We start from the raw sequence: 71,615 nt of genomic DNA, 5'->3' as shown, positions 1-71,615 counted from the left end.
GAGCTCCAGTGTCCTCCTCCATGAAATGGAATCCTAACCCTGCGTGCAGAAGTTACAGCAAGAATTCACTGAGAGAACGGATCTAAGCCAAATACAGTGCCTGGCACATAGTAGGCATTTAGTAAATGGTTGTTAATATTATCTAAAAGGCAGCAAAGCCCAGGGACAGTTGAATGGGACACATAACAGGGCACTGAGTTAGAGTCATGCCTCCCTGGTTGCCACCTTATAGCAAACCACAGTCTATCGTTGATGTTGGTACCATTGTGTCTTCTCCGGTGGACTTTGCACTGGATGAGGATGACGGTATGTATGTCATGTCCCCACTCTATTCCCCGTGCCTAGTGACGCTCAGTGAAGGTTTGTTAAATGAGTGAAGAAATAATTGAATTAATGAGAGGGCTGAGAGATGGCTTGCCCCTTTGGGCTGTCTGGGACTCCAAGCAGGTGGCACTTGTCCCAGGAGAGAGCATGGGGGAGTGGGAAGGACGTTGGAGCTGGAGTGTCGGGGCTAATTCTGAGGCTCATTAGCAGATCCACCCCCGCCCCCCACCCCGCGTGTTTGCTGCCCGCATCGCTACCTCTGCGAGCCTCAGCTTCCTCATGTGTCAAATGGGAGTCACAGTTGTTCTCACCTCCTAATAGGATGGCTGTGAGGATTAAGCGAGGCCACCGATGTAAAAACACTTTGCAAACGGCAAACATGGTACAACTATCAGTGTTCAGAAATGCTTTTCAAGTGGCCTGTTACTCAATCAGGCCCATTTTGACACAACTCAGATTTAGAAAATATGTTTGGTTTGTGGACAAAATTCATGGACTAATTTAATATCAGGAGCAATATTCTGGCAAAGTTTTACTTTTTTATTATCTGGAACATGTATTCTTTTTTGTCAAAGGAGTAGAAAGCCTTGTTTTTCCTTTTGACTCTTTTCATTCACCGTTGTGATGGGCACGTCTGGATTTGCAAGTGGGAAGTGTGTCTTTTACAGATGAATCCTTTAGCGGTAGGGACATGGTAGTTTTGTCTTTACAATGTGTTGTTGATAAATTTTGGCTCCAGACATTTGATTTGTGTCCATCGGCATGGGGGTAAGTACTCTCACCAACTAAGGAAGACAAAGGCTCTTGAGAGGTGTCCCTCATCTGTATTCAGGCCCTATCCAGACAACTGTTCCCACTTCAGAGAAACCCCAAAGTAGCCAAGAAGACTAAGTCAGTTTCCTCAAGCAAGTACCATCCAGGCCCCTTCCCATCACACCCTACCCCCTGTTCCAAACAGCCTCCTCTGCCTGAGAAATGTCTTTCCACAGCATTTTACAAATAAAATCCAGGGACAGGTTCACCAGTTTACCATAAATGAAGGCACCATGGGACACGGACATGAGTTAGGGAAACACAGCACACTATAACCGCCTCTTGGAAAAGCACAATGCCCTTGTAGGCGACTAACTTTAACATGACTTCGGTCAAAATAAACACCGTCGCGTCAGAGTCAACTGCTTTCTCTATTCTTTCTTCTATCTCTTTAATAGCAGTGATACCCTTCTTTCCTGCCTTTTAGTTACTTGTCTACTTGCATATCTCCCTGTTTGTTTTATTATCTCTGCGAGGGCAGACTAGTTTCTTCACTCTGCATTTCTGCTGGGCCTGGCGTCTTGCTGGAAATGGCCCAGGCACTCCATGAATGTCTTTGGAACAAGCAGATAGAATCATAAATGTTGAATCATCTAGAGTGGGCCAAATAAGCAGACCTTAAAGAAGAGGGCATAGACAGGAGAAATGGGTCATGTTTTTCATGGGCCAGAATCAAACAGTTGGGGGGGAAGATCCCACTTCCTTCGGCTGCTTCAGGCAGAGTCTGACATCAGTGGATTCTACTGAGTCATTGTTCCCAACAGGTTTGGTCCTTTTGAACCATTTATTCAGGGTCGTATAAGCATGGTCTGTCTGTACTTTCCTGCCCAGGACAGTCACACGTTCTTTCACAGAAATCCTCTTTAATTTTCCCCACAGACACAGGTTGTTTACCAGGGAAAGTAATTTAGAAACTGCTCATCTTGATTGGGAGTTAAAGCAAGCACACCGCCAACCTTACATTACCAAGGATGACTGTCTCGCAGTGACATTGATAGTCTTTGCTGGGATGCCAATTTTGGACATGCTACGTCACCAACCCCCTTTTCTCGTGCCATGGGTAGATAGTAATCCTTGAGGCTTTGACCATAGGCTCATGTTCTCCATTACTTGTCGGGTTTCCTTTCACTTGATGGACAAACACAAACAAGTGGAAAAAAGGACTTTGACTCAGGCTGGCCCGGAAGTCAGAGTAAAGTGTATGGGTTCCAGGTGCTAACTGTCTCCTGTAACTTTTACTAATGGAGATTCTCTACCTTTCTTAGCTCGGCTACGTGCATCTGGGGGCCTGAGCGTGGGAGAACGAGAGGGCTTTTCAGACCATAATGCTGGCTCCCCAAACATGGCAGCTGTCAAAGGAGGAGGAAGCAGGACTGTGTTGGGTTGTTTCGTGGTTAGCGAGACAAACATCAGTGAACTCAAGCAAAGGCCCGTATTGTGTAGAGCTGACCCTGGTGATCAGTGGAAACGGTGGGGGACTCCTTCGCAGTTTGGCCGTGACACCAGAAGCTTCAGGACACACCTGTTTTATTGAGACCCAGGTGTCATTCATTGCTGAGTAAGGGAAATAAGCTGAGCACATATGACAAGAGGCATGGCGCCATCTTGCGTGTACTTAGCAAGAGCCATTCGGGGAACCTGACTGGGGGAAGCAGAATTGGTGACGGTGATCTTTAGTAAAAGTGACACCTGTTAAATTGCTAGTTATTGACAGGGATTCATGAAGCATGCCAAGGATGGCATTAGACTTTCTTTTTATTATTACCAGTCTTTTTTGGCTCCAGGAGGTGGGGATGGCACGCGGTGCAGGGACATGGACAGTGCTGGAGGCCAGAAAAGAAGGCTCAGCAATACGAAGGGTCAGAGAAGAAGAGAGGGAAACGAGGTGGGACAAAGAGAGGTCTCAGAGAGTCACAGAGATAAATGGGCAGGCAATTCCTTAGGCAAACAAGTGAAGCATGAATCATTTAATGCTGAAATTGTGGTTGGGGTTCCTGAAAGGAGTTAGGAGGCAAGGTGGAAAATCATTAGCAGAAATTAATCATCTGCTGCTTTCAACACTAAAAATGATACTGACCACCGTCAACCAAAAAGACCATAGAAGAAGCCAGAGGGACTGCTCTGGGGCCTGAGGGTTCCCGAAGAGGGCTGCTGTCCTGCTGGGCAGAGGAGAGTGGCAACGGGGGCAGGGCTTGGTCTGTGATGCTCTGGAAGAAATAGTACTATCACAGATCTTGGAGTAGTTGAGAGAGGAGAGGTTCTTGCAGATAAACAGGAAGGGAAGGTCAGCACTGACTGGGGCCCAGCACCCCTTCGTGAAGAACGTAACTGATGAGCTCAGCTCCTGGCAGAGAGATCTGTTTGGTTTGGACCCAGGAGTCCCCTGCAAAACGCCAGGAGTAGAGAAAAGGCATGCTGTGCTTTGTCTGGGGGACAGACTGACTGTGCCAGAGGGCACCATAAGCCCAGGAGCTGGACAAGAGTTGACCACTGCGTCTCCACTGTTTGGAGCCTGAGGCTGACTTGCTTCCTCCAGTGCCTAAAACCCCAGGTTTCTGGACCACAGCTTTCTCGGTGGGCGTCTAGGCAGCACCCTGCCGCATCACAAGAACTGTCTGATAGACTCTTTGTACCTTCCAGGCATTGGGGAGGGTGGATGGGAGCTTCTTGGGCTCCTGGCCTCCTGGGCATGGTGATGATGGGATCATGACTGGCACTAGGATGGTGTGAGTGAGGTCCCCAGGGTGTAAATGTAAAGAGGCCCTCACTCTCAGGGCCACTGGGAAAACGCATGGTCGACACCCCTTTGTATTTTGCACCTCGATTCTCCCACCCTAGTGTTGGCTGTGGTTGGACTCAATTATTTTTGCTCTACATTTGGTAGTCACCAAGGCAGTCTGGAGCCCACATTTCTGTCTGGTGTCTGGAGAGGCTGTGGCCAAATCTGGAATGTGTCAGGATGGGCGGGGCGTGTTTTATTCTCTGCCGCTGCCAGACTCCCAGGGGTTGCCAAAGACCCACTATTATGGGTGCTTGCAACCTGTACAGCCGTTCCATCTCTGGGGAGGGAGAGGCGGGAAGTAGAAGGAGAGCTTTCACCAGTGTGAAAGTCCCCTAAAGGGAACCCCAAAAGGGCATTGATAAGCGAGAAATAACTTCTCTATTCATGTCAGATTAGAAAAATAAATACATGTTCATTTTAGATAGAGTTCAAAAAGAAAGAGCACTTGTAATTCCAACCCCCAAGGTGACCCACTACTCCCATGGTCAGTCCTTTCTAGAATTTCGTCTTTCATCACGAGGCCCTAGTGATAATAATGATGAAGATGAGAACGATGACCATCACAACAAACAGGTGTTATTTCCCCACCTCGAACCCCGGGCTATTTGCTTTACATGCATTTTCCAACATGATCTAATCTATTGCTCGTAACAACCTCACTGGGCCAGTACCAGTATCCCTATTTTGCAGGTGAAGTGACCTTAGAGATGTGAAGTGACCTGCCAAAGTGACACAGCTAGAAAGGGGCCGAGCCGGGCTTCAAACCCAAGTGTACCCGACCCTATAGTCTGAGGGCAAGAGTGTTGATTAGGAAGGGTCTCCTTCTTCCTGACCTTGCTTCCCACCTCTGATTCCTTTCCTCTCCGTTTACAAAGAACAGGGTGAAGATCAACAACAGACCCTGCTTTGGAAGGTTTCTCACCTCTTGGGTGGGATGCCACGAGCCTCCTCCAAGCAAGAAGTGAGTGTCAGTCCCCCCCAACCACCCAGCTCAGGTTCTGTGCTGTGTTCATTGAGCTTGCTCGCGCCTTGTAATTTACAAGTTTGCAAGAAAAACTTCTCGTTTCCTTTTTGTGTTTGCATTTTGATTTTCTAGATCGTTTTGATTCTTTCCGGCGCTGCGGGAAGTTCCGAGCAGTGGAGGACAGCAGTGGTCCATTAGAAAGATCTGAGGCCCCTCAGATCCAACACCTGCTCACATCAGACCCCCCCTGGGTTTCTGAAGTCAGACACAGTGGGTTACACTCCACTGTCAGAAGAAGAAACTGTGTTTGTGTCCATATGTGCTTTAGAATGACGTAAAACAGAGAATGTATGCAGATTCGAGACGGTTACCAAGCCTTTGACAGTTCTCTTTAAGGGAGGTCTATTTCTCCTCCTCTTGAGTTTGAGGGTGGCCTGTGACTGCTGGACCAGTAGACGATGATGCTGTGTCCGTTCTGGGGTTTAGCTTTTATGGGAACTGACAGTTTCTACCTTGGTCTCTTAGAATACTCTCTCTTGGAGTCCCGAGCTGTATTAAGGGTGTTTCAATGAGCCCAAAGCCACCGTGCTGTGACGAAGTCCAGGCTGGTAACGTGGAGGGAGTCCGTGAGTGGGGAGGCGAGGAGGACAAGGTTCTCTCTCACAATGCCTGCCCCAGCCATTGAAGTCACTCCAGATGAGACTGAGACAGTGTGAGGCAGCAATGAGCGGTCCTTCTCTGTCCTTGCTGAATTCTGGTCAGTAGAATCTTGAGATAAAATCCAAAATTGTTGTGGTAAGCTACTAAGGTTTTGTTTGTTACGCAGCAACAGATAACCGTGATGGAACTGTTCGTAAAATTTTACAGAACCACTGAAGATGTTTTGATTCAGACAAGCCCAGGAAAGTAAAGGGGTCCTGTCCTCATATCCTACGGTTGTCGTAATAAAGGACCACAAACTGGGTGGTTTAAAAAAGAATTTACTGTCGTGTAGTTCTGGAGGCTAGAAGTCTACACCCAGGTGTCAGGAGGGTCATGGTCCCTCCAAGACTCTGGGTAGAATCCTTCCTCGCCTCTCCTGGTTCTTGGCGGTGGCCGTCGATCCTTGGTGTCTCCTGGCTTGCAGCCGCATCCTTCCCTATCTTTTTCTGTTGTCACGTGGCCTTCACTCTGTGTGCGTGTCTCTCTTCTTCATGTAAAGATACAAATTGTATTGGATTCAGGACCCACCCTACACCTGTGTGACCTCATCTCAGTTTAACTAATTATATCTATGACAACTCCATTTCCAAATCAGGCCACATTCTCAGGCACTAGGGGTCAGGACTTCTACATGTTTTGGGAGGGGGAACACAATTCAACCCCTAACAGGAGCTTTGGACAAGTAACTGGTCAGCTGGCAGCCCAAGGGGCTGTTCTCTTGGAGACCACGTTTTCCTCCGGTGGAGGTAAATACTTCGTCGTGTTCTAGTCCAGTCTCAGTGTTTACTTGAGTTTGTAATTCAAGCATTCAACATTCTGGTGAGACATTTATTTACGACTTTAACGGGAAATGTTTCCTGCACAGCCTTTAGACATATTTATATTGGTAAGGTCAGGGGAAAAAAACAGCCCACGGTTGTTACCTGTTACAGTACTTGATCTTATAAAAAAGTGAGTAGCTGGTTGAGAATATGGGCACTCCCTCCAATTTTCTTTCTCTTCCTCTCTTTCCCAATCTCTCTATCACACACACACACTCACTCCGTCATAAAGCTCAGAGAAACAAGAAACAAAGGGCAATCACAAAGCTTTCCCTCTGATGGGGACTGGTGGACACAGCATGGCAGGCTGGGCACGAGGATATGCAGGTACGAGTGGGTCTGGGAGCGAGGGCCAGGTGGCTGCCATCCATGCAGTCCCTCACACATTCACTCGGCACCCCCGCATCAGGCTGTGATGACAGCATGGCCACTGGTAATGGAGTCCTACCCTGTGCACCAGGAAGCATCAGAAGATAACTCCAGGTGTTATCAGTAAGGGATCTGCAGTAGCCAGGACCATTAAGGGAGGTGGGAGGTGAAATAGAGAATGGTCTAGAGTAGAGACTCAGTCAGGACAGTGAACGTGAATCTTGGAGGAGATGGTGGTGGGTGGAGGGTGGGGACGGCGAAAAAGATGGACTTACTGTCACAATTGACAGTCTGCTCTAGATGTTGGGATGAACCCATGCTGACTTCACATTTTAGTGGTCTTGTCTAGTGGCTAAGCACCTCCTAACCATTGGTGCCCAACCACCTGGGTTTGAACCCCACCGTGGCCTCTTAGCTGCTCTATTCGTTTGCTGGGCCATCAGAACAAAACACCACACACTGGGTGGCTTAAATGATAGAAATTAATTTTCTCACAGTTTGGCCTCCCTTTGTGTCCAAATTTCGTCTTACAAAAGACATCAGTCAGATGGCGTTAGGGTCCATCCTCACAGCCTCATTTCAACTTAATGACCTCTTTAAAGGCGCTATCTTCCAAAACAGCCACATTCTGAGGTACTGGGAGTTAGGGCTTTGACATACTATAAATTGTCGGGGGAGGGGGTTGCAGCACAATTCAGCCGTAACACCTGCTGTCTGGTGTTGGCAGATTACTTTCTCTAAGACTTAGCTTCTGTACAACTGGGAAGCTGTTAGGAACTAACGTGTATCAAATGCTTTCTATGTTTGAAATACTTTATTATCTCACTTCGTCCTCACAATAGCCATAAAGTGGGTATTATTATTATAATACCCAAGTTGGCTAAGTGTCTGCCTTTGGCTCAGGTCATGATCCCAGGGTCCTGGGATCGAGCCCTGAGTTGGGCTCCCTGCTCAGCAGGAAGCCTGCTTTTCCTTCTCCCCCTGCCTCTGCCTGCTGCTCCCCCTGCTTGTGCTCTTTTTCTCTGTCAAATAAGTAAATAAAATATTAAAAAAAAAATACAGGATACCCAGTTAAATCAGATTTAAAAAAAAGAATATATCTTTTTGTATTATAAATATATCCCACGCAATATCTGAGACATACTTACTTTAAAAATTATTATTTATTTGAAATTCAGATTTGGTCAAGTGTCCTGCAATTTATCTAGCAACCTTATCTCCTGGAGCCAGAATGGTAAGAAAGGACTATTGTAAGGTCAGGACTGTTGCCTTGGGAGAAGGCCTGATTGTCTTCTCTCCTCCCACATTAAGAAGCTGTCTTCTTACTGCGACACCAAACAGGCCTCCTGGGAAGGCAGCCTAGACAGCGTCGTTCCTGATTTCAGAAGGAATTTGCTTTCTCCTTTTCTTTAGTTTCTTCTTCTCTGTCACCGGCTGGTGTGGCTTGAATAGGCTTTTCTTTGCATTGTAATAAAACCAAAGATCCAGATAGGAACTTGGGGAAAAATGGCCAAGTGCCTGCTTTGTTGGTTCAATGCTGCTGAGACCTACCTAGTATAGGGGGAAAAAATGACTCCTCCCTATGACCCGGCTGTGTTCATCAAAGTCCTCCATTCAGTTTTGAACTCACATCTTCAGCTAAGAGCGAAGTGCTATCTGCCTTACTTTGCTTTTCTTCATCTGGAGGCTTAGTTCTCTCTTGGGGACTCTGAGTGGAGGGTTGAGAAAAATTATTCAAACCTTAGCAATAAGCAAAAGGGTTATTTTGTGACGTTTTAATGTCATCTAAGGCCATGCTACTTAAAACATGGTTTGCTGACTAGCAACGTCAGTTGGAACTGGCGAAAATGCAAATTCTCAGGCCAAACCGAAGACTACTGAATCAGAAATTCTAAGGGCAGGACTCAGAAATCTGTAGTTTTATATAGTCTGAGAAGCACTTATCCAGAGAAGCTTGCCTAAGGGTCCTCTCACTCTCTATGGGAATGCTACATGGCTTGTACCATTGATTTGGGCTCAGACCTTGTACAATACTAGTAAGATGGTGATGATTTTATTTTCTGTCCAGGTGGAAAGGACAACCCTAAAACATGGCTTTACAGCCTTCTTGGATATAAACCAGTTTTGTATCTGAATTTGTCATCTTATCTCAGCTCTTCTTGCTTCCTCCTTTGACTATAGAGGTCCTGTTTAGGGGCGCCTGGGTGGCTCAGTTAAGCATCTGCCTTCGGCTCAGGTCATGATCCCAGGGTCCTGGGATCGAGCCCCACATTGGGCTCCATGCTCGGTGGATAGCCTGCTTCTCCCTCTGCCTGCCACTCCCCCCAACTTGTGCTCTCTCTCTCAAATAAAGAAGTAAAATCTTAAAAGAAGAAGAAGAAGAAGAAGAAGAAGAAGAAGAAGAAGAAGAAGAAGAAGAAGAAGGGGAAGGAGAAGGAGGAGAAGGAGAAGGAGAAGGAGAAGGAGAAGAAGAAGAAGAAGAAGGGGAAGGAGAAGGAGGAGAAGGAGAAGGAGAAGGAGAAGGAGAAGGAGAAGAAGAAGAAGAAGAAGAAGAAGAAGAAGAAGAAGAAGAAGAAGAAGAAGAAAAGAAGAAGAAGAAGAAAGCGTTTAAAAAAAAAGTCCCGTTTTCTCATATTCTCTTCTGATCCGGCATTGTCATCCTTCTGGTTCCCTCATTAATGAACTAAATAAAACTTTGACATGTGCTTACTTATCTATATGGAAATCAGGTTTTTACTATTTGGGGAATTATACTTTGACAGAAGGATAACTGAGAGAAGACAGGACTCGAGTCTTCTTCAGACTCCTGGCTGAACACTGTCATAACACTCTGTCTCCGTCAGGGGCTATTGATTACGAAACAACAGAAGCCAACTCAAATTAGCATAAATAAGAAGGAATTCATTAGAAGCCCAGATGGGTCTCCTGGGACTTGGTTAGAGGAAAGATATCCAGGACTCCCAGGGAGGGGAACACTGTCAATCCCTCACATTCTCTCACTCCAAATGCTCTCTGGTTTCTGACTTTCTCCAGATACAAGCACTACTCTCCGGCTTCATTATAGGTTGGTTTCCCTGTTTACTTATCAGCACGAACATAGCTAAAAATGGATCTGGATGATTGTCCAGCTTCAGAATCTGATTTATCCCTGATAGACCAATCAATCAACTGGATTTGGGTACCATGCCTACCTAGCTGGGGGAGAGGAAGGATCACAGCTTCAGGGGCCCACTCACCAGAAGCTGAGGTTGGAGGAGATATTCTAAGAAGCACCAATGGGCAAGGGTGGCAGATTTATCTCTGATACTCTGCCCCTTAACAAGACTGATTTGGAGATTCAGGACAAAGAGATGATGAAAGAGGTGTTCTTTCCAGGATTTCCTGCCTTAGACCTGAGAGTGGGTCTTAGGACCAATTTGGTTCAACCCATCCCTGAGGCCTAGCAAATAGGAAAGCCTCTCAGCTTCTGGAAAGGACAGAGTGAAGGCTGAAGAAAGAGAGGATGATTTTTAATTAAAACTTTTTGAAACGGAACCTAATAAAAACATCATTTTTAGGGGTTATACACTTAGTTAAGTGATCAGTGAGAAAATTATGTCACATTGGCATTCATTTTCAGCCAAAATACTTAGAGTAACACTAGCTACTGTAACAAATAAATCTCTGCATTTCATTACCTTAGTACAATACAAGTTTATTTTCTACCCACAGCAGTATAAACGTAAAGCAGGTATCCCTGATCAGTGGGCAAGAATCCTTTTTGCTTTGTTCTTTAAAAATGTTTGTCAGTAATGCTTTGTGCATATTTTGTTAAATTTACAGATATTGGATTATTTTGATACTAGCTTAAGAGTTATATTTTTAAAAAGAATACATTTTCTAATCATTTATTGCCAGTATTTGGAAATACAATTTATTTGTTTAGACTTATCTTGGCATATTTATCTAGCAATCTGGCTAAATCCACCCAGTCGCTTTAATAACTTATAGGTACATTCTTTTATATTTTCGACATATACGATCATATTGTCAGAATACCTTTATTTCTAGTTCTTATGCCTTTATCTCCTGGAGGACAGTCAGGTAAAAATTATGGTAGAACATTCTTATTAACGAACTAAGTATTCTTAAGAAGTTAGAAAAGATCGGTGAAATAAACTCAAAGAAGGAGTAGAAGGAAGGCAGCAACAAAACCTAAAGCAGAAAACGAACAATAAAGAATAAAGAAGATCCACAAAGCCAAAGTTTTTTTTTTTTAAAGGCTAGTAAAATTGACACGCTCTGCCAAATTAATGAAAGAGAGAGAGGAGGCACAAGTTAATGATAGTAATTGACTTTCTAATGTAAATGTAAAAATCGTGTAATGTAAAAATGTAAAAAACATGACTGTGTATATTAAAAAATATGGTCTTTTGAACAACTTAATGGCAACAAATTGAAAAAATTTAGATAAAATCAACAAATTCTAAAAAAATATAAAACACCAAAACTGATTCAAGAGGAAATAGAAAATATGACTAGTTCTATAATCAATAAAAATATTCAATTACAAGAAATAGACCTACAAAAAATAATCCAGCTCCAGGCAGCTTTGCTAAGTGATCTCAAACATTCAAGGAACAAAGTCAGTTTTATAAAAATTATTCCAGAACATATGAGTGTAGCCTAATCTTAATACCAAACTTGGCAAGCATTGTACAAGAAATGCGAATTAATCCAATGTCATTTACGAGCATAGGTACATTCTTTTTTTTAATAATAATTTTTTATTATGTTATGTTAGTCACCATACAGTATATCCTTAGTTTTTGATGTAATGTTCCATGAACATAGGTACATTCTACACAAAAATATTAGCAAACTGAATTTAGCAACATTTGAAATTTAATAAGACATCATGTGTGGGTTGGAATTATCCTCAAAATGTGAAGTTAGGTTAAACATTAGAAAGCTAATTCCTATGATTCACTACATTAATAAGTTAAAAGGGAAAAACATACAATTATCTCAATAGTTACAGAAAAAACGTGCTGCTAAAACTCAACGTGTGTTCAGGATAGAAACTCCTAGCAACTAGGAAGAATTCTCAAAAGAAAGTAACTTCATTAACTTCCGAAAATCTACACAAGCACTCCAGATAGCCAACATCATAAGTAATAGAGAAGTACTGAAAATATTCCCTTTAATATCAGGAATAAGACTAGGGGCTTACAATCTGCACTTCTCTTTCATGTGGTGGTTGTGTCCTGACTGGTTCAGTAAGGAGAAGGGGTAAGATCAGAATGGAAGGATCGTAAAAGTCATAACAGAACTTAAACTTGTCTCCACGGAAAATCCAAAGGAATCTACAGACAATTACTAGACTCAACAAAAATGTTTAGTCAAGTGGCTGGATGAAGAGCCAACAAAGTCAAGAAGAAGAACACAAAACAATTGAACTTATATCTCCCAGAAACACATTCAAAAAATGAAATTTAAAAAACCTATCTAAGAGCATCCAAAAATTAGAGGTACCTGGTAATAACGCTCCCCCCTCAGTATACAAAACTTTCATGGGAAATAGAATAAAAATGTATTGAAGATAGTTAGAAGCCCTAAAAATGGATGTGGATGTGGATATGAATATGCAGACACACATACACCGGCTTGGGCCTGGTGTCATCCCGGCAGTGGCAGGGGGACAGAATACCCAAGCATGGCCGCTACATACGTTGCAAGTTTGCAAATAATGCTGAAGATTGGCTGGAAGGACCGGCAGGCTCTTGATGTTCCTCCAGGGAGAGACTTGGACAGCAGAGAGACTTGGTGACCTTTGAGGGGAAGCCTCAAGAAGTTAAACACCTCATTTATACCGTGTTATTTCAGGCTCCGAACTGTGCAAATCCCAAGATCTTACGGAATATTAGGCAGCATCCAGGCTTTACATCTGGCTGGAGGAAAGTGGCTCTCTTCTTTCTTATAGAGAAAGAATTGCTTAGTCTTGGACAAATACAAAATGATTTTGCAAGGGACACTTCATGGTAATAATAGACCCCTTAGCTGTACAGCTTGCCATAACAAGGCTGAATTACTCATAGCAAGATTCAAAAGTGGAAGGCTTAGTCTTTATCTTTAATTACTGTCAGATGAGGCTGCATCAGGCTTCAGTTGCTTTCCTTCAAGCCATCCATTGCGAAGAAATCATACTGCAAATGAAAAAGGGGCTAGCACAAGTACTAATTTAGTGAAACGTGGCCATTGTCACGGGCAAATTCCAGTCTGGTTAAGGTGGGCGTGAAAGTCCTCTTGTGTCCTTGCATTCCTTTCCTGTGTCGAATTTATCAGCGTGTTATTATTGCCCATTGAAAATCAATGAGAAAGAAGCCAGGAGCCCAAAGCCCATTCAGACTAATCATCTCAGTGTGTTTAATCACAGGACTGTCAGCCTTAGTGTCGTCACAGCCAGCACAGGTGGTAAATGGCATTTCAAAACGTTACTGTCGAGTCCTGCCTTTCCCCAGCGCCTGTGGCTTGCTTCCATCCACCGGTGAGATGATTTAACCCCCATCAGCAGGTTCAGCCCCAAAAAGGCTTCTAAGAAAAGGATTGCAGGGGCGCCTGGGTAGCGCAGTCGTTAAGCGTCTGCCTTCGGCTCAGGGTGTGATCCCGGCGTTCCGGGATCGAGTCCCACATCGGGCTCCTCCGCTGGGAGCCTGCTTCTTCCTCTCCCACTCCCCTGCTGTGCTCCCTCTCTCGCTGGCTGTCTCTCTGTCACATAAATAAATAAAATCTTAAAAAAAAAAAAAAGGATCGCAAATATGCCTGCCACTACTTACTTCCTTTCCCAGATAGACATCATTCATGGATCACTACCTTCTTTTCTGCTAAGCCCAGATAGCCTCAGCCTTAGAATCCTTTTCAGCTCAGGCTTCCTGACAGCTATGCCCAATGGCTTAGGACTGGCTTGCAGGCAGGAATGTATTTGGCTTCCCTACTCTTGGACCAATTGGATGTAGACGACCCTAAAGAGAGCCAGCCCAGGACTGGCTCCATATGGAGTCATCCGTGCTGCTTACTGCTTAGTCTGTCCTTGACTCTGTGCTCCTTTTGTTCTAACTGGGCTTTCCTGCATCCATCCATCCATCCATCCATCCATCCATCTAACAAATTTTGACCGAATGCCTCCTATGGATCCGATGCTCTTCTAAGCCCCAAAGACACAGTACTTCTATTTGTATTATAATGGAACTTTTATCCCAGTGGTGGAGACAGATTATAAATAAATAAATGAAACAGTAATAAATGCCAAGAAGAAGATTAAAGCAGGACAAGAGTATATACATATGTCAAAATGATTAAATCCACAGTGTGAATATGCGCGGTTTACTCTATTTCAATTATAGCTCAATAAACTTGAGGTGGGAGGTAAATTTAGAAGAAAAACAATGGTGGGTGACATGAAAAGGAGCAATATTTCAAACAGAATGGCCATGGCACTCCCCTCTCAAGCTGCAATACGTGAGCAGAGTCTGTGTGAAGTAAAGGAATGGCACAGGAAGATACCTGGGAAGGAACATTCCAGGTTGTTCAGGACGATAGGAAATCATTTGGTTAATATTCCTCTCAATTTTAAGATCAGTTTTAGAGAGGTTATAGAACTTGTCGAAGTTGTACTGGTTAAAGTAAAGGATAACCCCCAAATGTCAGGGTTTTAACACGAGAGAAATGTATTTTTCGCACACCAGAAACCCAGAGCAGGTGCTCCTGACTGGCCAGGCCTTTCCTCCAAGCAGGGATCTAGAGGCCAAGGCCCTCTCAGACTTCTACCTCTCACTACCAAGGTCAATTCAAAGGCAAGGCAGAATGGGGGACTGGGTGTGGGGAATTTTAATGCACGAGTTGGGCTCCACTTCCCCTCACGGTCCATTGACAAGAATGCAGTCCTGTGCCACAACTACCTGCAAAGGTGTGGAAAGAAGAGAATCAGTGTGGAATCAGCCAGCAGTTTCCTCCACGGTTGCTTAGTGGCCAGATCAGGATTTGAACCCACGTCTCTTGGCCTCCACAGTCAACACTCCTCATCATTGCCCTCTTCTGTCTCCCCATGTGAGCTGTTCTTTGGCCATCGTCGGAAGGCCTGCCTCCTGCCCCCGCAGCTTAGCGGGGCCTCTGTCTGCCACACTGCCTGCCTGTTTCTGAGTGTTCTCTGCTCCCGGCCTTCTTTTCCCTGTGTTTGCGTCACGCATCAGTGTGCTGCCTCCCCCACTGTCTGGGCTCAGTCCTCCACATGCGAGGGTTTGCCTGCGACACGGGGTCTGCGCCCAAAGTCCCTCTGTCCAGCATCTGTTGCACCCCACTGGGCAGGTTTCTCCTAACAGAGCTTGGCTTTGTGGCAATTAAGGGGCTACTTTCAGTGTTAACTGCAGACACTACAGTTGGAGAATCAATGGTTTCAGCATACATAACCAGTTGACCGTTATAGTTAGAGGAAAGATACTTTAGGTACTTTTTGGAGAATAAAAAGAGACAACCCTAACAATGAAAATAATTGAAAGTCACCGGAACCACTACGTGTGGAGACTCAAGCCTGGAGTACGTGAGTGAACGGAGTCTCAGAATACAATCATTGCACCTATCGAGGACCACGAGGAGCCTGGGGTGTGGAATGGACGGATTAGAGCGCCCATGTCGTGCCCGGAAAGCAGCTCCAAGTATAGCTATCACTGATGGAAGACTAAGGATCCCATCTTCACATGTAAAAGAGAAGACACATTAACACATAATAACACATTTACAGAGGATTTAGAAGTTCAATGCATTTTCTGCTAAATTCACATTTTGTATCTATTTATCTTATTTTCATAATCTTAGCAGAGCACATAGCACTTTCTTTTTTTTTTTTTAAGATTTTTATTTATTTATTTATTTATTTGACAGAGAGAGAGAGAGAGACAGCCAGCGAGAGACGGAGCACAAGCAGGGGGATTGGGAGAGGAAGAAGGCTCATAGCGGAGGAGCCTGACGCGGGGCTCGATCCCATAACTCCAGGATCACGCCCTGAGCCGAAGGCAGACGCCTAACCGCTGTGCCACCCAGGCGCCCCCATAGCAATTTCTTAATACACATTTGTTAAATGAAGAATGACTTATGGATGCGTGAATGGGTGAAAGAATAAGACAGAAAACAAGGTTTCCCCATTCTTAGCATGTGTGAGTAGATGAATCTATAAGCAACAAACACAAAGATAATATATCATCGCAATTCAATAAACCTTTTAATAGGGTTAATTTGCTTTTGTTATGTACATGTGGGACTAGGTGATTAATAAGGTATAAATGTTAAGCAATTCCAGAGGGGGTCAGGGGCCCCAGCCCACCCCCGAGGTCCCCCCTGCCTTATTGGGTTTGGGGACCCTGTCCCTTCACACTCAGACTAGTTTCTGGGAAGACCCTCCCTTCACACAAGATCTTTTAGAGAATGCCCCAGAAAGGACTAGACCTGAGAAAAGAAAGAAAAAGAGAAGAAAAGGAAAGTAAGGGGGAAAAAAGAAAAGAGAAACAAAAACACAAGAAAAACCAAGAGAAAAATCTTGATTCTTTTAACTCTGGTTCACATGTGTGCATGTGCCACACACACACACACACACGCACACACCTGTTTCCAAGGCACTAGCCTGCTTCCTGCCCTCATCCTCCCTTCTTGGAACTTCCCCTGGCAGATCCCCGGAATGATCTGGTTTCGTTTCATTGTGGTGTGAGGACCCCAGGAAAAGAGGTCAAATGGGGACAAGAACATACCTGTCCTTCTCCGAAGTGATGCTCGGGCGGTCCCGTGTGTTTGCATCTCCGCCAGGTGTTCCGGTGGTTAGGTGACCACTCGACCTGAGGCTGCAGGGATGGTTACGCGGTCGTGACAAATGTGCAAATACGACCCAGATAGGGAGTGGACTCCTGTCTCTCACACTCCCCACCTACATAGGAATCTGGTTTTAAGCCCATCTGGAGTCTGTCCTCTCCGCCTTGCCGCGCCTCTTCCTGCCTTAGATCAGACTCGCATTGCCTCTTCCTGGGATGTGGCCACGGCTGGAGGCCACTGAGCACGCATGCACTGGCCTGTGGCCGGCGAACTGTAGCCGTTCCTCCCTCCCTGTGCTGCAGTTCCCACATCTTGCACAGGCACCTGGAGGGGCTGTTGAGGAAAGTAAAGAAGATGTGAACCCGTGGATCTCCAGAAGGGTCTCAGTGAGACCCCTCCCACTTTCCTTCTCTGTCCAACGCACCCTCTGCACTGTGGCCAAAGCAATCTTCCTGACATGCAAACCTGATCGAGCTACTCTCCTCTTCGTGCCCTGCCTGTCCCCCTCTATAAAGACCAGACTCCTTACCATGGTTTAGAAGGCCTTCAAGACCTGGTTCCCCTACTTTCCTCATCTAATCTGCTATTCTGTCAAACATAGCTTTGCTTCCAAACCTTCAAAGTCACACAGAACTCTCCCTGAAAGCATGGCTTCCCATGCACAATTGCTCCTGCCCGGAATCCCTTCCCTTCTCTTGTCCGTTTGGTGAACATCCAGCCATTCTTGAAGAGTCAGTTCAAACAGCCCGCATCGCGGAGAGCCTCTCACACCCTGTGCTCGCACGCTGTGTCCTTGTGTCCTTAGCAGGCTCATCTCAGCGTGTGCACGGGCCTGCCCTCCAGCAAGCGCCGCCCTGGGTTTGTTAGCTCGCTCTCTCTCCCAGGATGGGCGCTCTCTAAGAGCGGCTGCCTCATCGTGCTCCTCCGGATGCCCCGGCACATGCAAGGTGCAACCGTTTGCTGACCAATACGTTTGGGTGGCTTAGAAGCACATGGTGCATAGTTAATGCACAGTGAGGAGAGTACTGTTTCCTTTCTGTTATGGTCTGATTGTGTTACCCGAAGAAGAGATGTTGAAGTCCTGACTCCCAGGACTTCGGAATGGAATTTTATTTGGAAATAAGATTGTTGTAGAGGCAATGAGTTAAGATGGGCCCCTAATCCCATAGGACTGGTGTCCTTTCAGAAGAGGAGAAAAGACACAGAGACCGATGCACACAGGACCATTCAGCACTGGGGGCAGAGACTGGAGCGATGCATTGGCAGGCCAAGCACAATGAGGACTCCTGAGAGCCAGCAGATGGATGAGGCAAGGAAAGATTCCTCCCTAGAGCTCTTGGGGAGAACATGGTCCTGCTGGCACCTTGACTTCAGATTTCGAGCCTCAGAACTGTGAGACAATGATTTCTGTTGTTTTAAGACACTTAGTTTTGATCCTCTGACGGCAGCCCTGCAAAACCAATACCCTTTCCATCAGACCAGATGATTAGTCCTCGTCCTTTGAAGATGACGGCTGATTGTCTCCCTGTCTCTGCACAGGATGATACAAAGGTCAGTACGCAGACGCACAAGGACCTTGAAACTCATTAAGCTTCAAGGGCCCCTCACTTATGAGGCCCTTTCCAAGGGCATGGGAGGGTCACCAGCTTTGTGTTCATGTGATTGTAAGTTTTGGTAAAAATTTTTAAATGGTATTTTAGCCACAATAAATTAAGAGTGCTGTCTTTTTCCTCTCCTCTTAGGTCAGGTGACTTTGTCACGGCTGGGAACTTTCTGGGATCCTGCTTAGAAGATATAAGTTATCTAGGAGATACCTGAGCTTGGCTTAGCGGCAGAGATTTCTGTGGTTTTCAGTCCCCTGAATGCAGAGTTGAGTTAACGTTAGCCCTCCCACCGTAGAGGACTTTTTGTAATTCTTCTCTCCCTTGCTGTGTCCACTCAGCAAAGTGACACAGGGCACGAGGCCAGAGTTGTGCCCTGTTAAGCATGTGTCCTTCAGTACCTGCTCTGAGACTAGGGGGAAGTGAAAAGATACAGGGTTCCACGTGTACCCAGATGGGAGTCTGTGAAGCGTTCTTTGAATCACCAGACGTATAAAACCGTAACTGGAGAATCTATGCTCATCATCTTTGTCAGAATGGAAGTTCTCTTCTGTCAGAAATATACTTCACAATGTAGCCTGTACACGGATAAACACGTCTTACATCCTTTTATATTATGATGGAAAGTCTCATAAAATAAAATTTAGTCTGAATTCTTGTGTTTACAGGGCACAGACCTGTAGCAGTATTACATATGCAGAGCCTATTCTGAAGGTAAAGTTGTATTTTTTCTCATGCATAACAGATCATGTTTTTGTGAACCTAGCATATCCTGTCCTGATGAAGTCTGATGCTTGCAGATGAAACTGCATCCAAGCCACAGCCTGATGAGACAAGTGTTTCCCTGAACAAAAGTCCTACCCATATTCATCTCTGAATCATGGTGTAGCATAAGAATGATTTATTTTACAGATCACGTAGCTCAATACAATAACTTAAGAAGCTGAAAGTAACTTTTCTAAGTCATTAATAAATAATGCAAAATAATTTTTTTTTTTTGCTAAAAGCCTGAATTTTGTTTTCTCTTCAGAAAAGATTATATAATTGTTATTGTATGAAGAGTTGATCGGAGCACATGGAGCCCAAAACTGTGTGGGAAGAATGTATTATAGAGATGTGCCAGGCAATTATTTAATATGTTATTTATGGATTTGGTGATACTGGTGGTATTAGTCAACTTTGTTATATTGGAAATGTGTTTACTTTCTTCTCTCATTCTAAAAAATATTCATTTTTGTGCCAAATTTTATATTCCTCATTTTGTATTCTTTTTCTTAAAGAAGGCCCTCCCCCAAATTATACATGTTAAGCCCCATATACTCGGAAACTGGCCTGGTTAATACGTAATCATGACCGCCACAATTTGTTCATCAAGTTTTACGGAAAGCCAACTGCAGGCAGGGTGCTGTGGTCGGGGCTTTATGGTAGAAACTGGGAAGAGCCCTCGGTTGGAGTTAGGGGTCCAGGGGTCCCAGAGAAAGAGAGAGAGCCATATGACATCAGGCAAGACCTTTCCCCTCCTTAAAACTTGATTTCTTCTTTAATGAAATGAAGAGAGGATTAAATAAATTCTAAAGCTCACCTCCACTTGACGATTTATGAACATGCATTTCAGAGTCAGCCCAAACCTGGATATTATTTATGAATAATGTTGTCATTACCTAGCTGTTTTTGCTTGCCAGGAATTTAGGACCCAGTGAGCCAGGATTGGCCTTAGGTTTGTTGTGATAGGGCCATGTTTGCTGGGAGTTCCGTTCCTTTGTTTCACAGGGTGATTTACATCTTGGGCCAAATGAGCCCCATCTCTGACGGCTGCAGGTTTGAAGTTGTACCCGAGCATGTTCTCATGAGGATACTGTTCCTGTGCCAGAAGGAGTTGCTATATCTAACAGCTAAGTTGCCATCTTGGTCTCATTGATCCTCTGACAAATCCTGCCTGGGGGACCTGTGACAGGATGTACTCCTGCCTGGCAGTCTGGGGCATGATGCCATGACTTTGTTTTCACGGACCCTTACATCTAATGGGACATTCTGTTTGATGTTTTGATTGTTCTGAGGGGATCCTCTAGGATGCTGGCCATGATTTCTGCCACCGGGATAATGCTTATTGTCACATGGGATATTGACACGACAGTGCTCTACAGTTCTTTTTGCCAAGGAACTATTGTCCATATAAATGTCAAAAACAAAATTTCCATCAACCAGCTAATGTTCATTCTATATTAGAAAAATAGCAGTACATGCTTCAGCTGCCACTTCCTTTTTTTTTTTTCCATACCTAAGTTAACTAATGGCTGTTTTTATTCATTATTCATTTATTGATTTGATTTACATCCCTTCTTTTTCCAACTTAAGGGATTGAATTAGATTTCTAAATTCAAAAGGGAATTCTGGCTGTATCAAAATGGCAGTTTTTGAACCTGGCAAGATCATAATTGTATTTGGGTTTGATTTCGATTTCCAAAGATAACTCAAGGAGGTGTCAACAGCCCTTAATAAGGTCAGTTACATAAGCAGGTAATTAGTTTGAGGACAGAATGTCAACATTGATAAAAGCTGCTTATTTGGTTATTTTTAAAGATGTTTGAGCTGAGGCAGATACCTTTTAAATAAGAGCTCTTGTCTGCTACGACTGTTTTTGAAGATTACATGCAAGTCAGTTAAATGATTCATTCAATAATTCCCTCAACAAATATTTGCTAAGGCACTGGATGAGAAGCTGGTGACCACTTCGCAGAGATGATGCAGTTCTACAGACTGAGGGTTAGTATGAAGAAGATGGAAGTTACAGGTCAACTTGACCCAGAAAAGGAAACCCTGCCCTTGAAGTTCCACTCCAAAGATGGGACACCAATCGATGGTGTTAATCCATGCTGCCTTGGCAGACGCTAATGGAGCAACAGGAAAAAAAAATGGCTCAACAGCAGCATGGTCCTTTGGGGAACCAGAGACGTTGACTCTGTTTAATGAAGAAAGCGGTCATTTGGTTGCTGCTACAGAGGATAACCAACCATAGGACTAAGTCACAAAAGCAATAAAAAAAAAATAGAAATTGCATGGAGCAAATAGCACAAAGTACGTGGTCATATATCAATCTCTTCAGATGGGTAACTGTATAGATGGGTCAAATTATTAGCATTAAGGCAACCACAGTTCTAAACTAGGTGGCAAGTGTCCCGAACATTCCACTAATTAATTTAATCACTCAATCATTCAAACAATAGTTTTTACTGAGACTATGCACTAGGCCTCCTAGTGCTAGGTATTGAGGAATCAAAGATGAATAAACTATGGAGGCCAGAGTGAGGAGACAGATAAATAAGCCAACAGCACAAGATAGTTTGAAAAGCACAATGACAGAGGACCTGAAAGGCACCTCATTCACTGGTGAGGGAGTGGGGAGCGAGGAACTCTAGGAGAGCAAGGCTAAAACCGTTGAGATAGCCTACCCATCCACCATTTCCCCCATTCATCCTTGCCAAAAGAACCTTTTGCTCTATATGAGGCAGAACACATTCAAAGAAGGGGGGTTTTCCCCCTAGTCACAGGTAGAACATAGCGATCCTTCTTCCTTTGCCAAGGATTGCTCTAGGGTCAGCTAGTAACCTAGACCTGACTAATGCGACCAGTGAGAAAGTCTGCTGGGAAAGATTTTCTTCTTCAACAAAAAAAGATGTCGCGGGGGAAGTTGTCATTTCTTTCTGCCTTTGGATGTGGTTTTGTGTGGATCTGATGTTTGGAGTCAAGGCTTGCAGTTTGCGACCATATGGGGCAAGCCGAGACAAAGAGAAGGCAGGCTACAGCTCAGACAGCATCAGGCTGCTAAGTTAACTAGCTCTGGAACTTCCTGCTGTGCACTTCTTGCTAGGGGGGTAATAACCCTCTGTATTATACCGTAGTAAATCTCTAGTTGGATATTTTGTTGGTTGAAGCCGAAAACATCTAAATTGATACAAGAGTCTTCCTGAAGGAAGTTCCGAGCGGAGTCTTAAAGAGTGTATAAGACTTAACCAGACAAAGAAGTGGGTGAGGGAGGTACAGAAGGCACGGAGCCAGACAGACAGGAGCACATCTGGGGAACCATAAGTACTTCCGTATGGCTCTGGCAAGAGGTGGGGTTGGAGAGAAATGGAGGACCTTGTGTGCCATGAGACAAACCTTGAATGTATCCTGAAATAACCCGGGAGCACTGAAGATGTCTCTTAAATTTGTGTTTTGTAGCGATGATGCTGGTGGCCATAGGGGAGACAGTTCAGGGGGTGTGGGATGAAAGAGAGAGCACGTAGGATAATCCTGACGAGAAATGGAAAGGGTGGTGGTGAAGGGGATGCAGAGCAGGGGTAGGTTTGGCAGATGTTAGGAAGGCAGGATCCACAAGGACTTGAAGCCTGATTGAATGTGGGGGGGAAAACATAGGGAGGAGGAAAGGCCAATTCTTGAGCTTCTGGTGGGTGTCTAGGCAGGCAGAAGTTTTTGCCACTGAGACAGGAAATTAATAAGGCACTCTGAGGCTGGGGGAAATAGGTGGTATGTGTGTGATGGGTTGGGGGCAATAATATATTCAACTTGAACATATACATTTGAGAATTCTGAAGGACAAAGAGGTGGGGATTTCTAGTGGGCAGTAGTACATGTAGGACTAAAGCCAAGTGCTCTGAGGACAGGTCTTGCCTGGACAGATCTGAGGGTCCTTAGCAGAGAGACACCATAGAAACCTTGTGAGTGGGTGTACAATGTGCAGACTGAGATGAGATGTTTCTCTGGAAACACTCACACCTTAGAAGCAAAAAAGAGGAAAAGGTAAGAAAAAGTGGGACAAAGGAGGCAAAAAGCCATCAACCAGAGAAATAGGAGAAGATGGAACAATGGAAGCAAAGGGAAGATTGTTTCGAGAAAAGAGCAGGGGCTAGAATGTCAAATTCCAGAGAAGTAAGATGGACACTAAGAAAAATCCAGGGCGTTTTATAGAAAGGAACTCATACCCAGGGGAATGGTGGGGGTAGAGATGGGCTTGTGCTGTGGTAGGGGAAAGAATGGAAGGGAAGGAAATGGAGACAGATATAGCAATCAATCATGGGTCCTCAAACTTGGCTGCACATTGGAATTTGCTGGGTTTCAGCCCTAGGGAGTATGATTTAATTGGTCTGTGGAGTGTCCTAGCTATGAGGGGGCATCAAAATTCCTTCAGGTGATTTTACTATGCATCAAAATTAGAGAAACACTGCTACCAAGGACACTGTGGGAAACTCGGCTGAGTGGGAGGAAGGCTTCTGGATGGGAGAAGCAGGCTGGAGGAAAGTACTCCCTCCTCAGAGAGAAAGAAGAGGCCAAGACTGAGACACAAAGGACTGAACTTTCAATGGTGGGGCAGGGGGTTATGCAGCAGGTCTTCTGTGAAGGGAGAAGAGGGTATAAAGATGTGAAAAGGAGTGTGTCCCTTCAAGGAGAGGAGGAGATTGAGGGAGACCCCTCTTATTCTAGTTTTTCTTGCTGGAGCTCCCCAAGGGCCCAGGAGCTCATTTGTGTGATGAATTGACCATTGATGGTTTTCTTGTGCATGTCTGTCCCTCCTCCTACACTACGAGCCCATCTGTTTTGCTCACCATTGCATCTCCAGTGGCAGACTTATTGCCCTCATTCTAGTAGGGGCTCATTAAATATTTGTTGAATGAGTGAGTGGTTTATTTATTTATCTCCCTGGGTGTGCTCAGCAGTGGTACTAGAAAGCTCAAAAATATGTCGAAAGAAGAGAGAAGCCAGAGGCCTGCCACAGGCGTCATACGACATGCAACTTCTCATCTGATTCATCAACACCACAGAGCCTGGACACTGAAAATGAAGACCAGGGACTACTGTGCAGCCCAAACCCCATGACTGCCTGTGGCAGGCTGGTCACCTGGGCAACTCACTGGAGAAGCAAAGGAGAGGTGAAGTGGGAGGCAGCCATTTGGGAAGGTGAATGATGCCCGGATAATTGCAAATGTGTGCCTCACAGAGGCATTTGCAAACAATTGTCCTGTTTTGTTCGTCTGTTTGTTTGTTTGTTTGCTGAATGGATGAGCTGGCTCATACCATTGTACAAGAAGCATAAAGAAGTGAATTAACAAAATTCAGTGTCTCTGTTCCCTTTATGGGACTAGCATGTGCCTTCTAGGGGGTTGTATGAAGTTGTTGGTCTGTCTCCTCTCAATAAAAGTAAGTTTCATGAGGGTAAAGAATTTTGTCTGTTTTTTTTTTTTTTTTAAAGTAGGCTCCACGCCCAGTGTGGAGCCCAACACAGGGCTTGAACTCACAACCCTGAGATCAAGACCTGAGCTGAGATCAAGAGTCAGACGCTTAGCCAACTGAGCCACCCAAGTGCTCCAGATTTTGTCTGTTTTATGCTCTGATGTGTCTGCAGCCCCTAAATCAGCATCAGCCCACGGTAACTATGTAGTGAATGAATGAATGGACACTCACATTGTGCTCTGGCTGTTATTCCAGGTGGGTTCCCTGCTCCGAAATCCTGCAGTGTTCTCCCTCCCAGTCTAGAACTTAACCATCACCCACGCCATCATGAAGCTAGGTGTGCACACCTTCTTGATATTCTGGACTCCATAAGGAAGGGATTTTGTCTAATCATCCTTGGGACCTATCATCATCCTGAGCCCATCAGAGAATTTGTTCATTCAAAAAAAAAAAAATTGGCTGAGTATTGCTAGTTCCAGGTGCTCTGGTAGGCCCTATTGATACCACGTTAAACAAGATCCAGTTTCTTACCTCAAGGGTTTACCATCCAGGGAGGAGGCAGACCTACAGGCAAAGAGTAATCAAGCCAGAATCAGTGCCACAGTAGGGTCTGCACAAAAGACAATAGGAGGGAGCACCATGGAGCACTTCTGACTGCCTGGGGCCAGGGTGTGGGTGGTTGGAAGGTAGGTCAGGGAAGTTTCCCCTGAGGGGCTGCTGCTTGAGCAGGGAGATGAGGGTATGTGGGCTGGCAGGCATGGATGTGGAGAGAAAGGGGGAAGGGTGGTGGTGGTGTGAGGAGACGCATGTCTAGCAGAGAGAAGAGTGTGGCCATAAAGACAAGGGGACGTGAGTAAGTGGAGGGGGCGGTGTGGCTCAGGGCTGGGGTTGTCTGTCATGACATGAAAAATAAATCAATGATTTATTCTAATCAGAACCTGCGACTCAAATTTAACTAGAGCAGCTGAAGGTAGATGGAGTAGAGTCCTTTCTGCTTGTGGACTGAGGGAACCCAGTCCCAGTGCACAGATCCCAATAGGTAAGATCTCCACACTGAAGACTGGGCTCTGCTTTCTTTGTTCTTTGCAATTGATTACGGTGGTTGTGAAGATCTCATTTTTTTCTCCACTCTAAATCCTGCCTCTCTTGTCTGAGACTGATTATATGATTATGTCCTTCTTTCAATATTGATCTGGTTTTATGGCACAAGATACTTTCAAATGATAAAACTTGTTTTCTTTGAGATAAAAAGGGTAGGAAAAGAAATTGACTACAGCGTCTGTAGAAGGATAAAGGAAATAAACACTTTGGGATAAACATGGACATTTTAAGTCCCGAACTGTGATCTATTAGGGACATTTATATCCAAAAGGCAAACCAGTACACAGCAGTGAGCAGAAAATGTCTGGGCCGCAAATATGAAATGCTTCAAGGAAAACATTCTTCTTTTAAAATAATCAAATTCAAAAGAAAGAGAATTGAAGCTAAATCCCATCCCTAATTTGTGCCAAAAACCACAGGGTCAAAATGTACAATTTATAAATTAAATTATCCTTGGCTTCTTCAACCGTCAATACTGGCTTCTTCCATGAAAGGAAGAAGGAGAAGAGCCATTTCCTCAGGATGTATCTCCTCTCTTAGTGAGGCTCCTGTTTGACTGGTTTTGCTGTCTTTCCTGTGGGCAGAAATGGAGAAGAGGTTGCAGGATGGAACAGTCAAGGCTGAGCCCCCACACTCCTTCCTCTTTAAACAGAAGAAAAAAAGTAGAAGGTATTTTGACATTTTATTTTAAATTTTCTAACTTGGCTCAAGTCATTTACCTTTCTTCGCAACACTGCCTACACCAGAGAAACGTATATGCTGTATTTCTTGTCAGAGAGGGAAAAAAAAAATCTTCAAATGCTTGACAGTGTGGTGGGCCAGAAGTACACAGACATATGTGATAGGAATTGAAAGGCTCCATGAAACTTCCTCGATTATACGAATAGTTTCCATTACTCTGCCATTGTGCCTAGAATTCCTGTGTGATTCATTTCTTTAGGGAAAGAAATGTCAACATTTCAGATTATTCTGATCGAATGGTGATACCTAACCTGGTTGTTAGCTGCTGGATGGCAGAGCTCTCTTATGCTTCCAAGTATGCCCACTTGGCTTAAGTACAATCTATGCACATGGTAGGTGTTTAATAAGGACATGTGGAGAGCCAAACTAAGCACTGTCAACCATTAGCACCATAATAGAATGGTTCACTTATAAAATCATTCTCCAACTAGGAACACTGAAATCTATGCTTATTCAGAAGAAGGAAAGTTAGGTTGGTTTGGGTGCTTTAGCAGACCTGGAGCAGGAGAGGGTGCAGTAAGATATGCTTGGGACCCAGGGCACTGGGTTTGTGTTAGAAACATAATGTCAACCACATATGTAATTAAAAAATTTCTAGTAGCCGCATTGAAAAAGGTAAAAGAAACAGGTAAAATTAATTTTAATATATTTATTTTTTTGTTTTTTTAAAGATTTTATTTATTTATTTAACAGAGATAGAGACAGCCAGCGAGAGAGGGAACACAAGCAGGGGGAGTGGGAGAGGAAGAAGCAGGCTCCTAGCAGAGGAGCCTGATGTGGAGCTCGATCCCAGAACGCCGGGATCACGCCCTGAGCTGAAGGCAGACGCTTAACAACTGCGCCACCCAGGCGCCCCTAATTTTAATATATTTAACCCAATATATTAAAAAGTATCATTTAAACAAGTAATCAAAATAAGAATTGTTAGTGAGATATTTTACATTTTTTTTAAATGCTAAGTCTCCAAAATCCAGTGTGTATTTTAATCTGATAGCAAATCTCCATTCAGAGGAGCTACATTTCAAGTGTCCAATAGCCACATGTGGCTACCATATTGGACAGCATAGATTTAGAAGGCTAGTTGGCATAGAGGGAGGGAAAGAGAGAGGGAAGGGACAAGGGAGAGGCCCTGCAGTGGGGGAGCCATAGGGAGCCAGGGGCCAGAAGAAAGTGGCTGGGACCAGGGACTGGGGAGGAGAGCTGAAAAGCAGGAAGGCACTGAGACAAATGTGCTTTGTAAGTTTGCTGGGGCCTTTGCAGTATGATGGCTGGGGCTGTGCTGCTCACGTACCCTTGGCTCAGGCCGGGTCGGAAGGATCTTCAGGGCTGCGTGGAGGTACGTTTCCTTCAAGTGCTGTTCCTTTGGTGTCTCTGAAGTGAATTCATCCATCCCAAAGTCTCTTAGTTTAATAAATCTAAGGAGTTTTTAGAACACCACAATTATCACTGACTTTCTTCTACAGAAATGGCCATCCTCCAGAGGAACATAGTCAAACTACTGTCTTCCAGCACGGGTATCCCTGGCTAGAGGATACCTCCACGACTCTAGATTTGATGTCATGGAGATCATAGAAGAGACTGTGAGAAACAGGGCAGAGAAACTTTCAGTCACTTTTACCGGCATGCCATCCAGTCCATCCAGGGCACTTCTCCACGCTCCACAACCCATGAACTGAAACTCGGTTCAGAGGCATCTTCCATAAAGCGGTTATGCACGGTACTAGTTCACCATACTTGGGATGGCTGGGTGGGAGGGAAATCCACACAGAAATGCCATTTGCTTCATTAGAGACTGGATATTGAAACAGTCCTCTTTCTTGTCAAACTTATAAATTTACAGCAGTGGCAGCCCCAGGCACCACACCTAATTCAAGGTGTATTTCTCTCCCAGGAAATCAATTAAAACTTAAAAATTTTAGGATTGTTTTTTCTACTATATACCCCATTTAGATTTGGTCTTGGGAGTTCCTCGTGCTGGGAGCTGAGAAGTCAAAGATTTCTGGATCTTTCCAGCACATGCTGTTCAAAAAGAAGTTTTCCACCTTCACTCCCATGAGAGGAATAATCCAACCTAGGAGATGTAGTTCCATTAGACCAATAACCCAAGGCTGCACCTCATCTATTTTTTGTCCTGCTTTGCTTCCTTTTAAAAGGTCTCCTCTTCACTGGGTCTTTCCATGGATTTCTTGGGCACGTTCTTTCCCATCACAGGTATTGTCTGCATCCTCACTTATAATAATGGTTCCTCCACCTAGAAACCCACCCAGTAATTCTTTTAAGAATTATACTTAAGTATTTGGGATGGATCTCCCCCCCTCGAATCTGTCCAAAAGTTCTGTAACTACCTGGCAGATCGGCCACAGTCTCCGGCCTGTGGTTTCTACAGTTGCTCTTATTAGGGACTCTCTTCCTAGAGCTGGAAGAGGATGGCTTTCAATGCTTTCCTAAACTTGAGATCCCTTACCAGGTGTGGGGAGGGGAGGGGTCTTTCCAGCTGGCTCTTCTTCCTAATCTTTTCTTTGGGAGCAGCTAGATCTGGGTGTGCCTTTCTATTCCCTTTATATCCATCTACCTTGTCTCTAAAACCCCAATTGTTTTCCCAAGGAAAGATTTCTTTTCTTCCTGCTTAAGCAGCCCATCTGCTTTCATTTGTCTTTCATTCTCTCTTCACTCCTATTTAGATAATAGGACAGAATCATGATTTTGACAACCAATCCTGTTCCTCCTTGAGTTTCTAAGCAAACCGGCTTCCAGATATACTGTTTCAAGACTAGGGCTCTTAAATTATCTTCTTAACTTATGGGTTGATAATAATTTCATTGAGCATTTTGGTGGTGGGGGGGATTGTTTTATTTGTTTTATCTAAACCCAGGAAGATGGAATAGTCTTATGAAACAATGGCTTCTATTCCTCTTGATTATTCATTACTGAAATCTACCACCCTTTGGGAGGGTCACCAATGTTAGCAACCTTGAAATGTAAACTGAGGGCCAGAATTTATGTAATTAACAAACTCAGGATAAACTGGAGGCTAAGAGCTCTACTACCATTATTTCATTTAATTTCCACCATAGCCACCGAGGTAGGTATTAATAATATCCAGTTTACAGAGAAGCACAGTAGGAATTGGAGAGGTTAAGCAACTAATCCATGTTATACAAGTAGTAGGAAGTGGAACTAGGATTAAAATCCAGATCTGATTCTAAAGGCAGTGCTCTCATCATTTGCCCATTAAAAGGTGGGTCCACTGTCCATCCCTGCCTTCTCATTTAAATACATATTGCTTGGACATGAATTTCAGGAAATTGTTGGCTTCCCTTTCCCGTGATGCTTCCAGAATGCATTTCCTTGTGAATGATGAAGTGGCAATGGGTAAGAGTGAATGGATGAATAGGGAGTTCCAGATGGAGGTGAGAAACGCTGAAATGATGGGTTGTATCCATAAATCAGCAGATGTGCACGGCTCTTGGTGACAGACACCCATTTGTCCCATAGCCAAACTGTCTGCTTTGGCTTTGCTGAGCTGCAGTGGAGGCCAAACTATCTACTACTGAATCAGTGACCCAACAAGAGGGGCTGAAATGATTAAATCAAGCCAAATAAAAATCAAATCCTGGGCATTGCTGCAGTGGAAGAAGAAGAGATGTCACATGCCTGCTTCTGAATATTTCAGAGATTATCGTTGCCTGGGAATGGAATTCCAATGACTGGAAAGGCAGAGGGATGATTGCCTTAATGCATTGCCCGTTAATCCTGTTCATCCTTTTGCCAAGGAGTTAATGAAGCTAAGGCGGAAGGAATTGTTATTGAACAACCCAACATCTACTATTTAAGCTAAAAGTAAAGCAGAAAAGGAAGGTCCCCAAAGTCATCAAGGATAATAGTTTAAGCTAGGGAGGGGAATCTAAGGCAGGTTGCTGTAAACCTTGATTTTCAACCCTGTTCCTGATGCAGACGGGCCTGTGGATCTTTTGAAATTTATTACTATTTCATGCAAATTTGAGCCAAGCAAATTCGAAACTGTGTAATAAGAAAATAATAATAAAGCTTCCCTTTAGGTTCAACATTTGGGATAATATAAATAATATAAATTGTCGCGTTCCCAGCAGGAAATAGACGGCACACTTAAATTAGCTGAAAGGACTGTTTACAGAGGTGTGGGCAGGGTGTAGGGGAACTGCCAGGAGTAGTACAATCCGTGCTCCAGACCGATAGGGACAAGGGGAGTGAGTGGTTCCTGAACCCTCAGGAGGACACCTATATGGGGAGGCCCCTGGATGGGAACTTGGGCCTTTGGGAGAGGGACACAGCTGACCAGTGGTGGCCCAGCAGAGTGGGATCCCTAGGAATTGATACCTTAACATCTCTCCTCTATCTCCGATTTCTTGCAGGTGCTGCCCACTGGGAGAACCTGGCTGGAAGCCAGAAAGCAAGGAGACTTATTGATATTGTATATATAGATGGACTCCCTGAGGGGAGCAGGGTGAAGGACCTGGAGGACCCCCACACTAAACCAAAAACTGAGCCAAGAGTCCTATCATTTCAAACCAGCGGTAGGGCACATTGTAAATGGGATTTCTGCTATCGCCCGTGGCACTCCAGCTGGTAAACAGCACTCACACCCTTCCTCCCCCAAACTCTCTATCCATGGTCAGGATGGAACTGTATCCATTTTGAATTATGAGATGCTTTGAGGAAACATGGCTTCCATGGAATTCAACCTCCCCAGTGCACCTTCTTCTCCAAAATACCATGTTGGTTTGGATTCTTCCTATAAGAGATTTTAAGCTGCAAGAAAGATTCTGGCTCACCTCTCTTTATGCTGCTTCTGTGTTCTTGAAATGCCACAAAATTAAGATTTTTCTAAATACAATTCTCTTTTTATTTGGAGGCATGGGACATTTTCGGTGCTGTGCAGCCTTCTTTTCCCTTACCCTAGAATTGATCGGTACTCCAAGACATTAATTTTGAACAGAATTAGCAGCTGTGTTTCCCTTGCACAGTGGATACAGAAATTCTGGCTTCTAGACTATAAGCTCCTTGAGGGCAGGAGTTGTGTCTCATTCAGCAACTTAGCCCAGCTTCCGGCATAATGCGTGGTTCTTAGAAAGTACTCAATAAATATTTCTTGAATAAGTAAACAAAGCTTTTAAAATTATGCATAGATACATAGCCAAATCATACCTATTTCTAACCATATTCCTTAAGTCTGTATTATTAAAAAGATTTCAGAATCACTGTAAATGATACTGTGAGGGTTGAATGGCTCCCACCTCCACTGGACTGCTGGAAACACACAAACTAAGAGTTAGTATCCAAGATGAGTCCTTGTGTATGATTCAGTCATTTTAAGAGCTCTTCAAAGTGCAATTACTGCCAATTAAAAATTTTCCCTAAGACCCAAAGAAAGTCATTTATCCTTTCAGATCCCTGTGAACGCAGAACACTTGGTATCTAGACCAAACCAGGTGTAAGAGTTGCCATGGGGCCCGTTTTGTTTAGTCATCTGCTTTACTTTAAAAATGACAAGGCTGCACCTTACAGTTATCAAGTTCAGCCCCGAGCGGGTTGGAAGGAGTCTTTGATTCTCTCTAGGGCAGCAGGATTCACCTGAGGTGGGAGGGGCTAGAAGGATTGAGAAAGGCTTTGCCCCGTGATACTGTTCTTTGCTTAGAAAGCCTGCATTCTGGTATCTCTTAATGATGGCTTAATTTGGGGTCTATTTAATCCAGGAGATTAAACCAAGCCATCCATTGAGAAGTTAATCCATGCATTTGATTTCCATTAAGAGGGAGAAGAACAGATTTTTTCTCTCTCTTCTTTTTGTCCTAATTTCCCCTTTACTTAAACTTCCTCTCCTCTGCTCAGTGATGTCATTGTAGCTTTTAGTCTCTGGCCAGGGGTGTGGGTGTTAGCGGCTCTCTCGGCACCCGCTGCTGATTCATCTTGGTGAATCATCTGCCTGGGCCTCTGGGCTGGGAGAGAGTGATGTCACTGTTTGTCCTCCTCCTCCCTGGCCTCCCCTTTAATACGCTGCATGTTTCAAACAGGCGTGTTCAGCTGAGGCTGCCCAGGAGCCTGGGAACTCACTAAGCTTCCCAAATGCCGGGTGATCCTGGGCAGGGAGCCCTGGGGTTCTCACCAGCGCAGGGCTGAACTCCTTCACCCTGCTCACCACGAGGCCATTTATAGACTCATACAGCTAGGAGGTGACCGAACTGACACATCCGAGGCAGCCAGGCATCCAGCAGTCAAGCTTCCCAGCCTTGCTCAGCCTCTCTGCTTTGAGGTCAATTATTATAAACTATCATTTTTATAAGGATGCTCTTAGTTCAACGGTTGCATAACCCATGGCTCTGTTTCTCATCAATGATAATTCAGAGCCTCCCGGACAACAGAAATCCCTGGTTTAATCTTTTTTTTTTTCTTCCTTTCCATTTCTTCTTTCTCCCTGCTTCAACTGCTTCCCCACCTCGCTCTGAACTCAACAGTTTCCAGCTGTGTATCACTCGGCTCTGTTTCCACCCAAATTTTTCTACAACGTGCAGCTGGACTCCTTCCAGGTTCCAGATGTGCTATTTATTTATGCTGAAGCATCTGGGCCTCAACACAGTCCTGTCACTGCAACACGGCAAACTTGAAAAAAACAAATCGACTGGCAGCTAGCTGGCAGACTGCACCGCCCTGACAAACCAGGGAGGCATTGCACAGGAGGCGAGGCCAAGGCAAGGGGCGTGAGTGGGGACGGCAACCCAGGCGAAGCGAGCAGCCCACACTCTCCCATGCTGTGGCTTTTAGATGAGTCTAGTACCACTGGAAGATGAGGGTCTGATTCATTTCCGAGCACGATAGTGCTGCTGCAAAATCCAAGTAAGGCATTCTCCTCCGGAAGGGAACCGGAAGCGAGGTTATTCGGTGAAAGCAAATGGCTGTCACCCCTAAGTGATGGGGCTGTGAGCCCCAAAGATGACAGCCCAGAACTGGGGATTATGGGGCTGTCGGGGAGGGACGCTGGACTGGTTGCCAGAGTCCCGGTTCTGGTTCCAACTTTCTCCTGCTTCCTTTCATGACCCTAGGCAAGCCTTTTCATCTGGGATCCTATTCCCTCTTCCATGACGTTAAAAGATTGGGTTAAATTGTGAGGTTTCAAGTGGGTTTTTTTTTTCTTTTCATTCAAACTAAATCTTAAATGGAAGTCTTTTATGTATGTGTGCTCAATGCTCAATATTATGGTGCAAGGAAGTGGTAATAACAGCGTTCTGGCAAACAGCTAACTGGCAGCTCTTTCCAGGGCACACGGTCCCACAGAGCTCAGAGGCGGGGGAGGGGGGCATCAGAAGTGTGTCTCTCCACCACTCAAGCACCCTCACCTTGACAGACATGTGGCTTAGCCTCATGGCTTCCCTTCTCAGTAGCACAGAGAACAAGCCCCTGTACTGACACTCTCTCTTCCTTGTTCGTTCCCTGGCCCAGCCTAACTTCCTCCACCACCTCCTCCCTTCTATTACCCTCTTCTCCTTAGCTTCCTGCTAGGATGGCCAGTCTTTCAGCTCCATCCTCTCTGAAGGCGCTGGGTAGAGTAGGCATGGGGCACAACCATTTATAACCGCAGGGGAAACAAACCCTTGGCAAAGGAATCTTCCAGACTACTAAATGGAGCCTCTCTTAGCAGATTTTCTGTGTATTGTACTAAAAGGAACTCTTCTCTCTCTTTTTCCACTTTGAGTCTCATTACTGAAAGCCCCATTTGTGCTCTAGCCTGTGTGGCAAGGCCCAGGAATGAAGGTGAGGGGGAATGTGGTGTGTGTCCGTCTGTCTAGCCATTTCCGAGACAACTATTGAAACTTGAGCGCTCCTTAAAGCACAGTTTGAAGACCACTGCACAAAATGTAATTATCACTCCCAACCCTTGGGTCCTAAAAACTCAGAGAAGAGCATTCTTCATCTGGATTAGAATCCTGGGAAGTTTTTGGGTACTAGAGAGGACTTCTGGAGATTCCCCCACTCTTTCTCATCTGCTGCTTTGAGGGAGATCTACATCCATCATCTTACTAGTTGGGAGCAATTCTCCCTGAGGAACGATTCATAGCTCCTAGCACCATAGAGCTACCCCCAGGTGACACAATTTTCTCTCCAACAGTGCAGTGTGAGATACTCTAAGCACACAGATGAAGGAACATTTCAGTGTCAGAGAACATCCCTCCATACAGGTGACCTCTTATACATAAACCCAAGAGTCCAGCTGGCCTAGAGATGAGAGCTGGGCCACTAAGGGAGGTCCCAAGTCATCTTGGCTTTGTAGACAAATGGTTACTTTTCTTCTCATCCTCAATGAATGGTACAGCACCATACTTGAAGCGGTTATATGTTGTTTTATTCTTTCCAAATATTTGTTGCCCTACTTAGTGATAGAGTAAGACCTTCTGGCTACATGGGTGCTGAGCTCAGTCACTGATTTACTTTGACCAATGTAATGTGAGAAGTGATGCTTGTCACCTCCAAGATAACACTCAAAGTCCATGTGAAGTTCTATCATCTCACTTTTCTCTCTTCTAACAAAGGGCACTATCTGAAAAGGGCAGAAGCCCAAATAGGGGCTGCTTCTTCAACCTGAGTCTCAGAATGACAAGGATGTGAAGAAGCAGCAGACCCAAGACAGACATGTGGTAGAGAGAGAATATGAACAAGAAATACACCTTTGCTCTTGTAAGCCTCATTCTAGCTGAATTGTTTCTCATGGGTTAGGGGCCAGAGAGACCTAGCTCAGAATTTCAGCTGTATAATCTCAGACAAATCTCTCAAAGCCTCCATTTGCTCATTCATGAAATGGGAACGATAATGGCACTTATCTCACTGGGTTGTTGAAAGGATTAAATACAAAAATGCAAGTAAATTGCTTAGCACAGTACCCAGTAATTAGAAAACACTTGACACATGTTACCTATTATTATTATAAAACATATTTAGGGCATAGGAATAAAAATATGGGTGTATATCAAAGAGAGGAACAATGATAAAGCAGGATAATTGGTCATAAATCTTCTTTTAACACTTAATTTTTAAAATTAATACTCAGTATTTATGGCTCTATATGTAGAAAGAGTAATGGCCCCCGAAGATGTCCAAATCTCAATCCCCAGAACCTTTCAATATGTTACCCTATGTAGCAAAAGGGACTTTGCAAACGTGATTAAGTGAAGGATTTTAGAGATGGGAATTTATCCCAAATAATCCAGGTAGGATGATGCAATCACAAGGGGCTTTATAAGTAAAAGAGGGAGGCTGAAGAGTCAGTGAGAGAAGGAAATGTGAGGATGGAAGCAGAGTTAGGAGCGATCCAGTTGCTGGCTGGAAGAGCCAAGGAATGCAGACAGCCTCCAGAAGATGGAGAAGCCATTAGGATGGAGTCTTCTCTATGGCTTCCGTTAGGAACACACACCTGCCACCACCTGGATTTTAGTCCACTGTGACCATTTGGACTTTTGACCTACAGAACTGTAAAACAATACATTTATGTTTTGTTAGGCCACTAAATGTGTGGTGATTTGTTACAGCATCGACAGGAGACTGATTCAGGCCCAATTCCTTTTTCTGTTGTTTCAGCATTGCTGCTTCTTGTCAACAGGTAGTCTCATTTTCCTGAGTGCAAAATTGTAAAGGTTTGGGTGGGATTTCTTTAGATCCCAATGCATGCTGACTCATAAATTAGGCCCCTGCCTGTGGCCATCTTTCTTGCCAATTCCCTCCCCCATCTCACATGATCCCACTCTATGAATCCCACATACATAATTTCAAATCATAAAAGGAATATTCTATTATAATTTTAAAATGACATGTTATACGTTGTTCACTGTGTGTAGTTTTGGGGGGTGGTTTGTAATATTTTCGAGTCACTACTAAATGATAAAATTAAGGCCAGAAGGCCAGATCCTTAGATAAACCTGAATTATGCCAGCATGATTCTTAACATGACTTTTTCCAGAATTCTCTTCTAGCAAATGAATTCTTTCATCATCAAAAGAATGTCATATAAACTCTCTTGATGATGAAAGAACTCATTTACTAGAGTAATACATGAGGCATATGGTAGTAATTTTTTTTAAACATCACTGGTTGCTGAAATCTTGTTTGATCATAAACGAATTGTTGTTTGCTTCTTTTAGATACTTTTGTTTACTTCCTAATTTTTTTCCTTTTTTTAAATTCAAGTATAGATAACATACAGTGTTAGATGAGTTTCAGGTGTACAATGTAGTGATTCAACAATTCTATACATTACTCAGCACTCATCATGGTAATAATCCCCATCACCTATGTCACCCATCCCCCAAACACCTCCCCTCTGGGAACCATCTGTTTGTTCTCTATAGTTAAGAGTCTGTTTCTTGGTTTGTCTCTCTCTTTTGTCCTTTGTTCAGTTATTTCTTAAATTCCACATATAAGTGAAATCATATGGCATTTGTCTTTCTCTGACTTATTTTGCTTAGCCTAATACTCTCTAGCTCCATCCATGTTGTTGCAAATGGCAAGAATCCATTCTTTTTATGGCTAAGACTCCATTGCATGTATGTACCACATCTTCATCCCTTCATCCATCGATGGGCACTTGGGCTGCTTCTATATCTTGGCTATAGTAATTAATACTGCAATAAACATGGGGGTGCACATCCTTTTGAATTAGTGTTTTTGTATTCTTTGGGTAAATGCCCAGTAGTGGAATTACTGGATTGTAGGGTAGCGCTATTTTTAATTTTTTAGAAACCTCCGTTCTGTTTTCCTTTTTATTGGTTTTAGTGATGGCAGGCAAGAGACAAGAGGAATATTTGTCATCTCTTTCCCACAGGCACTTTCCAAAAATTTCCACTCACCCCTCCAGAGTGGGTAGGCTGTGCCAGTGCTTCAGGGGTCTCCCTTATGCTTGCAGACCTTTTGCAAGAAGTGTGCTCAGTGTGCTCTCACTTCCTGGGCTGTCTCTGCTTCAGGGGTTCTTGGTTCCTTCACTGCTCCTGCCTGTGGTGGGAGAACGAGTCACGTGGGAAGTGTAAATTTCCTGACCCCTCCAACTACAGTTCATAGGTCTAGCCATACCATGGTAAATATTCTCTTTCTGTTCTAAATAAAACAATAATTCTGTGCTCAGACTGTTACTATTTTTTTTTCCCCTCTCATTGGCTCCCAACTCACAAAGTCCAGGCTAGGAGTAGACAACTTTCCAGAAATCTCCTCAACCACAACATGCTGATTAGCTTTATTTTAATAATAGGGTTGCAGTGGGAGAGGTACCCTTTATAAGTCCTGGTGCGAGAAAATAAGCCTTTGAGCTTTCTTGATACCTGGCCTTGTACTTCTAAGTGTCCTCCCATCACTTTAGAGGTCATAGCTATGAACCACCCCGCCCCCCCATCTCCAAACTGCTGTTCTCTGATATCTGGTCCCAGAGAAGGGTGGTCTGGTTGCTCTCCAGTGACCAGCATCTCCCTCTTGGAGTGTGTGTAAAATCTTAGTAAATACAGTATACTCGCTATCCTCATGTTAGATTTTTACTATTACATTTCAGCCTGGATTCTGCAGTGGAAAACTTAATTGACTTTCATTCACTATTTTTGTCTAAATAGGGTTATATACATTTTTAGCTAGATATTATATGAATTAGTATCTTAATCATACCCAAGACCAGATGGAGTTGGCTTTTCCCGAGGAAGACAAAGCATTAGGTTTTCTTGTTTTAGTTATGAAAATGCCAGCTTGAGCAATTAACTGCCTGGTGTCCTAATTGTCTTCATGTGTGAATCAGAGAGGCCATATGGCCCACCTGATCGATTGTGTGGGTATTAAGAAGGGGAGGAAAAAAAGGATCCAGAGGGGCATAGTCACTCAAGTCTACCATTTATGTCAGAAGTGTGTTTGCTGCCCAGTGAAGATTTGTAGATGCAGCTGCCGGGGGATGTGAGCAGCACGGATGTGTCTCTGAGCCGGTCTTGCAAAGCCTTCATGGTGTAGGAAGATGAAAATATTTTGGGAGTCTAAATTATGTGCGTTAAGAAATCAGAGGGAGCATGGGGTTCTATGCATGAAAAAATAAAGCCAGTTAAATGAAAAAAAAAATCTTGCTTGACAAGACTCTAACCTCTCACGTGTGCCCATCAGGAGTAGCAGCTGTCGCCTAGTTGCCATCACCTCCTGGCTTGCCTCAACCCTGCAGGGGACAGTCCAACTTGGGATCATCTGAGTGCTCTTTATTTTCAAAGGTTTCTCTTGGGTGGCAGCCACAAAAAATCTCTCTTCTTTGGAGGAATTCAAGTAATTTCCAGATATTCATTCGTGATTTCATTTAAAAAATTAGTTAAAAAAAAATAAGGGTGTAAAGTAGGGGTTAAAAAGTGGAGTCTACAAGCAGAATTATTTTGTTTGGTTCTCACAGGATCTTTAAGAAATTTCACATAAAAATGGAAATTTCTCCATGGCTACTAAGTGGCAACCGTCAGCCTGAGAAAGGGCATAACCCACCCGTTAGTTCCCTATTGATGTGCACAGGCCTGCTTCATTCTACCACCTGCCTGGTCCTATACCTGAACCCTGACCTGAATAACCACCTCTCACACTACGGGGAAACTGAGGTACAGAGTCACTCTGAGAGGCAAACGCAGGTTAAGTCCCCAAGGACTCAACTTTGTGTGTGAATGGCACTTGAAATGGGGAAAAGTTTTTTAAAAGCAACTGGAATTGTTTTTCTAAACACATCAATGTGTTGGGGGAGCAAAGAAAGAAAAGTGATGGAGACAGAGAAATCGATGACGAAATGGAAGGGGAGGACATGGCTCTTGGGAAGGCTTTGTACCAGAATTCATCGTCCATTCCTCACATGATGTCGCCCCCCACAGACAATACCCAGGCTCCAGGCACAATGTCAGCTGGAGAAGGCCCCATGTGCAGAGGCTGACTTCAGGATATATGTCCAGGTTCTCCTCGAAATTCCACAAACTCTATATCCTTGGACGAAGCCACTATCGCTTTGGACCTGGACCACCACAGAACTGCTTTTACCAAGTGGCTCTCTGTTCTGCTTGCCAGTCTATGTGGCTGGTGCTACAGGACACGGCCGTGGTGCTGGATTCAGCATCAGCATGGTCCTGGGGCTTTCACTCCTGATATTCCTTTCTGGATTCAGTATGGGGAATAAATGTGTTTTCTCTGAGAACCCGTTTTTTCATTTTGTTGCTGGTGTGTGTGTGTGTGTGTGTGTGTGTGTGTGTTTAAATACTGCAAACATTATAAAGGTTATACCACATCTGATTTCTCTCTTTGCACTGGTGGGTTAAAGGCCAGAATCAAATCCATGGCCAGCCTCCAGCAAGTAAAGGAGACACAGTGGAAAGGGACACATTCGGACACTTCATTCTGTTTGTTTTTTTTCCCTTAATTTCCTAGACCTTAATTTTCCTTTGTTCCTTTTCTTGACTATTAATTCTTAAGTGCTTTTGAAAATGTCTTATTGCTATCAGATATTACCCAAATACAGAATGAAAAACCAAAGTGGGCATTCCAGAAAGCAAGGAGTATCTTCAGTTAAATTAGCTTGGGTAAAAGGAAAGGGAACAACAAAACCCCATGCTTATGGGTACTAGCTGACTGCAACATATAATTGAACATTTTAACCACACAATGCTTGCCCATTAATTTAAAATACAATTTAATTTTATCTTTGTTCATTTCCCCCAGGTCTTTGAGGCAAATTCCTAGCTTCATGACGATTTATGGTTTGTTTGATAAAATGGGGGGGGGGTCTTCTAATTGGTTTCTCTGACTACCATAGTTACTTGGCTGGTGTCTGAGGTGTGCTGGGTGATATGAGAGGATTCGCTCCCTTACCTCCATCCCAGGGACCCTACCTCCATGCAGACTCTGGTCATCCTCCATGAAGATCCTGGCCTTCTTCAGTCTCAGAACCTAGTGTAAACCATGCAGGATCTTAGATTATATGAAGTGGAGGGAAACCCAGTTTCTGTTTTTCACATTGCCCTTTGTCAATAACTTTTTTTCTGGGATATACCAAGATTCATATCCAAGTCCTGTTGGGATATTTTCCTCCCAATTTATCTCCCAAGTGAAAATCTACCAACCTCACTTCCTTTTCCAGAACATTTCTGTACTATTAATGTGTTGTTGGGAAAGAAGAAGGAGTAAGGATGTTAAGAGTGTGTCTGTGTGTATATTTAGGAAAGGGGATAATGAAGATTTAAAAAGTTATGAGTATGATATGAATAAAACATTTCTGAATGCACAAAAAGAGAGGCCTTCCATCCTACTGCTCTCTGCACTGGGCAACATGGGATGATGTTGACTGAGGACAGCTTGTTTTGGTTTGGAAATTTGGTTTGGTACAGGAATGACTGCAGTAATTCAAGGAGAAGGCACTGTGCAGCTTACATACAAGGTATATGAGTCAAGTTTGGTGTTTGCAACTCATGAAGCTTCTTTACTGGTTGGAGACAAAGGCTTGCATATGTAGCCCAACTAGGGAAAAATTCAAGTGTGTGATAAATTACTAAATCGCATATTAAAAGTAATAACTGCAATAAATGGGGTGCACCCACAGTTCTAAATTCAGCACATAACCCATTAACGAGAGACTTTCTTGGAGAGCACTTAGTTTTGCTTTAGGGGCCCTCCCTAAATTGTAGTGAAAAGGCTCACATTTGGTGATTGAAGTTTCATGGATTTCATAATTTTCATAATCACAACCTCGTCTTATAAGGCCTTCTTTTAATACATTCTGTTATTTTCTAAAACTATCAATGTCACTTATTTTCTAAGGAGTTTTAAAACACTGTCTCTTAAGTTTCTCCAGCTTTGGAGTTGCGTGACTAAACTCATTAGACCCTGGGTCTGGACTAGTTAATATTATTGTAGTGAGTATGAATTTTCATGGTTGCAGCAACTTACGAAGTTCAGATAACTTGAACATGGCAATTCAAATGACTTGGTAACTTAACATTAAAAATTCCAGTTTCTTTTAGGTAAATACTTAATCACATAGGACGTTCCCAGTTTCTTTTCTCATCTCTCCAGGGCTAAAGCTTCTCCATCCTGTCATTGATGGAGGAGAGTCTGGTGTGAATCTCATCTTCCGTCTTTGTCCGTGTCTGCTGAGGCTTAGGTGCACCTGCCTGGTCTTTGAAATCTGCCTCTACTTCCATTGTGTCCCCCGAGGAAGCCTGCCCCTCATGGTCTTTAGTCATCAAGTCCTTTACTCAGCACCTTCTTTGTCAACAACACAAAGTCCATTCAAATTCCCCAAATGCTCTTAACCAATCTCCACACCTCTCTTGACTAAACATGGGGAAATGCGTGGTTGCTCTTGCACTCTATTCTGGGGCTGTGAGAGATTGAGAGTAGGGTGGCTGGAGGGTGGGACAGGCCGTTTCAGAAATGCCTTTGGCAACACTTAACCTTGTGAAAATAAAAGGAAACCTTGTGGGGCACCTGGGTGGCTCAGTTGGTTAAGCGTCTGCCTCCGGCTCAGGCCATGATCCCAGGGTCCTGGGATCGAGTTCTACGTGGGGCTCCCTGTTCAGCGGGAAGCGTGCTTCTCCCTCTCCCTCTGCCCCTCCCCCCTGCTCATGCTTTCTCTTTCTCATAAATAAAATCTTAAAAAAAAAAGAGAGAGAGAGAGAAACCTTGTATAAAATAAAGTCAGGAGGCCAAAAGGCGAGCGCTTATGCCTTACCACTAGTTGACAATTGCAAACCCAACAGGAAGATTCACACCTTGTAAGTCCATACTACTTTATCGGCTTTATTACCCCAGCAGAAGGAAGATGGTTTCTTCTTGCCCAGCAACAGCGCAGCCAATGAGAGACAGTCACAACTCAGCCAGTGAAAACCCACCATACTTTGAATTCTCAGTTTACTCCAATGGACTTTTGTTTGTAACAGCACCTCCCAATTCCCCCTTTCCTATATGGAAGAGCCTTCCTCTCCTTTGCTCTCTGAACTTGCCTGTAGTTTTGCTACAGCTTGCATGTTCTGAATTACAATTTTCTGCTGTTCCTGAATAAACCCATTTTTTCTTTTTTGCTTATAAAATAACTGGCGGTTTTATTTTTAAAGTTAACACTCAGTACATACTTTTCTACTCTCTTGGCTGCCCTATGATGAAAGAAGCTCTCCGAGGATTTCTTGTTTGGGTTCTAGTTTTCAAGTTGGGAGCTAGTCCTCCCTACTCTCAGATGTCTGTCTTTTCTAGGAGGATGGTCTCTACCAACTCCCCAAGTGTTTTGCTCCTTGGAAGGGTAACTGTGAGAATCCTTTTCTCGAGAGATCCTGCACCAGCTACATTCTCCCTAAATGTTTTCCAAGATCCTTAAACCCAGCTCAGAAAAGGTTCTTACTGCCTCTTTGTGTGGTGGAGATATGGTTTATACATCATCACATGTTTTTCCTCCTTATGTTTTATGTTATAAACTCTATGCACTTAGTGCTCCAGGATTTGCCTTTGAAGAGCTAATTTTTTTTTCTTTTTCAATATCATTGTATCTTTCCCTCTCAAGAGCCTATTTTGAAATTCAAAGTGAAGAATTTGACTTGCTGAATTCGGCTCTTGCTAGGTTCTTCAGTACCTTTCCCTCTCTAGGATAAAAGCCTTAGCCTAAAGATCTAATTTTAATGGTGAAAATGTTGTAGGGTAAAAAGGAAATGCCAAGAAGTAAGAATACATCTGTCAAAATTTTAAAATATTTTACAGCTGCTTATATGATATGAACTGAATGACTTAGGTGGTCTAATACAAAATTTTGCTCTTTGGGGAGGAATTGTAAAGAATCTAGGCAATGTCTAAAGATATTAACTTTAAATAGTTTTTGAAATTTACCATAAGAGGATTTTTCTCTCCCTCTTGGCTTTGAAAATATTCCTATGTCACCCCCTTCTTTTCCATGATCCTCCATAACCTAGGAGGGTTAGTTGGCAAAATCCATACAGTAAGCAAGACTTACTGCCAATTAAGAGCCTCATACTATCTCCTTGGGGAAAGACAAAACCCTGTGGCTAAAAATGTCAAGTCTGGGATCTTAAAGTTCTACCCGAGAAACTGTGGGGAATGTTAGTCTGTTGGTGGGGGAATAGGCTGGATCACTGGAATGTCTTTTTCCCAGCTTGTTAATTTCTATGATTCAAGGAAAACAGACCTTAAAAGGAAGGGAGAAAGTACAATTTTTAGAGGACAAAAGTGAACACGAGTTACTTTAATATTTTGAAAAATGTTTTTATGAATTTTTAATAAAATTTGCAAATGATGAAATATCACCACATTCAAAAGAATCAATTAAATGCTTATATTATCATGGATTTAAGGCCCTCATTATTGGGAAAAGGTCAAAATTCTCCAGATTTCTGAGTTCATGATAGTAAACATATTTCTTTCATAATATTCACAGAATGCTCATGACAAATGCAGTGCAAATGGAGATGTTTTATTCCCAACATGGACTGGTGAAATGAAAACTCCCTTATGTTGAGTATCACCACACCAGGTATAAACCCTACTGAAAAGTGATTCCTGACCAATGTTGCATGTGTAAGAATGTGTATGTACATGCATGTATATATATAATTTTATACATACATATAATTTTTGAACATTGAAAGGTATTTTTACCCACTAGAAAGAGTTTGATATTTCAATCTCTCAAATGATAATTTTATATCATAGAATAGTGGTTAAGAGCATGGGTACTGGAATCTGATTGCCTGGGCTAAAACCATTAATTAGCTGTGTGACCTTGGGCAAGGTACTGAACCTTTTTGTATAGCAATGACTTCATCTCTAAGATGCGAGCAACAACTGCATTTGCCCCATGAGGTGGCTGTGGGGATTAAGTAAATTAGAACATGGCATTGTATAAAGTACAAAATAAATGTGAACTTTCAGTAACATTACTAGTATATACAAGGCCCATGCTAGCTGCTTTGGGGGAAAAAGGAGACACAGTCTTTACCCTCATATGGTTTAATATCTAGTTGGGAACTCAAGCTATTGTCTTATATAAAGTTAAATATTAATACCTGAGAAGAAAATCCAACACTTCAGTTCAGCTGCACGGACCAGCCTCTTAAATATAGAAGCCCTATGGGCTGGGTGACCTGGACCAGAGGAATATCTTTATATAAAATGTTAGTCTCACATTTGCTTCCCTTCACCTGATGCTTATCTCTCTGACATTATGGAAACAGGCTCAAGGCACATTGTATACTAAACACCGTTTGCAGTGGCCCAGCCTACATTAATTTTGCAGTGGTTTAACCATGGGTGAGCAGTCAATGACGCAGCTGCTGATGCTGGATTAAGGCTCTTGACAACAGAGGTTGGTAGAGCTGAGTCCTCTGAGAAGCGGGCCAGCCCAACAATTTCTGCAGTTTGCAGAGGGACAGTGACTGCTTGAGCTGATTTTTAAGTTTTTCTCTGAGATTTACAGACAATTCCAGTCTGTGGCTATCCAGTTTAAGAGGTAATTCTGTACAAGGACTGGCACAAAACCGAGTGTCTAATTGCCAGATAAATATTACAGTTAATTTCTCTGTGAGATCAAGGACAGGATGACTTCCTGTGGTCTGGAATGTTCATAGAAGGCCTTGGAAAGATGCGGTTATGAAGGGCCTTCAACAAGAATTTAAGGTAGTCTTTGGATTAATCCCTTTTAAATCAAATATTAATTCCCCTAATTTATTTTTCTTAAAAAGAGGAATGCCTTTATTTATTTATTTATTTATTTATAATTTTAAGTGGGTCCCAAGCCCAATGTGGGGCCTGAACTCATGACCCTGAGATCAAGAGTCATATGTTCTACCAACTGAGCCAGCAAGGCACACCAACCCCTAACTTAATTTTTAAATTTATCACTAGATTTTCCCCTACAACCTGTCCCTGACTGGTGCTCATATCAAAAGATAATTCTGTGTCTAAGTTATGAGTTTAGTAAGTTTTCATATGTTGATCTGTGTATATAACCTTCACCTATAAAATTGCTTCTGTGGGAAAAACAGGGGTATTCTGAATTTCAGACAATGAATTTATAAACCCATTTTTTAAAAACTCTACTTTGGTTGGTTCTTTCACTCAACAATTAATGAATGATTTCATGACTATCAGACACTGTTGTCGGCTCATATGAACACTGTTGTCGGCCCATATGAACAAAAGACAGATACCTGCCCTCATGGAGTTGACATTCTGGAAAGGAGATAGAGTTAAACAATACACAGAATCAATAATTGGTATAGTATGTTGGAAGGCAATAAGTGCTAAGGGATAATGAAAGAGTAGTGCAGGGTAAGAGGGATGGGATGGGTGGCAATTTTAAACAGGATGATCACTGCAAAGGTTACACATAAGCAAAGTGTGTAGGGAGCCAGCCAACATGACCAACCCCAACTGGGGGAAGAGTATTTACGGCAGAAGGAGGAGCCAGTGCAAAGGCCCTGAAGCAGGAACTTACCTAATGTGTCTGAAGAATAGCAAAGAGACCAGTATAGTTGGAAAGGGGTGGGAGAGACAAGAAGATGAGGTGAGAGAGGTAAGTTGGGTAGTGGCAGCAGGGAACTTGCTAGATCATACAGAGCCTTGCAAAACTGTAGAGGCTTTGAGAAAGTCAGCAGTCACTTGCATTGGGCTGGCTTAAAGCAAGGCCCGCTTGTATCAAAATAATTTATCTTTTCTCTGGTCTCCTATACTTCAACTTTAATGTGGAGACAAATAAACTGAGATCTTGTTAAAATTCAAATTCTTATTTAGTAGGTCTGGGGCAGGGTGTGAAATTCTCCATTTTTAACAAGCTTCCAAGTGATGCCAGGCTGCTAGTCTACAACCACACATTGACAAATAAGAGTAAAGAGGTGTTGAGCTCCCAGGGGCCCTGGAACTTACCTCTCTGTTAGCTGGGTTCAAGGGCCTTCTTGTTCCTTGTGAGCCTGAAAGGACAACCTCAAAAGGTTTTTGTTCACTTTCCTATCAGTCATGGTCTCACCACTGGTCTATTTCAAGGTCCTATCACTTGGCTAGTAACAGCATGGTCTAGAACTCCCTCCAGGAACAAGAGATAGTAAGTTTCTAGGGCCTCCTCACTGCCACTATGGAGGCTCTGACCACATTCCTATCTTACTCCAATTAGGAAGTTCTGACTTGCGGCCTTCACTCCTGGTCCTATACCTTGAGTGAAAGTCCAGCCCTGTAAACTGGCCTGAGACAGCTAGAGGATCTAGGTTATGCTCCTAGGTAGAAGAGAGAATGCCCTGCTAATGACTATTTTACAGGCAAGGCTGGCCTTCGTAAGGGCTAGTGCAGTAATCTGCAGGGGAGCAGGCCTGGGAGGACTCGCCACTTGTGACTATAAAGCAGGGGTTATGAGTCAGCTAGGCCTGGGTTTGAACTGTGCTTCTCTCCCTTACTATGTAATCTCAGGACTATTCCTTGGGGGCCTGGAGCCACAGTTTCCTCATCTGGAAAGTGGGGATGACAACAACACTTCCCTCATTTATAGAGAGGATGCATATAAAGCATGTAGTCAGGTCCCTGGTTCATATGATGCTCACAAAATACTGGTGATTATTTTTGTAATCGCTAGTAACATCCCACCACCTATCAAATCGCTTTGTGGCCCCACACCATGGTACCCACCTTTCATTCTCTGGAGTTCAGGCACCACGGCAAATCCCTCAGCAAAGGCTTTCAAAGAGAAAACAGAGGGGCCCACAGCAGTTTCATCGTGGCAAATGTCACAAGAGGTAATTAAGGAACTGAGATGTTTAGTTTAGAAAGGAGATGACGGGGGTGGGGGTGGGGGATGGACGTGATGGCTGTCGTCACGTCGTCTTGTATGAGAGAAATTAGACGTGTTCTACGAGACCCAGCGGGCACGGGGAGACCAACCGGAAGCAACGAAAGGAAAGCACACCCCCTCCAACAGACAAAGTGAGGTAGGGTGCGCTAGAGGAGGGGGGTGTCGGTGAGGGTCGGCTCCTGCGCAGCTGCGGCGGCGGAGCCAATCGCCGCGCGCAGCCTGTCCTCGCGCGACGGTACAGTCGTACAGTCGTGACGTCGGCGGTTGCCATGGAGAGGCCCGCTAGCTGGGGGCCGCGAGCTGGCGCCAGGGGCGGCAGGGTCGGAGCGTGGCTTTGAAGCCGCTTCCGCTACCACCATGAGCGGCCGAAGTAGGGGTAGAAAGTCCTCCCGCGCCAAAAGCCGGGGCAAAGGCCGCGGCAAAGCCCGAGTCCGCGCTGCTCCTGACGACGCCCCCCGCGACCCGGACCCGCCACAGTGCCAGAGGCTCGGGGAGGAAACCCAGGCGGCACAGGTGCAGGCTGGCGCGGGTTGGGGTGGCCTGGAAACCGCTGCGCCCGCGCCGTCCCGTCGGCCCGGGGAGGACGCTGCCTGCCGGCTCCCCCTGGACTGTGGCCTCGCGCTCCGGGCCCGAGCTGCGGGGGATCGCGGGCAGGCCGCGACCAGGCCCAGCCTGGGGAAGGCCACATCTCTCTCGGAGCGCCTAGCAGCAGACACTGTCTTCGTGGGAACCGCGGGAACCGTGGGAAGGCCGAAAAATGGCCCCCGCGTTGGAAATCGGCGTGGCCCTGCCGGGAAGAAGGCCCCAGAAACCTGTGGCACAGCGGGGAGGGGGCCTCAGGCCATAGCTGGTGGGAAGCTGAAGAAGGGGGCCACAGGGGAGAGTGTCTCCCTCCCTGTGGTAGAGGAAAAGAAGGTGGAGAAGGATGCAGGGTCAGGGCCCCTGGCGACAGATGGCAGCATGGATACGCTGGAGACAGTCCAGCTGAAGCTGGAGACCATGAACGCCCAGGCAGACAGGGCCTACCTTCGGCTGTCGCGGAAGTTTGGGCAGTTGCGACTGCATCACTTAGAGCGCAGGAACCTCCTCATCCAGAATATCCCGGGTTTCTGGGGGCAAGCTTTTCAGAACCACCCCCAGCTCTCATCCTTTCTGAACAACCAAGATAAAGAGGTTCTCAGCTACTTGAACAGCTTGGAGGTGGAAGAGCTTGGCCTTGCCAGATTGGGCTACAAAATCAAGTTCTACTTTGGGCGCAACCCCTATTTCCAAAATAAGGTGCTCATCAAGGAATATGGGTGTGGTCCTTCGGGTCAGGTGGTGTCTCGTTCTACTCCAATCCAGTGGCTCCCAGGGCATGATCTCCAGTCCTTAAGCCAGGGGAACCCCGACAACAGCCGTAGCTTCTTTGGGTGGTTTGCAAACCACAGCTCCATTGAGTCTGACAAGATTGTGGAGATAATCAACGAAGAACTGTGGCCCAACCCCCTGCAGTACTACCTTATGAGTGAAGGGGCCCGTGCGGAGAAAGGAAAGGAGGGCAGACAAGGTCCAGCAAGGCAGCCAGTGGAGACCCCTGAGCCTGGGGCAAACAAGTCCAACTGATCCTGCACTAGTCTCCCTACTACCTCCTGTTGGACCTGTGCCTAGCTAACCACTCGTGTTTGGCTGTCTGCGTTCTCTTCATGTTGGCCTCTGTGCACTGTATTCCTTTTGGACTTCAGTTACAAGAATATGGTATTTATGATCATGTTCTTTTGCCTCCTGGTGGCCTTCTTGCTTTTTCACATTAGTGTTACATGTTAAATGATCTCACCCCTCCTGTTTATATGTTAAGCACACATGCTTCAAATGTGTGCTGCCTTTGTCTACATTGCCCGGACCGTGTTCTTGGCTCTGGCCTTTCCCAGCCGTCTTTAACATGGACACTCATGAGTCATCCTCCAAGAGGACCAGTGCATCCTCAAGCTCTGCTGCTTCAGGGCCAGTGACTTGCCGAGCTTTGTGTTCATGCTGGCCACGCATGCCATCTATGGCCAGTTTTTCTGTTGCCACTGCAGAATGAAGCTAGTGCGCATGGTATTGGCCATCAGCCAAAACTGATTGTCCAAAGCCCTGGGGTCACCGGCCTAGTTGCCACCACCTACTGGATCTCTGACTTTGGCCAGGGGCCTCTGCTGCCCTGCTGGATATGCACAATAGCGCTTGACTGCTGGGCGTGGATGAGGTTAAGGGTGAGAAGCAGTATGCCATGTGTTCTGTACCATCATGTGTCTCTTCTTGCCTCTGGGCCATTCTACCGTTGAACATTCGTCAAGGTCTATACCATGCCCTGTCATGGTCAGGCCATTGAGACTTGTCTAGGTTGCTATTGGCCCCAGTTGGCCTCCTGGTCAACGAGGATCCCAAGAATTGCCTGTGGATCCAGGTCCCCTGCCAGTGCATGAGACACACACCTACCCTCCCTAGCCTTCCAGGAACCCTGCTGCCTGCCAGACTGACGGGCAGGTGTGTGGACATGTGCTCACTGTCATCATGCCGTGGCTCCAGGTGAGGGTGGGGACTGGACCCACGTACAATCTGGGTACCTTTGTCAGCTCCACTTATCCCTTCCTAGCACATGACCAGAGTGCTATAGTGGGGTTGCTGGGGAAGAGGTACTTCTGATCTGTGGGCCTGTGTCTACCTCATCGCACACCTCTACACCTTACTTGCCCTTCCTTCACTCCCTCTCTTCCTTCTTTCCTCCCTTCCTTTCCTGTCCTCCTCCTTCCTCCACTTCTCCCTTCCTTTCTTGTTTCAATATTACCACAGCTCGGAAAGAGAAAACGACTGAGAAACTAGGGTTTTCTGCATACAGCTAGCGAGGCAGCTGGGACTTGCTGTGCACACTCACACACGGCTGACAGGGGGTAGAGGAAGCCAGAAAGCTGAGTGGGTCTGTGGTCAGACCTTGGTTCCGACTCCTGGGTTCACTCTGTAATTCTCAAGTTGAGAATTCTTTTCATGGCTCCACATGTGTTAGAATTATAAACCCTAAGGCAGCAGTGTCATGGACTAGTGTTTACTCCGTTCCAACTTTTTTTTTCTTTCTTGTTTTGTGCCCCTTAAGACCCAGGTACCTCCTATTGTTTCCTCCTCTGTGGTAGCCTCTGGCCATCTGGCCCTCATTCTCCAGCTTTCCACTCTCAGCAGTCCTTTGCTCTCTTTACTTCTACCTTCAGATACCCTTAGGAGTAGGCTTGTGTCCTGGGGCATGAGGACAGGCTGGGCAGAATCTCTTCTGGATCTCCAAGGCTCATTTCCAGGGAGTATAAAACCTGAGCTGGTCCCTCTTTCTCCTCCACATCCCTAAGGGTGGGGCGGTAGGACTGTAACTACACTTGCCCTTCCCCTAATCTCCCTTTCCTTACGGGAGACCTTGTTCTGAGTCCCCCAAGGGCTGGGGAGGCCTTGACTCAAATTCATAGAGAGGGTGTGCCGGGCGGGGGACTTGGAGCAAAAACACAGAGCAGGAATGAGCCTGGTGTGGAGGGGGCCTGGGGATGCAGGAAGAAATGGCTTGAGAAGCCTCAGGGAGAGGATGCCTATCTCTCAGTGAAGGCAGGGACGGGGCGGGACCTTCCCCAGAGTGAGGAGGGGAGAATTAAAAGGGTCCTGGGCCAATACGATGCCTAGGTGAGGATTTGCCCACAGTTTTGTCCGATGATTATTTCATCATTAGTGGATTTTATAAATCACAGAAACAAATCCAAAATAGAATAATGTTACTTTGGATGCTTTCTCTTTTGTTCTAGGTGTGGCCTTGCGTATGTGGAAGATTGATGCTCTATGCTGCTTATTTTGCCATAAGTAAAATCTTACCACTTCCCCCATTTTTGCCTAATGGGAAGATGTAGCTGTATAGGTCTGCTTTTTTCTTTTCTTTCTTTTCTTTTCTTTACTTTTTTTTTTTTTTTAACTTTTTGCTCTTTATTATGGACATTTTCAGACATGCACAGAAATGGAGAGGATGGTACCTGCACCCTGCGTACCCATCACCTAGCTACATCAATTATGATCAACCTGGTATCTTCCTCTCCCCACCTGTATTGTTGATGGAAAATCCGACACTGTGCCGATTCAACCTTGACTGCTCTGGGAGATCGGGACTCTCTTCTGGTGGTGATAGTGGTGGGGGTCACTGTCATGATCACATCAGGTCTGCTTTTTGTTTTGAATGTTAACTAATGAAGTTCCAGAAATGGGCCTTAGAAGTGAAAGTCTTCGGGATAAATAGGGAGTTTCAAAAACAGGTGAAAAGATGCTCCCTTTCCCCTGTATCCACAAAAGGAGAGAGAGAGAGACTGTTCTGTTGTAAATCCTTTGAAGACTGATACGATAAGGTGCTTATTTGAGACCCTTCACCAGAGTATCAGTCTTTTTTGCCTGTGAAAGATGGAGACTTGTGTGACTATTAGAAATATCATCAGCTTGTCCTGGTCTCATAATATAACTGGTCTTGGAAGTATAATTTGGAAATTGTTTCTGTGTTCTGAGAAAATAACCTCCCCAAAGCAATCAGTTACTGGTTGTCTTACTGGTAATTTGACACCCTGGTAATAATGCAATTATTCCTTTGTTCCTAAACAGTATAAATAGTTGTAAGCTTGCATGCATGATGGAAAAATAAAAGCCTGTATCTCTGTTATATTTTTTATTTTAAAAAAAGAATTGGAAGGTGAAGCCGAGCTAGGTAGTTGAGGGGATGTATACATTGGACTCAAAGAGTGATTCCTAGGTCTCAGGCCCTGGTGTGACAAGCTGCATAACAATATATAAAATTCTGATTCTCACGCCTTTAGCAGAGATCGAAATTCTGTTTTTGGTTCTGGGAGGAAGCCCGGTAGTTCTTGTTTTTAACGAGTTTTCCAGGTGATTTTAGTGGAAATCCAGTGTTTCTCAAATTGTAGAGTACATCTGAATTGTGTGAGGAATCCTGTTAAAGTGTGAATTCTGATTCAGTTGTCCAGGCTGGAACCTGAGATTCTGCATTTCTAACAAAATTCCAGGTGATGCCAGTGCTGGTGGTTTGTGAACTGTACTTTGAGTAGCAAAGGAGGTGACGTTCAAGTCCCATTCAGACTAGAGCAGCAGTGCTCAGCCTTGGTTGCACATTAGAATTATCTGGGAGACTTAAATATACTGCCAGAGCTCTGCACAAATGCCAACTAAATCAGAATGTGGGAAGGGGTTAGTCCAGGTGTAGGTGTTTTAGAAACATCCCACGTGATTGTGTTGTCTAGCCAGAGTTGAGAACTGGGGTCTCTGATGCCGTTCATAACACATATGTAAGAAGGTTAATTCTATTCATCAAGGGAAGCAGCAGCAGACAACAAAAGGCCACGAAAAGCTGTCCAGCAGAAAATAGTTGGAAAAAATTAGAAGTGGGTTGTTAAATGACAAAAAAATAAAATTGGTTTATATGATAAAGGGCTTGAATCAATGCACGTGCAGTGTTCAGAGCATAGTAGGTGTTCAAATATTGAATGAATGAATGAGTTTGAAACGCAGTTTGTAGTCGGATGCCTCAGGGCTAGTCTGGTAATTAATTTGCAAAGTAGGCCAGTTTTGTTTCATGAGGATATATGCATCTGTTTGTTAGGGCTGCCATAATGACGTACCACTTACCGGCTGGCTTAACCAACAGAAACTGACTTGCTCTGTTTTGGAGGCTAGAAGTGTGGGATCAAAGTGTGGGCAGACTAGTTTCCTCTGAAGGCCCCCCTCCGGGCTTGTGGGTGGGCCTCTTCTCTGTCTTCACGTGGCCTTTCCTCCGTGCGAGCCTGGGAGCCGTGGACGGAGGTGGAGACTACGTGGCTGTTCTGCAGGGCCGGATTGTTTCCTTGGGGGCGGTGCTGGCCGAGGGTGGCTACATCTTCAAAGGGCAGTGGGAGGAATCAGGATTTTTATACAGAATCTCCCAATTTTGAATGCTTTCAACTAAAAAAAAATTTAAACACCCAGAGCCTTGCTGTACGTGGCATGCAAAGAGGTATAGAGAGCAGCCTCGGATGCTCAGGTCTCGTCTTGGGATTCGTGCCGAGTCCCCTGGGGTTACGCCCTGGGAAGGGCTCTCTGCCCAGTTCGGCTCACACACTTGCTTCTTCAGAGGTGCGAAGCCTTCACTCTGATCTGGGGTTCACTCCCTCCCCATGGGCCCCTTCCTTCATTGCCCCCTGAACGTGCCAGTCCCGGTTATACAGCTGTGAACAAATAGAACTTTGAATTCTGCCCCCTCCTAGGTTTCAGCCTCTCAGGTTTTGCCGGGGGACTGTCAGTCAATCTGTCTTCTCCTGCCTAGGGCTGCCGCGTGCCTTAGACCCATACGGGAGCTAAAGGAAGCCTCTTCATCGTCTGACCTTCAGGTCAGAATTCACAGGGCAATTAGGTTTTTAATAACCTGGGAAGTGAGGGCTCTTTGGAGTAATTCTTGTTAGGCTGAATCCCTGGCCCTTTTCTCAACTTTGCGTTTTATTACAAAAGGCCTTCTTTTGGTTTCTAAACTTGTTACGGGCTGGGCTTTTTTGGAAGTATGGGGGGTTTGATTATGCCATGGGTGAGGGAGGAGACAAAAATAGTCTTACTACTCACAGCTTATTGAAAGTTTTTATCAACTTCGGACTGTCTATCCTTACACTTTGGGCTTCCTGTCTCTGGTCTTCTCCACGATTTGCAACAGGGCAGGGAGGCACACTGCTCCGGGGTGGCCTCACCTAAGGAGGAGACTTTGCCCTCATTGGTCCCTTTGAAAATTGTGGAAACTCCTTCTGCCGTCTCTCCCCTTGAGATCTGGGCCTCGGTGAGCCACTGTTACTGATGGGTGGGCCATATCCCTCAGGGGTTGGGGCAGCAAAAAAAAAAAAAAAAAAAAAAAAAAAGCAGAGAACCCAGGCTATTCAGTCTGTGGTTTTTATCTCTCTTTGTCCTTAGCATTTTCACTTCTGCTTTTGGAATCTTCTCCAACCGTATTTCACCATTCAGGGTCCCAACTCACTTCTGATTCATTTTCACCTGAAACTCTGACTTCGTGCTTCTGGACCCCGGATCCGCATTCTCTGGTCAGGTGTTCAGTTACATACTCTCTAAGGCTCAAACCTTGAATTGCTTCCTCCTCTCCCTGCCTCCTGTCAACTTGGTTCTCAGCTGAGCTTTGACAGATAAAGACAAACTAGCCTCCGTCTGTGTGACACTTGATGGTTCACAAAGCACCGTCACTTACATTATCTCAGTTGTAATAACTATCCGGTAAGACGGCTCAAAGGGGTTAAATGACTTGACCAAAACCACAGAAATAGTAAGCAGGAGAGCCAGAACTCAAACTCAGGTCTGCCAGTTCCAAACTCTATCCATACTTGTGATGGTAACTTGAGGCCCAAGCAGATACCTGGTACTATGAATCTAGACCCTTCTTTCCACAGAACCTGTAATTAAACCATCACATAGTGTGTCAGAACCCTCAGCACTGGGATGTCTGGGTGGTTCAGTCCGTTAAGTGTCTGCCTTCAGCTCAGGTCATGATCTCAGGGTCTTGGGATCGAGCCCTCAAATGGGCTCCCTGCTGAGCAGGGAGCCTGCTTCTCTCTCTCCCTCTGCTTCTCCCCCTACTTGTGCTCTCTCGCTCTCAAATGGATAAAATCTTAAAAAAAAAAAAAAAAAAGAATCCTCAGCACAGCGCACTGGTCAGTCAAAGCCCATCAGAGTTGGCTTGTGAGTGTGAACCTTCTTGACCATCCCGAGCTATAGCCTGCCTGCAGAGCTCGGTTAGAAGCAGGGCTGGCTAGGGCTGGGTGACCCAGAACGGTGGCTGAGGCTTCCTTTAACTGCTTTGTTCTAAGGTTAGGATCGGCTCAAAGTTTCAATACCTGAAGATGAATGATTTGGAAAAAAGGAGGTAATTTTTCTTCTGTAACAAGAAGTCTGGCGATGGGAAGTTACAGGCGCTTCAATAGCTCCATGGTGTTGGGGCTCTGGTCCGGACCTGTGCTTCCTCTTCTCTTGGCTTTCCCCTCATGATTCCCCAAATGCACTTAAAGGCGGGCAGGAAGGAGGAGGGGGAGATCTTCTCACATGTCTCTTGACAGAGAGAGACAGCCAGTGAGAGAGGGAACACAAGCAGGGGGAGTGGGAAATGAAGAGGCAGGCTCCCAGCGGAGGAGCCTGATGCGGGGCTTGATCCCAGAATCCCGGGATCACGCCCTGTGTGGAAGGCAGACGCCTAACGACTGAGCCACCCAGGTGCTGCTCACATGTCTCTGTCTTTATCAGGGAAGAAAATCTGCCCGTAGTCTCTGCTGGATCTCAGGAGACCTGAGTCAGGTTCCTTGGGCCAGAAATGGGTCACACTCTTACACTCTATTTCAGGGAAACATAGCGCTGCCATCAAGGAATAAGGAGAGCTCAAGTGGTTAGAATGGACGGGGGATGCTAGTCACCTGCAGGCTCCTTCTTTCTGGAGCGATGTGGCTCTGCCACTGACACACACGTCACATAGTAGTTGGAAGCACCATGCGTGTGCACTGCCCCTGCCCCAGTGCTCCTGGGCACCTCTTTTGACAAGAAAGCTCTACCAGTGCTTGGCGTTCTGTGTCTCATCTCCTCCATTACACCGTAAGTGCTCTTCCCGCTAGGCAATGCCTTTTCGGTTTTCCTGTCTCCCGTAGTACCTCGCTCAGGGTTCACTCAACATTTGATGCATGTGGTTTATAAATGCTACTTGGGCAAATGCAGTAAGTCAATAATCTTTCTAAAATGTAAATTTGATCATGTCAATCACCTGTTCAAAACCTTCAGGAGTAAGGTCCAAAATCCTAAGAAGCTCATAATAGGCCTTCCATGATCTGACCCTACATATTTTTTATTTCAAACTCTTTTATTATGAAAAATTCGATATACATAAAACTTGACAAAGCACAATGATTACCCATGTACTATTTAAGTTCAATGATTTTTAACTTTGTGCCATATGTAGTCTCTCTGTGTATATGTTGTGCCGAACAGTTTGAAAATAAGTTGCTTGGCCCTTCACCCCTAAATACTCAGCATGCATCTCATAAAAAAGGATTTTCTCCTGCGTAAACATAAGACCATCATCACACTGCAGGACACAATTCCCAAACACCATCTAGTATCCAGTCCACATTTAGATTTCTCCATTGTTCCCAAGATTATCTTACAGTATTAGTTTTAAAATCAGGATTGAGGGGCGCCTGGGTGGCACAGCGGTTAAGCGTCTGCCTTCGGCTCAGGGCGTGATCCCGGCGTTACGGGATCGAGCCCCACATCAGGCTCCTATGCTGGGAGCCTGCTTCTTCCTCTCCCACTCCCCCTGCTTGTGTTCCCTCTCTCGCTGGCTGTCTATCTCTGTCAAATAAATAAATAAAATCTTTAAAAAATAAATAAATAAAAAAAATAAAATAAGGATTGAATAGTGTTCAGGCATTCATGTGGTGTTCTCTTCAATCTTTTTAAAACAAAAATAACCCCCTCACTTTTGTCCCCTCATGACATTGACTTTCTGAAGTAGTTACACCAGTTGTCTTATAGGATGTCCCAAATTCCGGATTTGTCTGATTGCATCTTCCTGGTGTCAGTTAACTTTTTCCTCTGTCTCCTGTATTTCTTGTAAACTGAGGATGCAGATGGAATGCCTTTGGCAAGTGTACATAGAAGAGGCTGGTACTTCACAATGTGTCACTTCTGAAGGCACAGTGACAGCTGGTCCCACTGTCATGCTGTTCATTGGCTCACTTGGTTAAGATGGCGATCACCATATTTCTCTCTTCCAATTAGCAGGAAATCTCTGAAATTACTGTTAGGATACTGTTTCCTTAGACTTTCATCACAGGGTTTTAGCAGCCATTGATGACATTTGCCCAAACCCGTTATTTCACTGTGGGTTACAAAATAGTGACTTTCTAATCTTGGCATTTCCTTTACATATGTTATCTGGTATTTTCCTTTGAGGAAGACCTTACCCTCATCATCTAGCAATGAACTATACTTCCTTCTGAAAGGCAGTGTAAATGCTTCATTTATTCCTTTTATTACCTAGTTTCAGAATCAGAAGTTGGTATAATAATTGCCTCTAGTGGTTTCAAATAAGGGCATGTTTTTCTTCTCTTTATTATCACTGTGACTTGTGGGGTTTTACTTATTTAACGTTTTATGATCAATTACCATCATTTCTTCTGTTGGCTACTCAACTGACCCGCATTTTGCTATGAACTTTTACCAGACTCCTCTTGTCCTTGTCCCTGATTTTCTCCCATTGCCCCCCATGTGCTGTGCTGCAGCCAGTGTGAGTCAGTGTGAATCACTTCCGGGTCCCTGGATGCCCACTGTGCTCTTTCACACCCTGAATGTTTGCACAAGCTGTTTGTGTAGGAAGAAAGTGCTTGCAGCCCTTCTCAGATATGGCTCAGACATTCTTATACTGGGTCGTAGTTTTTAATCTGAATTATTCTCTCCCTCCTCTTTATTTCCGCAATATTTTGTCCACACTTCAATTTACAGTACCTATCATGGTGACTTGTTCTTGTCTGTTTATCAGAGACTGTGGGATCCTTGAGGCCACAGAATAATAATGACAAGTAGTATGTCCGAATCATTTTTGTAATCTCATAGTTCAAGGACTTATGCATAGTAGGTGCTCACGAAGCCACTGAACAAGTGAGCAAATGAATGGCCCCTAAAGATTCCTTAAGGCGTCAGTGACAAACTACAGAGAGGCTGGAAGTGCCCAGAAGCAGAGATTGGGACTAATTTCAAGTGAAGGAGAAGCATGAGCTTAATACAAATAGGTTAAGGGTAGGTGGGACTATCACCGGTACAAAGCCTCAGGCAAAAAACTTAGTGGTACCAAATTACTCTTGCAGCATATTGGAAATCCAGTAGGAAAATGGAAGTGAGCAGGGAAGCAAAAGAATCATGTTGGAAATGTACCACGTGTGGTGTGCTTGAGTGATGTTCCACACGTGAGTCTGTAATCAAAAGCAAGAAAAGGAGAAGCTGATGTGATTCTGCCAAGGACTTTTTATCACTCTTTTTTTTTTTTTAAAGATTTTATTTATTTATTTGACAGCACAGACAAGGGGAACAGGAGAGGGAGAAGCAGACTCCCCACTGAGCAGGGAGCCCGATGTGGGACTCGATCCCAGGACCCTGGGATCATGACCTGAGCTGAAGGCAGACATTTAACCGACTGAGCCACCCAGACACCCCTTTCTCTCTTTATATATGGGTATGTACACATAGTGTGGGCTCTCCTAAGAGGTCCCATGAATTCAAAGGACTTAAAAAAATTGGGTTAGAACAGAGACGGTCTGTAAAAGAGGGATATCACTGAAAAGCAAACTGGACAAGTGAAAGCAGCAGACTGGAACCCAGTGAAGGATCTAGCAGAAAGTTAGCTTAAGCTTCAGTAGGAAATAGCCTAAGTCCAGGATCGTTGGGCAAACATGGTCATCAAAGCCCGCTGTTGTTTGCCTGGCGGTGTGGCACGAGACACTTCATGAGAAAATTCAGAACACTTAGGGGGAGAAAGGTACGAGAAAGGGGGAGAAAGGCCTTTGCAACCTAGTAACATTCTGGAGAAGATTACGCTCACAGAGCAGACTGTTCCTCAGGAAGTGAGGGTGTAGGGCCTTGCTGTGTCGTGGAGAGAGCTGTTCAGGTCTGCCCTGAGGCCCCAGCTCTCTGTCAGTGCCACCACTGGCTTATGGAACACTTATTCATGTAGCTAGCACTGATGTGGGGGACACTGTGCTCCCGCCCATTTACGCGGCATTCCCTCAGCAAGAGGCCTTCTCTGACTCCCTGATAAAACGGTACTCCCACCTCCACTATTCACTCTATTCGTTCTCGCAGTTCCTCTTCCTTCACAGGAGTTGTCACAATTTATGAGTTTGTTTCTTCCTCTCTACTATAAACTCTCGAGGATCTTTGTTCATTGTTGACTCCCTTGAGTCCGGGTACATACACATGGACAAATATTTTGGTCTGGTGGAAGCGTTAGTCTTACGAGCCATGGTCTATGAAGACGGCAGTTTGGATGGGCCATATCTTGGAGTTGTCCTATGGCAGAAGCTGTCTCTTCCTAAGTGTGCATTGAGACTCGAAGAATCCATTTTGTGGAGCACATACTGTATGCTGGGCACAGTGCTAGGCACACGTAAACACATCATCACAACAATTCTATTATTATCCTCATTTTCCAGATGAGGGAAAGAGCCCAAGAGAGTTTCGGTAACTTGTTTGATGTTATGTCAGTTGTAATTCCTGGAGCTGGGAGTGGAGCGCCCTGACCACTGTTCTGCCCTGCCTCTCAGGCTGGGGTTTGCAGCTGAGTTGATGAGTGGGACTAACATTGTCTCCTGCCTTCAGAAAAGGGAGGAGGGTGTGTGGCTGAAGATAGACTTCAAGCTCTTTGGGGGGTAGGTATCACTGTGCCCACTCACCAGGGAGTGGGAGCGTGTGTGTGTGTGCGTGTGTATGGGGGGCCACATCTGCATGTGTGCCCAGGGAGGGCATAAGAGTGGCCAACAAGCTAGCTTTGGAATATAGCCTGTAGACCTGTAGACTGCATGCTGCTTGTCCACAGGCCCACAGTGCCCAGAGGCTGCCAGGGCATGTGTGCTCACTCGGATCCCTGCCCACGGAGCGGTGGAGTCCATATTTTGAAGACTCCCAGCTGTGGGTAGCTTGTGGGAAACAGACTCTCTTGGCTTGAAGCAGCTCAGAAGGAGTAGGCCTCTATTAAGGCCCTGAGCAGATGGTGTGACAGGGAGGCTGAGTCACAGAAGGCACCAGGCTCAACAAAAGGCCATCGCAACTACTAGATGAGGGGATTTGTTTGTGTAGAGGCAACACAGAGAGGCCTGCAGGTCATAAACTGTTCTTTGAGCTTCAGCCTCCCACATAGGCAGCTGTCCCTATCTCTTCTCTGGTCTCCAAATAAGAACGATGGTGACAAGTCATTCTTTCTTGACATTCCATAGGGGTATTTCCTTATTCCCAAAAAACTCACTGAACCTTCTACTCCACACAGGGACCGTGGGGAGGGAAAGAAAGACACCTCCTACATGCTAGACTGTAACACATGGAACATATTCACCAGCTTTTGTTTGTGTTTATTTATTATTATTTTTTATAATAAGCTTATGAAGGCTCCGTTATTATCTACATTTTACCGTTAATAATACTGACACTCTGCAAGTTAAGAAACTTTCTCAGTCAGAATTCTTTGGCTCCAAAACTTCTATCCTTTTCATTTTACCATAATTCTCCCTCCTAGAAGAAGAAGGGAGACATGGTTACAACTAATTTTGATGAGTGTGATACGAATCAAATAGAAGGCTTTCAGCTGCAAGTAGCAGAAACCCTGACTAATGGGGACCAAGAGTAAGGGCAGTTATTGTTGCCATAATAAAGAATTTGGAAGCAAGTGGTCCCATGGTGAGTTTAGCTGTTTAGTTGTTTTATCAAGTCCCCAGACTCTTTCCATCTTTCCAGGCCTTCTCTTCTAACATCTTGGCATACACGTAGCAAGGACTTTTTGTCCTCAAACTTGTGTCATGTTCCCAAGATGGCTGCTTTAGTTCCAGGCATCGTATTCTCAGAGACGGTGTCCAAAACAGAAAAGTAGCAAAACAGGCCAGAGGGGCTTCTCCAGTACAACCAGGGAAGAAGATATTTCCTGAAGTCTCTAGTGCACTTTCCTTTACATTTCATTGGCCAGACATGAGTCATAGATTGGATAGATGATAGATGATAGATAGATAGATAGATCGATCGATCCTCCCTTCGACCAATTCCTGGCAAAGGGGACATTACTGCTATGACCCCCGCAGATTAACCAGGACTAGTTCCCCGGGTTGGGCACATTGCCTGCAAGGAAGACGGGGGCATGGCTGTGGGGTCGGCACTTGCCACGTGATAGTAAGGCCGAGGGCTCCGAGGGCTCTGTGGCTGCCATAGCCAGGACAAAATACTTGAGAGAACTGAAGACATTTACTATCTCTTCACAGATTTAGACAGCAGGCTTGTTTCCTTCCCTTTCTGATCTCTGGTATTAGGCACCGTGGTGGGTTGAAAGAACTATAGGATATAGGCTTGTGCGTGCTTTATAATCTAACTGGGGGAGGAGTTAAATACAGTGAACAATTCAAAGCATGAAACAAAAGTTTCACAAAAGCCAGCATATGATCAAATGGTCTCTGGGTCAGAGGGCAATTCAACAGATCCTTCTCGAAAGTATTTTGTGAGTTTCTTTGTTTTACTCATGACTGGATGGAAGCATTTTAGACTCTTTTCAACCAGCGGGATTTATTTTTGTATCCTCTGCTGGTTTTTGTTATTTCCTTCCAAAGAAAATGCATAAATTTTTCAATGATTTGAGGATATTCTGGGCCAAGGAAATTATTTTTAGAGTTCAAATATGATATTGCTGGCCACCCAAAAAAAATATTTGGTGCTTCAGCAAGAGATCTGAACTGGTCATAAACTTATGTACGAGTCCTGGTAGCTTTACTGTATAAGGCTGACATTTTATGATTTTTTTTTCCTTTTGGGGAGGGTTCCCTGTGGAGCTAAGCAGTATTCAAATTAAGCATGAACATTCATTTCAACTTACATTAGAGGCATTTGAATAATGCTTAGCAAAATGCCACAGCAGCCAAAACTTTAATTTGGCCTCTGATTAAAGGCAATCTTCTCAATCTGGCCTCAGTTCCTAGAGTAATCCTTTGAACAGATTAACACAAACACATACTTTGCTGATAATTGTGTGTTGATTCTATAATAAATTGGTTGGGAGTAGTTGTTATCAGTTGAAACCCAAATCCCCAAACGGTGACTCAGAATATGGACTGTCATTCCTCTAGAGTTCCAGCTGGGCAACTTTCCCCACAGCCCAGGCACTTTGCTAAGATCACCATTTGGGAGACGTCCCCCTCAACCTCCTCCCCACCCCCACCCCCCTGCCTTTTTTATTTTTGGACTGTTGTTATAGGATTCTCTTAGAGAAGCTTACCTTAATTTCTCCAGCCTCTTCTTGGTTGGGGGTTGGGATCACACCGGCGTCTCCCTTTTCAGGGACTGTTCTAATAAGAATGGGCGGAAAGTGCTTTGCTACTTCACCGCACCCTGCTGGATACTTTAAATGCTCCCCTGCCCTAGTAGAGCTGAAGCCATGGTGATCCGCGCCAATCTAAAGAGAGATGTTTCTGCCAAACAGTCCTCTATGGGTAGTTCTCTGCCTCTGAGCGCTCCAGTAGCTTCTGGGCCAGTGAGCAATTGAGGAAAATGTGGCTTTCTTGGCTAAAGAAAAAGGGTAAGACACAGATTGCAGAACATGCTTATCTTATGGCTGCCTTCAGGGCCACATTTGAAGGTCTTCAAAACCAAAACTGGAACTTCAGTGGAACCAAGAAAGAGCCGTAGGTATGGGCTGCGGTCTAAGCAAGGCTGACTGGAGTCCCTGGCTTTGCGTACTTGGTGATGATGTCAAATGTTCCAGAACGGTTAATTGCTAAATGTTTACCAGTTAGGTCAGGGGCCAGAGAGTTGGGGGAAAGGTATATAATGGGAGGTTGTACGGTACAGTAGTTAAGACTTGGAATCAGGCATATCTGGGTTCATAGCCAAACTAATTAGTTACTAATTAGTATGTGCCACTTTGGTGGGTGGTTAGCTTCTCTAAGCTCCAGTTTGTTGTTGTTGTTGTTTTTAATCTGTAAAATAGAGACAAAAGTTCTGAGTTAGGTGGAAATCTAAAAACAAGACTCAAATTAATAGAATAAAAAAATTGTTTCAGCATGTACAACTGAAAAGTCCACAGGCAATCTGGGCTTCAGATAGGGCTTGATCCAGGGACTCAAAAGATGTTTTTCTTTACCTCTCAGCTTTTCTTTCCTCTGTATTAACTTCATTCTCAGGCAGGTTTTCCCCTTCTAGTGGCAAGCCTGGTGCACTAGCCCCACAAATGTCACCCTTTCAGCAACCCTAATGAAGAAAATGGTGTTTCTTCCCTTCCACTTCTCCCCTCCTTGTCCTCTTCAAAAAAAACCCGAAAAGTCCTGAGATGGCATCTTTTGGTTCATTGGTCATTATGTACACTTGAATCACTTGCTAAGAATTGGGTTAGTGTCCAGCCCTGGAACCTGGAATGGGGTCAGTCCCACCCAAGCTACAAGGACTGACAATAGAGAAGGGATGATTTTTTTTTTCCAGATGAAAATAAATTATGGTATCAATACCAGAGAAAGAGGGATGGATGCTGGGCAGCAAAACGACAGATGCCCTGAATGGCAGTTCATTCCCGGGTCATCCTCATTAATAAGGAAGTGGGAAGGGCAGGAATAAAAAAACTTGTTTATGAGGATCAAGCGCCAACAACTCCTTATCTCGCCTTTCTTCATGGTATGACAGTCTTTATACTATAGAAATTTGGTCACAGCTTGAATGTGACCTATAACCCATTATGCTTTAAGCTGTCAAGGCAGTAAGCCTTGTTGTTGTTGTTATTATTATTATTATTCACTCAAGGTTTTGGGTTTTTTTCCCCTGTATTCTCTGGCGTGTCTCTTGGCTACAGATAATCCAGGCAGTGACTGCTAACTGTGGGCACGTGAAGCTGGGAGGAACGGGGCCAGCAGCTACTAGTGACATATAGAAAGGGCTCCTTCAGGGTGTGGGGCCTTTCACCTGAGGCTGCTGGGAGCCAGGTGATACTGACTAGTCCCTCAGAGAATCTAGGGATGGGATTCTGGGATTTCCTGGGAGTCACGTGACTTTCCACGTACCTGAGAGAGGTTTGGGAGTTTTTACTCCTCCTTTCCCAGGCCTGCCCTTCATTCCTCCTCTTGGCTCCCATTCCAGGGCTTACATTTCTATAACTCCCTCTTCTCTCCGCAGCAGTCTGTTCCTCTGGGGATGAGCACATGAGTCACCCCTTGTGAGTGTGGGTGGCAGAGGGACACACAGGTGGGCGGGTGACTTCCAACACTGGACGGTGCCCGTTAACAGAAGCACATAAGACTGGCCACACAGATGAAGTCCCTGAGGCTCGGAGAGATGGCAGGATTTACCTAGGACAAAGAGCAGAACAGAAGTCGAGGGAATTTCTGACAACGTGGGGAAGGTTGCTCATGTGAAATGGTCCACAGAAACTTATTATAAGAACATCAGTTGGAGAAAGGGATGAGCTCACTCCTTGGTGGTGGTGATGGGTTCTGTGTCCTTCCCTCTAGGCTGGGCTGTGGTGAGGAATGTGAGACTAAGAGAAAAGGAGGCAGGACATAGAAGGGGCAGGGCTAATTAGGTTGTGGTAGGTGAGTGTCTAGATAATTTCACCCTGGAGTCCAAGGACTTGGGCCTGGGAGCCAAGCGGGGAAAACACGTCCTCCTTCGGCCATCAGACCGAGTGTGGAGGAGATGCTCAGCCTTGGGCCAGAGTGAGAAGCAGGAAGCAGGGAAGCTTGGCTCTAAGGGTGAGGGTTTGGGGTAGAGGAGGCAGAGACCACCCAGAAAGGGGAGCCTTTCTTGTCCCAAGGCGGGAGACCCAGGAGACTGCACGGAATATCTTGGACCTTCGAACGCCTCTGTTTCCATCATCTGTGCTCCAGCGTCGCTCTGTACTTGAGCCAGCTGTGCGAGGACCGGCGTGGGAGGACAGGCTGATGAAGCGATAGGGAGGATGCGGGCCAGTGGAGGAAGCCCAGGCCTCCGGACTGAGGCCTTCAGCGGAGAAGTCTCTTCTTCCTTATGCTGGGTTGCTTGGTGTGGACTGAAGAACGGAATTACAGGATGACCCCCGGAGGTCTCTTTAGCCCTCTGGGGGATGCTCAGCCTGCCCCATGGCTCGGACAGGGTTTGTGTCCTGTTTTCCTGCCCTGCATGAGGGCCGCTGTGAGGTCATCCCCCACCCTCCACCCCTGCCCCTACACACACTTCTAAATCATGAAGCACTCTAGGCTCCGGCCCAGCCTAAAGAAACTATTTGTTCTCTTGAGCTTTATTCTGATTTCCATAGCACCGAAGGGGAAAAAAGTCTGAAACAAGCAAAACCATTTTAAACAACTGGGGGTTTTGTTTTGGTTATTTTGGAAGGATATGTGTTGGGGGGAAGGTGAGGAGGGGGACTTCTTCATCCCTGGAGAATCTAAATCAATGAAAATTAAAAACTGGCTCCCAAGAGGACACTGAAAAATCTCAACCCAGGATAAACTCTGAAAGCGACATTTTCATCCCCCCAAATGAAGGCTTTCTAATGGAGATGTTGGCAGCTCCCGGCTCCACAGCCTGGCCTTGGGCAGTGCTGCAACGTTGTTTATTCGAAGATGAGGACTCAGCCAGGGCGGCCCCTCTTGGGGACTGCGGTCCTGGCCGCGCAGAGCCCTCCCTGTCTCCTGTTTGGGAGCCCCTCCCTCCCACGGAGCCCTTGCTCTCAGCCCCATTGCTCCGGGGCTGCACATCAGTCCTGGGCATCTGCCAGCAGCTCCCTTTGCCTTTGAAGGAAGGTGCTGCTGCTTTCCACCTGCCTCTTTTCAGGGTGGGGGGTGGGGGAGGATTTCCTTTCGGCCTGCATGGGAGGGGACAGCTGTGGGCAGGAAAGGCAAGGGGCCCACTGGACGTTGAAATGAAGGGTGAAGCCACAGGAGGCGCCCATGGGACCTGTCTGCTGGACCCCATGCCTCTTACCCCAGCGGCACTCTACTGCAGGCTGGCAGCTCGCCCCTCTATTGTGCTTGGGTCTGGAGAGAAAGCCATGCTTGGCTGTGTGAGAATGGCAAAGCATGTGTGGGACGAGGCAGGGTGCTAGTGGGGAGTGGGGAAAGGGACAGGGACGGTAGGAGTACTGCCTGGGAGCACTGGCCTTGCAACAAGACAGAAGTGGATTTGAATCTTGGCACCAAGACTTACTGGCTGTGTGACAGCAGCTTGAGTTCTCTGAGGGCCAATTTCTTGATTTTTAGTACAGTGATAATCGTGTTTCCTGTAGATAAAGGCTCAGGACCCCTCCTGCCCCCCGCCCCCAGTCACGTACAACGTGATTTTGAAATTGATGCCTTAGACTCAGACCATAGGCCGTGGTTTATGAAACTCCTAATGCTTCTCCAGAAGTGGGATTATGCTCTGTGGACTCCTTTGACCCAGCTTCTGACTTGCACCAGAGCCCACACTCGAAACTCAGGGGCCTTCAGCACTTTCCACAAAAATCCACTCTTAGCGAGCACTTTGTAAGTCTGGTATACTTTACAGATGATCTGGGACACTGAACAAGCAGCTTCTTGTCTTTTTTCTAGTTCTTTCTACTCCCATCTCTTCACTCTTGTCCTTCAAGGTTGCTCAGAGTTCCAAAGTCTTCTCCCTCTATTTGCAGATTTGGCTTTCCCCACTCCTTGCTCCTCCTAATCCAAACCCAAACTTTTGGAAAAGATTTTATTTACTTATTTGAGAGGGGGAGAGGGGCAGAGGCGGAGGGAGAGGGAGAGACAGACTCCCTGCTGAGCTTGAAGCCGTTATGGGGGGCTTGATCCTAAGACCCTGAGATCAGGACCTGAGCCGAAGCTTAACTGACTGAGCCACCCAGGTGCTCTGCAAATCCAAACTTGTAAGATTGTTCAACAGATCTCACCAGATCTAAATGTCTTTGAAAGCAGTGGAATAGCAAATAACAAATCTACCCTGAAAGACTGCCTATTTCATAACATTTTCGTGAGTTCTAAGTAAGGTGAAGTAATGGATTCGCTTACCGGGAAGTGACAAGTGTCGAACTGAAACCCCAGATGGGTTGGGGTCTGCTGTGTTATCCCAATATCTGTTTCCCTTGTTTGCCAGAATTGCGCCTTTAACTGTTAGCTGGGGAATGAGGCCCCAGAAGAAAGGCACCACTTCCCAGCATCCCTTGCAGATAGATGTGATTGTGTGATGCGATTTTGTTCCTTGGGATCCAGGAACCTTCCTTAAAGTCAGTCGGTGCCCCCTCTTTACTCCACTCATCCTTACCCCTTCCTCTGTCCTGCCACCTGTCACGCAGATGTGACCTGCGTCCCAGGGATGATGGAGCTGTGAGCTGGAAGGATCCTGCGGAGTCGCCATACTACCGGTCCTGGATGGGTTTGCTCGGTGTTTTTATGTGTGAAGGAGCGCTGGTTAAGCCACCACTGCTTTGGGTTCCTGTTTCTTGTAGCTGAACCCTGTCCTCTCTGAGGCAGTAGATTCACGGCTCCAAGCCCAGCACTGCCCCCCCATGGGCTGCCACAGGGGTAGTGGGCCACAGCGGGGAGTCTGGGGGCAGTGTGCACTGACAGCAAGGTTACTGAAGCAAGGCCTCCAAGCATTCTGGGGAGCATTCTGGATGCGCCCGCGTTCTGCCCTCCGCCTGGCTTCCAGAGTTTATTAGGAAGCAGACAGCCTGCCATTTACAGAGTGTGAGGTCTGTCTTGAGTGCTGCACACTGTGGTGCCCCCAGCCCCCACATCCTAGGCACCGCTACACAGGCCCCCAGGAAAGGGTCTCTGTGCCTATCATCCTCACAGTGCTCGGAACTACAGCCTACGAACCCTATTCATGAGACGTCATGCTTCTGTAGGATACAGAAGTATTCCGGGGCAACTTTCCTGCTGTGTCTAAACCACTTACCAGAGAGAGAGTGAATCACACTCTCTGCAGTTGAAATGGGCCTCCCGCCCAGAGGGGTAGAGATTACAAGGCAGTAGGATTTGCCGAAAGGAGCCCAGACTTTGGCACCTGCAGTCCTGACTTTCAGGTTCTGAATGTTGGGTATTGAGAAGCCTCAGGCTCTTTGCAGCAGGTTGGACTTCTGGAAGCAGACACGGAGATGGAGTTTAGGTTCCAGGATGTTTATTGTGGACCAAAACGTGTGTGACCTGGAAGGGGAGGGAACAGAATTGGATAGGGGAGAGGGTGATCAGCAACCCCCCCTGGGAGGTTCTGGAGCACAGGCAGCCCATCAGAGCTGTCCTAGCCTGGGATGGAAGGCCTGGGCCTTTGTGTCCCTGCCCCTATCCGTTGTACGTGGGCTGCCCAGAAAGGAAGGGCATGCCCTTTGATGAAGCAACAGTCTGCAGGAAGGCACACCGGGAAGGAGCTGGCAGCCACAGGCAGTGAGTCTTTCCCCGAAGGGGGGTCTGGGCAGTGCATCTCCTGCTCCGCCACATTTTTCCTCTGCGAAATGGGGCTAATAACAGTACCAGCCTCGAGGGCTGAAGTTCGATAATGGGTGTGCGTAGCCTTTGTAAACTGACAGCAGCTCTTTATGGGCACCAGGGCACGCCCCCTGCCAGGCAGGCCTGGGGGTAGGAGCTCTCCCTAGTGGAGCTGCCCTCGGAGAAAGGCTTGGGTAAAGCTGACACCAGCCCTTTCTGATAGGATGAACCCTCTGGGAATGTCAGGAGTGGGAAATCCAGAGCTGTCCAAGTTGAGTGCTGGGAAGCCCATCCTTCTATCAAGTCTCCGGGGCTCCTGCACGCAGCTGTTCCACATTAAATGGCAATCTGGGTTCAGAGCAAGACGGCTTCTTCTGATCAAGACCCGTGCGTGACATTAGATATGGAGAAGTCCAGAAAAAGAGGAATGCTAAAGAAATCTGAGTTTTGGAGTGCCTGGGTGGCTCAGTCGGTTAAGCATCTGCCTTCAGCTCGGGTCATGATTCCAGGGTCCTGCGATCGAGTCCTGTGTCGGGCTCCTTGCTCAGCGGGGAGTCTGTTTCTCCCTCTGCCTCCCTCCCCCTTCTTGTGCTCTTTCTCTCTCTGTCAAATAAATAAATACAATCTTTTTCTTTTCTTTTTTTTTTTTTTAAAGAAAGCAAGCAGAGTTTCACTCCATTTGGAGATGTCTGAATATATTGAAGGCTCACATCTCCCCACTCTGAAGCCATGCATAAGAAGGCCCCAGTTTTCTGCTCTGAGTCAGGAGCTAAGAGGCATTTCAGGCCAGAGCCTGAGTTGGGGTAGATGAAGAGAAGGATACCCATAGAGACTGTCACAGTGATGACCCCAAGGAGTCACGCCTCCTGGTGGTCATGTGCTTGCCTGGTTCTCTCGCTCATTGGCTCCGGGCTTGGCCATGTGACTTGTTGTGGCCAATGGGACGTCAGCAAATATAAGACAGGCAAGAGGCTTAGTAAGTGCTTGAGCGCTGGGCGTTCCTGAGGTTTGGACTGCGCTCCTCGAGGGTGAAAGCCGGGCTGGGAGGAGAGGCCCTGCCCTCCCAGGCAGCCCTCCCGCTGAATGGAGCCCTGGTGAAGCCTGTAGTGCTGCCCAGCTGTCCCACAGGATCATGAGAAATAATAAATTTTTGTTATTATAATTTTGTGAATTGACATTAAATTCACATAACATAAAATTAACCATTTTAAAGAGTACAATTCAGAGGCATCTCGTATATTCACTGTGTTTTGCAACCACACCCCTTTCTAGTTCCAGAACCCCAAAAGCATCACCCCAAAAGCAAACCCTGTCCCCATCAAGCAGTCCTGCCCCTTCCCTCCTTTCCTCTCGCTCCTGGCAACCACCAATCTGCTTTCTGTCTCTATGGAGACAGACCTTTCTCAACTGGGTTTTCATTTAGCATAAGGTATTCATCCACGTGGTGGCAGGTATCAGGACTTCGTTTCATTTTGTACTCCCACAAACAGTTGCAGGCCAACGTTCACAGCAGCACAATTCGCAATAGCCCAAAGGAGAAAACAGCCCAAATGTCTATCAGCCAATGAATGGAGAACTAGAATGTGGCATATACATACAACAGAATATAATTCAGCCAGAGTTACTGTTATTCAGCCCTAAATTACTGTTATTTTAAGCCATTAGGTTTGGGGAAGGTAACAGATAACTGGTAGAGTTTTTCAGGTGATTGAGGTAAGAAGAGCCATCAATTCCTACATGGTGTCCGCGTGCCATGTGTTACATGAAGCACTTTGCAGGCATCATGCTCTGATTTTCACAGGAACCCTCAGTTTAGGTATTACTATCGACCCCATTTTACAAATGGGGAAACTGAGACATTAAACAATTTGCCCAATTTAACCCAGTTGATTTGATTCCAGAGCTCATGCTTTATCTACTCATTGCACACAATCCAGCCCTAAATAAGAGGCCTGCTCTGGTAGCTGGAAGGGCAGGAGCCCACAGCAGCCTGTGGTTTTGCTGTGAAAGAAATACTGCTGTCTGTTTTCTCTACAATTCCTAATGAATATCACGGGGAGAAATGATCGACAGAAACGAAAGCTGATGGCGGTTTAAAATCTGTACAATGTGTAATTCTAATCTGTGAAGCCTGATTTGGGAACAACTGAACTTTGTAGAAATAATGTCTGCAACGTAAATGTTCAAGGGCAGAAGTTACAATCTTAGTATTCGGTATAAACAAAGCACCCTGATCAATGGCCAAAGCTTTATTGTGAAATTTGCATGGGAAAGAAGTAATCCCAATGAAAATAACTTCTGTGAAATTCAGTACCAATAAAAGTGGAAAGAATTGTAAAGGATTTAACTGGGCTATTTAAAAAAATTGATTAAGGAATTAAATTGACTTAATGGAGTTTGTTCAAGAAAGTACTTTCAGTACAAAAATGTATTCATGACTATATAATTGTGGTTTAAATGGAGTACTCTTAGGAGTCAAAATATCCTCAGGACAGAACATCTTTCTGAGTCAAAACATCTTATAATTTTATTTTTGAGTATAGTTGGCACACCATGTTAAAACATTATTTATCTTTCTTAATGATTCTTTGAAGAGTGTAAAACGCTGTTAAGGCACCCCTCAATAAAGCTATTTTTAAAGAAAAGACTAAAAGACTAAAGAAAAGAAAAATATATTTATTTAAAAAAAATAAAATGCTGTTAAGGGACGAATGTAGGTCACTCTGGGATGCCAGGACAGATTCTAAGGCCCTTCGGAAAGTAAGTACATTGGGATTTACTCAGGCCCCCAGATACTGGGGTTACTTGCAGTGCAGGGTGAGATGCTGAAGACTTCCCTGGGGAGTCAGGAATTCACCCAGTGCAGGTGAAGGTCAAGCACTGGTGTCCCTCTTGGGACACAGGTTCTGGGCAGGGACGGGAGTGGCACAGAGAGAAGCCACTTGAGTAACCTTGTGGCCCACTGTTTAGGGAACGTAGTGTGAATTCTCCATAAGAGGGAGCCTTAATCCTTAAAAGAGAAAAAAGAGCAGCAACTCTCTGGGGTGTGGTCATCTCAGGTAACCATGGAACCTCAAACAGCAGAAATGTGAACCCAGCAGCAATATCGATTTGGGAGCCGCGATATGGGAGGAGGAGTTACTTGGGATTCACTAGAAAAAGATTTGGGGCTGGCTGGGGTAGTGTGGGGACGTGGGGAGGCAGTGCAGGCCTGTTTATACAAGAGTCCTTACATCTAGGCCTACAAGCTTTTCAGATTTCGTAAAAATATGTATCAGCTGTAAAAATATCCA

General features: G+C 45.2%; 1 protein-coding gene and 1 long non-coding RNA gene across 4 annotated transcripts; one reads left to right on the top strand and one right to left on the bottom strand.

Annotated features, from left to right (window-relative positions):
* Window positions 1-26,917: 26,917 nt before the first annotated feature.
* Window positions 26,918-47,424, bottom strand: LOC113252902 (uncharacterized). The gene is made up of 3 exons (XR_003315104.4): window positions 46,951-47,424; window positions 46,201-46,244; window positions 26,918-40,227 (listed from the first exon to the last, which is right to left on the bottom strand). It is a non-coding gene; the product is annotated as an uncharacterized LOC113252902 (long non-coding RNA).
* On the top strand, window positions 47,332-51,803 carry TSPYL5 (TSPY like 5). 3 transcript variants are annotated; one of them, XM_026495680.4, is made up of 3 exons: window positions 47,332-49,663; window positions 50,911-51,020; window positions 51,105-51,803. In XM_026495680.4, exon 1 carries the CDS (start codon window positions 47,471-47,473, stop codon window positions 48,716-48,718), a length of 1,248 nt encoding a protein of 415 aa, XP_026351465.1. In that variant the 5' UTR covers window positions 47,332-47,470; the 3' UTR covers window positions 48,719-49,663; window positions 50,911-51,020; window positions 51,105-51,803. The 3 variants fall into 3 exon arrangements, with proteins under 3 accessions (XP_026351465.1, XP_057164081.1, XP_057164079.1); XM_057308098.1 differs by lacking the exon at window positions 50,911-51,020; XM_057308096.1 differs by having other exon boundaries at window positions 50,911-51,803.
* The last annotated feature ends 19,812 nt before the right edge of the window (window positions 51,804-71,615 follow it).

Source organism: Ursus arctos, unplaced genomic scaffold (assembly GCF_023065955.2).
Source record: "Ursus arctos isolate Adak ecotype North America unplaced genomic scaffold, UrsArc2.0 scaffold_6, whole genome shotgun sequence".
Taxonomy (NCBI): Eukaryota; Metazoa; Chordata; class Mammalia; order Carnivora; family Ursidae; genus Ursus; species Ursus arctos.
Note: the sequence above shows the minus strand (reverse complement) of the source record. Positions and strands in the feature narration are given on the sequence as shown.

What these genes read in the sequence shown, in the direction of transcription:
- TSPYL5 (XM_057308098.1), top strand. Translation starts at nt 47,471, where the DNA reads ATGAGCGGCCGAAGTAGGGGTAGAAAGTCCTCCCGCGCCAAAAGCCGG.